Source organism: Merops nubicus, unplaced genomic scaffold (genome assembly GCF_000691845.1).
Source record: "Merops nubicus isolate BGI_N331 unplaced genomic scaffold, ASM69184v1 scaffold1824, whole genome shotgun sequence".
NCBI classification, from domain to species: Eukaryota; Metazoa; Chordata; class Aves; order Coraciiformes; family Meropidae; genus Merops; species Merops nubicus.
This window is the reverse complement of record NW_008602053.1, coordinates 23149-89174: the sequence shown is the minus strand read 5'-3', so window position 1 is coordinate 89174 and position 66026 is coordinate 23149. Positions and strand designations below refer to the sequence as shown.

The following is a 66026-nucleotide window of genomic DNA, read 5'->3' as shown; positions in this document are numbered from 1 at the left end:
TTTTTTTTTTTTTTTAATTTCCCTGCATCATTTTCATCCCATTTATAAAAGTTAATGGTCTATTTTTGTTATATCTGAAAATAAAATTAACACGATCATAAATAAGTACATTTAAATGTCCGTCTTAGCTGAGAAGGGAGACTGAGAAGCTGACAACTGCTAACTTGAGGATAATAGGTTTGCCTACTCTGCAATTTCCTTTGTGGGTTTAGTGTCTTGCATAATCATTGCAGATAATATCAAATACTAATTAGCATTTGAGCAGATTTGCAGTTAATTTTTATTTCACATATATCAATATGACTCTGCTGACTATAATAATAAATTCATTTTTATCAGTTGATTATCTGGCAGTTTGCCTTTTCTGTATTTACTGTCACTGCCAACAACGTGTTTTGGAATGGGAAAAGGTGAGCAGTACCTAAAGCTGTAGGTAAAGACGAAAAAATACTTTAAAAGCATGATGGCAGCCTGTCCCCTAACCTCAATCAAAGATCTGGCAGTTGCAAGAACCTGATTTAGCAGTGCTAGGAGGAAAATACTGAGGTCCATTCCTGATCTGCAGGTGTTGCAGTGAGTATTCTACTGTCAGACAGCCAGTGTTCAAAACAAAGTAATTGTTTCTTGTTGTAGAAAGAAACATGTTATCCATTTTGAAATTACCCACCTGTAACAAGCTGTGCACATGGGGAATACCATTGTATCACTGAGTTTCTGACTCTCTGGTCATTAGATTTTCCTTTTTTTTGCTGCCACTTGATGTTGGGTGTCTTTCGCACTGCTCAATTAATTCCAGCTTCAGATGCTGTGTGCTTTGAATGCTTCAGCTCTTGAGAGCACTAGATGAGACACCTGGCCTTTCAGCAGGTTCTTTTAGTGGAGAAGTGACAGAACCTGCTCTGTTACCCTGGTGGCAGTGAGAACTAAAATGACAGTGCCCAATCTGTCATAGATCTGAGGACAGAGAATCAGTGCAGCAGGAAATAAGTTTTCAGAGAAACTAAACTGATCTAAAACTGAATGAATGAAAGTCATATATGAAATGTGTTATACCTGGCAACATCAGAAACAACAGCTTGGAAATCTAGAAGACAACGGCATGTAGCAAATATGCCACTTATGTTCATTTCCAGGCAGAGGACTGTATATATAATTTATTTAGTCTCAAGCTTGCAGGCAGCCAACCACTAGCCATTTAGTGTAGAATGGCTCATTGGACATTTACTCTTTGTATCTCACTCACTCCGGCAGCTCTGAGTGAAATTAATTTGAGATGTGAGTACCCACGGTCCCCAGAAAATCGTGTGCCTCTAGTATTTGCCATAGCCTTAAAAACAGACACTGAACCAGACTGCATTCAAACAGGGTACTTACTTTCTTCCCAAAATGCAATGGGAATGAGTTATCAAAGAGAAGCCTGCATACATGATTTGGAGTCCAGAGGAGGTCATAAAAGGGACTGTAGCAGGACACTGTATGGGAACGTGCCTGAGTTCCCAGGCTCCATGAGGATTGCCAAGACACAGAAATGGTCTCAGAAGCAAATGACATCAGCATGACAGTGGCATGTGCTGCTTTGATTCACCTGTGTTTCTTGGCTGCCTGCCTTCCAGCTGTTTGCCAGAGGTCAGTGCCTCTTCTGATGTTCAGACCCTGTATTATCTATGTATTTTTCATGTTTTCAAGTTTGCTTTCAGAAGAAAAATGTGATTAGGTGTATTAGCACTCTCCAGAAAGCTGCAGAACATCCTGGATGGTGCACGCCACAAAGGCCAGATGGGAGACTCTAACCCTGGCTTCCTGGTGGGGAAAGTTAAAGACTGACATAAGGGATTTTGGAGGGAAAATTTATGACTTCATTTGATAATGTTTAACATTTTAATATAACAGATGTTGTGATTTTGGATGGGAAATTTAGATTTGAAAATAGGAAATATTTGCTGCAATGCACATAATGGAAAAGCCGCTCTTTCAACTGGTGGCTCTGGGCTACTAAGTACCAGTGAGCTTACTGTGCTGTATTGAAATACACTCTGCCTGAAAACACACCTAAATCTAGAGCAGTATTCAAATGGCAGTGGTTTACTTACCTGCTGCTTTCTATCTTGCTTACCCTTCATTTTTTTACTAATTTAAAGATATACTACGTTGCTGTCAGGAAGGGCTAGAAAATAAAATTGGTGACTCCACCTGATGTATCTTTCTTAGGAATTTCTCATTAACTTTTCAAAATCTACACTTTTGGTGGAATCACTGTAGGAGGTTCATAAATGATAGATGAATTAAATAACTGCTATCTCATGACTGCATGGAGAATGAGAGAGAAAAAAAGAGTGTTTGACAATCACTTGTGTGTTGAGCAGTGAGTAGTAGCAACCAGAACTGGTTTAATAAAACCAAGAAAATCCACAGACTGTTACTTATTTCCTAAACCATTAGCTCTTCTGAGAAGACACTTCCAGCATTTTGAAGTCCAGCCTTGAGCATGCAGACAGTCAACCTCTAGCTGTTTAGTGCAGAAGGGCCCACTGGATATTTTGTCTTTGTGCATGCACCCCCTCTTGCACCTGAATGAAGGTGTGAATAGCCACTGTGACTAGAAGACTACATGGCTCTTGTCCTTCCCACAGAGATAAAAAAGTAATGAAGGAGTAATTGAAGAGTAATGCAATGATGGTGAAAGTCAAGAGGCAGTCTACACATCATGGAATAATTTCTTTCTGTCTACCTTTATTTTACTAGGCCATGAATGCTATAGCTGAAAGGTGACCATCAAAATACCATTAACTTTTTCAATGATGAATAAAGCATAAAAAAATAGGACGCTAACTAATATTGTGATGATTTGCAAAGACTATTTGTTTTTCTTTTAATATACCCAAAGTGTTAGAGGATAACTTACTTACTGGTATTGTGTTACACTGCTTTATAGTATCTGGATATGTTCATGATGGTCATTGCTTCTTTGTGGTGTAGTTATTTACATGGCTTTCACCATACCTCTGTTCCCTATTGAGAGCAAAGCTCCATCTGTGAGAAATGGATAAATAACACAATAAAGGATAGCTATTTTTTGATACTTGTAATTTGCAGTTAATTTTATTGAATCCAATCTTGACCTCCATCATGACAATGTATTTTGTCTAAAGAGCATAATCACAACTTTATTTCTAGAAATCTTGTTCAAAAATTACTTTTTTCCCCACTTGACTTAATAAGCTAAAAAGTAATTTGGGATTTCAGTTTGTCCTTAAAGTGTTTACCAGGTACCTTCATAACCTCCACAGATTCTTCTGCAAAAAAACCCAATTGTCCTAAAAGTACATACTGTATCATGTTGGCTTTGTCTAAATATCTGTTTCCTTTGCTTAGTATTGGAAATTTGTAAATGTTTAGTAATGGTAAATGTTTGCTTCATTAGGAAAGAGGCTCCGCATGTCTTGTTTTTCATTTAGAAAATAACGTGAGCTAGCACCATGTGTGAGCCAGCACAGGCAGGAGACAGAGGCAATCACAAAACCTTGCATGAAATGCAAAGAGTACATTTATTCTCTTTACCTTGTGGACTGGGAGATCTCTGTGGCAGCACCCGGGCGGAGGCACAGAAGTGGGGATGCAGGCACTGCAGAGCTCAGTCCTTGCTAGAAAGCAAAAAGCTTTTGAACATGCTGCTTTCTCCTGTATACCAAGGATTCTTGCAGACATAGCTTTCCACTGTGCTTAGATCTTTCCCAGAGCAGAGCAGGAATCTTGAGCACTTTTTATAAGGTACCTCTGAGTCCTTCATACAGCTATGTTGTCTAAACACAGATGTTCTACTTGTCGAGCATACAAAGCTAAGCAATGATTAGTATGATATATGTGTTTTTCAACACCCCAGCTGCAAAAAGCTTAAATGTTCTGTGATTACTGTATGCTTATCCGAAACCCTAGCAGTGAGCCTAGGTAAAAATATCACCTTGAATCATGTTATCCGGTGCTACCTAACAGGTATGGCACACTCCAGTGTGACACAGAACAGCTCAGTGCACTCCTATACTAGCTAAAGAAACAGAAATAACCCAAATTTCATACAAAGTACCATTAGTGGTGAAAAAAAAATACAGTAGAAAAAATATTTTTATTAATCTTTCTTTTTTCAAGAAACAAGTTCTTTCTTTATGTCCCTCTACTCCTCCCTCTCTTTTAAAGGAAATACTCCACCTGATTATTTCCCCCCCCCCCCCAGGAGATGGTACAAATGGAGCAGAATAAATAAAATGCAGAAGGATTATCCTCTCATCTGTCAAGTCATGAGTCCAAGTATGAGAAATGCAGAAACCCCAGACTAGGGTAGAAAGGCTGAGTTGGCTGTCAATGCAAGAAATGACATGGAACTCCTGAGTACCTAAGCATAAGTGGATGAGGGGGGTTCCTATAGTCTTTCTGCTACCATGCCAGGGATCTTCTTGCTTATATACGCTACTGGTTTTGTGATACCTGCTCACATGCTCAGTTGCTACAGCCATGAAGACCTCTCTAGAGAAGAAAGTTTAATCCTTGAGGCAGCTTGTGTCTAATGTCATGCTACTTTGGTGAAAAAGTAAAGAGAATTAAAAGATTCAGCAAAATGTACTGGAGTAATAGATTCAGAAATAACATAGGAGAGAAGATTCAGAGTTTATAAGAGAAGGGGGAATACTGAGATCATGAAAATGGGATAAAATGACATTTTAGAGCTGAAATAATGGAAGGGAAGAGACAGTATCTCTTTGAGGGAGGAACTTTTTCTAGAAGAGAAACTTTACACTGCTTTGGGATCTCAGTGCTGTTTCTGACCAGCAGCATACTTTCCTAGACTCTCCTTGTCTTCGGGTCATTAATTTTTATGTTTCAGGAATCCATGGTTCAGTCAGGTGTATTCAGGCATGTTGTTCATTATGTCTTGGTCATCTGAGTGGGAAGGCTCTTGCTGAAGCAGGGTATCTGCTGAAAATTAGAAAAAACTCAGTGTTTAGCAATAACCTTAAATGAGATGAATGAAAATTTGAGATGGTCTTGGGCAGTCCGTTGATACTTTTTTTTTTTTTTTTTTTTTTAATCAAGAAATGAGAAAATAGTGTGATAAATTTGAGAAAATACTCAAAGAAGATGAGTGGGATATTTTGGGTATCTCTTGAAATAACTTGTTGGCCTTTTCCTGAACAGAACTATTTACTTAAAAAAAAAAAAAAAAAAAATTATTGTTAATTTTAACTCTCAGTGCATTTGTATGTGCTAGATTTTTAAAAAATGTTAGAAGTGCCTTGACTGAAACTTCAGTTCACTTGTGTCCTCTGAAACTATGAAAGAAAGTCAGAAGTACTATCAAGGCGTTACCTTTGTGAAGTGTATATATTTCCATCTTCCTCTGTTTCTTGGGAGTCTTCCCAGGTAAGTTCATAGCACATAAAAAACCCTTTCTTTGTTGACTAGTTGTGACTGGTAGGGAGTTTTCATAAGCAAATTAAATAATGAGATATATTAACATTCTGTGATATTTACAAAAGAAGACCTTTGAATTATTCCATCTGCCCATAAGGTATAAGAAATCATAATGCATTTCAGTAAAGCAATCAAAATTAATTTTAGTGCTCTTTTTTTCCTTCCTTCTGCTGTGCTGCTTTAATTCTGTGGACAAAGAAACTGAAAAGCTTAGCATGTTTGGACCATCAACAATGAGTATGCCAGTGAAACCCAGATGTTCATCAGTAAACTTTTCCTAAGGTTATAAAATCTATTATTTCCCCTAAATTCATTACAGTTTTGCTTATCATACCAGAAATACATCACTTAATTCTTCATTTTTTTACAGAATCTAAGGAAGATCCTTTGCTCTACTCTAAATAGTAGGTTCAGAGCTCACTTGAAGGGTCTGTACACAGGTAAACCCCCCAAATGAGGTAGGAGGAAAATCAATATGACTCTGCTGAGAACAGGTTAAGCTTGTTTTCCTCCTTTTAAATAAGAATTCTTAGTTCTAGGGCTTCTTTTACATATTGTTTAATGTCAATGAACAGCAGAGTTCTTTATAATGTATTACCACTAGGTCAGTGAGTGTTTTCTGCCAATCTGTACTGTTCTCTTCAGCACAAGTACCCTCAAACACATAGTAGGAAACCACATGGTTGTTAGGACACTTCTAATCCCTGACGTAATATGGATGAACTTGATTAATCTATGCTTAATTGAGATTGAAAATGAAAGGAAAAAAAATAGAAAACATTATGTTAACCTAGCAACTTATACAAACCAGTGCTGATGTACTGTTGATGTCATAGAGAAGTGTATATTTATACTTACCCACAGACATATATGTGTGCTTCACTTTGATCCAGGATGTGAACTGATGCAGAAGTTCACTAAGATATGTGGAGATTAGCAGAAGGAAAGGAAATGAGAGCCTGCATGTGATCAGTTACTATTATGCAAATTTTAAATTAGCTGTATGCATACAAAAGATGTCATTAAATGTACATGTATAAATGCCCGACTTGAAATCCTGGTATAGTGCAGAATACAAAAACATAAAACTCTGTATGATTCACAGAATGACAGATTCAGCTGCAGCACCCTATTTCTGGTAGCAGTAGCTCAATCTTAAAAAGTCCTTGGGGCATCGATGTGAGAGAAGCTGGCATTTCATATTTTAAACATCGATCTAAAATACTGCATACTTTTGCACTATGACAATTTACACTGGGAAGTGAGAGATGGCACTGCAGGATGTCTGTTTTGAAAGGTTGTTCTGGTGGAAATCATGATCTTCTAAGGGACTCATCAGGGAGGACAGAGATCTTAAGCGGTTAAGATGAATCAAGACATTAAGAATAGAACTGAACTAGAGCTGCAAAATTTCAATCTAGTTTTAGATTTCAAGCAGAGCTAGATTCTGAGCAAATCTGTTCTGCACAGCCATAGAGGGAGCCGAAGTAGATCCAGCTGCCACCATGCAAGTGACATAGTGTCGGAGCCTGGACCTTTTCTAGAGCGACAGAGCCCTTATATACTGGAGTACATAAATCCCCCCACCACATCAGGACAAAGATACCCATAATATGACTAAAATGACAGCTCCTCCCCAGTGTGTGAAAAGTATGGATTTAGTCAGCTGACTGGGGATGCACTTTGGTAGTCTAATCATTCAGAATATGAGAACAGGTTGAAGACAGAAATCTGCCTCAGGTGCTGCACAGATATATCTGTGAAGTTGCATATACATATACACACACACACACACTCTAAACAGTGAAATCTGTGAGTGCTTACATTCTTTGGAATCACAAATGTATTTTAATGGAAATTGCATGGAGTCTGTTGCACACCTGTTGCTTGAACTGTATTTTAGAAGTCATTACCATGTTTACACGTCTTTGCTTTAGCAGACTGGATATTGTCCTGCTTACTTGTTTCAAAATATAGGACTTCAGGTTATTTTCTTCAAAATACAACTACTCTGAGATCTTTGGAAGACCAAGACAGATAATAGAATCTCTAGAGTTATTCAATGGAATCGAGCAGATACAAGCTAGAATGAATGACACAGGACTGCCAAATAATTGTTTTAAGGACTACAGTGGGAAAGGGGAATTTTGCATACAATTAATGCCCTGCATTTCTTCTGTCATACCTCCAGCAGTTTGTGACCCATTTAGAGGGATATAGATAGCTTATGTGGTGTGATACATATTTTAAGCACATTGCAATTAATTGTTGGGTCCTAACAGGAGCTATCTGAGAAATTTTGATCTTCAACCACTAACTGTAATGGCTTGGCAGGTTATACTTTGAAGATACCTATACCTAACTACTGTATCCAACCACTGTTTCTGTTCTTCCAAGACAGGCATAATGAGTCATCCGTACAGTATATGAAGGCCCTTGCCACCTTGTCATCAGTGTAATTTACTACAGCTATAGTACAACTCTGTAGGTTGCTTAAAAGGCTTTTTATGTAAACCAATGCCACAATTTAAGGGTAAAACCCCTAGTTATTTAGCTCTCAAAGTAATATTTTCAGGTCAGAATGGGGTAGAATGGGTCCTTGCAGTAGAAAGTCTATATTGAAAGAACAGCATCTCCCATAAAGCACAGACTTTATAGCAACCAGCCCTGATTACGTGCATCCTACACCATGGGAAGTTATATGGATGTGAGAGCTGCCCTTAGACTTTTTCTTGATGGTCTTTGAAGCACAGCAGCTCACATCACAGAACCACAGAACGTTAGGGGTTGGAAAGGACCTCTGGAGATTGTCAAGTCCAACCCCCCTGCCAGAGCAGGGCCATCTAATCTTGGGCAAGTCCCTAGGAACACGTCCAGAAGTCTTAAAAGTCTCCAAGGAAGGAGACTCCACAACCTCCCTGGGGAGCCTGTTCCAGTGCTCTGGAACCCTTACAGTAAAGAAGTTCTTCCTCATGTTGAGGTGGAACTTCCTCTGCTCCAGCTTGTATCCATTGCCCCTCATCCTATTGCATGGTACAAGTGAAAAGATATTGCCTCTTTCTTCTTGATACCCAGCCCTCATATATATACACACACACTAACTAGACTCTCCCTAAGTCTTCTCTTCTCCAGACTAAAAAGCCCCAGGTCTCTCAGCCTCTCCTCATCAGGCAGGCGTTCCAGTCCACCAGTCATCCTTGTAGCCCTTCACTGGACTTTCTTGAGTAGATGAAAGTTTAAAGAAGTAAAGAAATAAAGAAGGCTAAGATGAGCTATATTTCTTTCAAAGGCCAAATTGCTTTTGTAGACTGCTTGGTTATTTCCTGTGTTTTTCTCAGATGGGCCAGGCTCAGCCTTTAAAACCTTTTCCCATGCAAGCAGAACAGTGCAGCTGTCCATCTTAGTACATTCCTCTTGGCCACAGCCTGTGAACTTTCCTCAGTTTCCCCTGCCACAGGGCAAGATTGCTCCCAGGACTTTTTTTTCCTGGGGCCTATCTATCTGTACTATAACATTTTCTAAACCCATCCATTCCCCAGTGAATCTCTCTGCTATGCTTTGGAAATATATCCTTACCAATAGTCCACCACACTCTGCTTCTGACTGCAGATGTGTGACCTTAGAAAGAAAGGATCAGAACATTTTTATTCCAGATGTTTATTAAATTAGCATCAGGGGAAAATATTATATGGTTCTCAGAGTTCATATGACAAGGTTTGCCATCATCATGATGGTCCAGTTGTACAAAAAGAAAGGATTTCTGTTGTACCGGCGAGAGGAATTTTACATCACAATTAGAATGTTTTTGTATTTTACAGTTCTAGAATGATTTTAAGTTTAGCATTAATATATATTTGTGGCACATGCTGAGAATGTTTAGGTCATTTTTTATTTAGAGGATACTTTAAAATTTAAATTAATTGTAGCTTGGTTTGGATTCTTTTTTCCCACTAAATATATGTGCAGTGTGTAGAGCTTTGAAATGCTATACCACCTGGTGCATCTGTATGCCTAGAGACTTCAACAGTGGTCTTTTCAGTAATTATATGATGAACATATCTAGGCTTGCAGCTAGCAAACATTTTTACTCATGCTCTGCAGTGTATTCTCCATATCATCTTCTATGGACATCTTGTTCACCAAAGCAGAGACATTCTTCTGCCTCAGGTTAATTTTGTCAAGAACCAGGCAATTGTCCCATTTGAAAGACACCACAGTTTCTTGGAACATTGATGCATTAAACATTATCAAATATGATGAACACTATTTTCCTAAGTTATTATTTGCATTTTTTCATTTCCTGGCTATTTCCTAGAAAAAAATGTTGCTATTAACATTCTAGAAAAAAAAGTGCTAATGTTAAGCATTAACAAATTTTCCACTTTTAATCCATCATTTAGATTATGTTTCACCAAATACACAAGTTTATTGAGATTCAAAAGGAGCTATGATTCATTTCCCTGGTTCCTACATCCTAATGAACTGAAGTCACCAGACTGAAGTGGTTCATGCTGTTTGGTTGTACTTGCTCTAAACTAGCCCATAAGTTGCTTTTTCAATTGTCCCTGACATAGGAATGAGCAGATCACATCAAGCAGACTAACAACTGTCAAAACATTTACTCAATAGCTAACCACACCTTTGTGTACTTTTTGAAACACTTGTACAGTTCTTTGCTATTTTTTGTCATTATCTGACCCTGTTTGTCTTGGGATTTTACTGGGAGCAGATACAGAGAAGAAAACCCCAACATATGACTTTGCAAAAGTTACAGCCTACCATGAGTAAAAAAACCCATCAGAAATTTTGCTCTTAATTTTACTGACATCAGTAATTACAGCTTCTTATCTTAGGTTTTATTTGAGCTTGCAGACTTCTCTAGCTTTATCCATTATGAGTCTAACCTTTCCTTGGTGTTCCCTGCAGCCTCTGGAATTAACATACTCTTTCTCCAGATGTCAAAACCTGACATTGCAAATACCTCTCTTTTACCGTTATTATTCGCAGGCAGCCCTTGTGCTTATTTACTTCCTTTTGTGCTCCCATTTCAGCACTGTCACCAACCCTCAGCATCTGAGAATCTCTCTTGTGAAAAGCTAGTGGGGACTGACAACACCCAGATGAAAGGTAAAATTATTTTCAACTCATAAGCTCTGATCACAACTCATAGTAAGATTTATTATTGTATTTCACCCAGACCCACATAATATCCAATAAAGATTATATAAGAACTGCATATCCAACACATTATTTAAGAAAAAATAAGCCCAGGGACTTTAGCATTTGAAAAAAACATACAGTCACAGAACAGAACTAAGGCAGAGAAATTCAAGGGGGAAAGCTCATTCCCAAGGATGAAGCCTAAATATCAGCAGTAGATACAAGTACTGTAATTATAGATTATATTAATAAAAACAATAAGTATTTTAAGTCACAGAGACCTTTCAAGAAATTATTAGTAAAATGAAAAGTAGAAAGGGATCATCTCATTTAATTAGCAGTTTTCTGGTTGTGTTTTTTTTTTTTTTTTTTTTTTTGACCAGCCAGTAATTCCAGTGTCTTAGGGAGAGGGACAGCAGAAAAAAAAAGACTGTTTTGTGAACTCAGCCATATTTCACGCATGATGATATGCAACAATTGATTTAAGCTATTTCCTACCTCTACATCTTTCATCTTCTGTAGGATTCTAATTCTACACCATTTACATTGATCTACATACATTAATCCTACATGAATTAATCCTAATTAATACATGAATGTATTAATCCTAATATATGTAGGATTCTAATTCTGCCTCAGGGCTATAAGTTTCTATTAGATGCAATTGTAAATCCTTAAGAAGACATGCATCCAAACACATGCACATATAACTATTTCTATTAAATTATGTAGAGTTTCTCAGTGGGGATGACAGAAAACAGCCCATAAATTACTTGCAAAAGAGAAGAAAGCAAATTATAATTCAGTCATTTTTGTATGGAACGCATTGCTTTATATAGAAATAATTTATAGCTGTCTGAGACTAATTGGTTCATTCCATTCACAATAAGTTATTTATTAATATTGCTGATTTGCAGACATAACTTGGAATACACAGAACAGCCTTATGTATAAAATTGATAAATACATTTAATTTATTGATTTGCAACTGACATATTTATTTGGTCTAAAAAGTTTACTGGTTCATAAGAATGAAATATTGATTTTTTTTGTGTGTGTAATATAAGTTTTAGATGTACACTTAAGTAGCGGCAGCAGAACTGCTTATATTGCTTGGTGACCTACCAAGATTTTCAACCTAATCTTTATTTCGAGGGGATTATAGCTAGGTCATAAAAAAATTAGTTTGGGTTGAGTCTTCTTTTAAGACAGTCAAGTATCTAATGGTTGACATCTTAGTCAAAAGCATTTTGACACACATTCACAAAACAGATTGGTCACTGTTAAGTAGTAGAAGTCTACAATAAATACCTATTACTGTAATTAGATTTATTTATAATTCCTGCAATTGGCTATTTGGTGTCTTCTGTGTTTTCTGTGAAAGAAAATAATGTGTTTATTGAAAAATAATTAAAAGTATTTTAAAAGTGCTGTATGCTTTACAGACAAGTAAAGCGTTGACTTAAGGGTCAACCTGACAGCCCTGAGGATGCTGAGTATTTCCATAACCCAAAATACTAGTGATTTAATTTCCCTTAGCCCTGAGGGAGATAAATGTTCAAGCACATCACAACAGTGTGCTCCAGTCTCAGCAAGGCAGCAGTGCAGTTCACTGACTTGCAGATTCCTCTTATCCACACTAGAAAGTGCAAGGTAATGAGCTGCATTCCCAGTGATTCTTTCTATTTCTGTATAACATTTATAGTAAAGTGCTTGTTTTGTATAATAAGGTTATGCACTGAAGTGAAGTGAAGTGAAGTGAAAGACCTCCTACCACTGAGAGGGAAAGATTTTGCTGGTGTTGCATGGTTTCACAAGGAGTCAGACATCATCTCTGAATAAAATTGGCCTAACATGCTTCTCTCTTTTCCTGTCCTGGCTCAGTCTCATTTGCTTCTTTGGCTCTACTGATGGGATTGATTGTGGGACTAAACAATGAAGCAGAACACAGCAGGGAGAAAGGAAATGGAAAAAGAAAAGGAAATGGAAAAAAAAGGAAAAGGAAAAAAACAAACCATTGCAATGTGGGAGTTGAACATCTTTGATTCAGCCTTGTGTGGCTGGATCCCGAGTGGGCTGATTGTAGCCAGATAAACTATTTCTAGGACAGAGACAAGAAGTATAAATTAGGAGAGGAGTGGCTGGAGATCAGCCATGCAGAGAGGGATCTGGAGGTGCTGGTTGCCAGCAGGCTCATAAGGAGTGAGCCGTGTAGAGAGCAGAACACAACCTGGGGGTGCACCAAACACAGCGCAGCCAGCTGGTCAAGAGAGGTCCTCGTCCTGCTGTACTCGGCGATGGTGCAGCCTCGTCTTGGGTACTGTGTGCGGTTCTGGGCCCCACAGTTAAAGAAAGATGCAAAACTCCTTGAATGCATCCAGAGGAGGGCAACAAAGCTGAAAGGGCTGGAAGGAATGTCCTATGAGGAATGGTTATGGACTTTGGGCTTGTCTAGTTTGGAAAAAAGAAGGCTGAGAGGCGGTCCCATTGCTCTCTATGCCTTCCTGAGGACAGGAAGTGGACAGGGAATGGTTCAAAGCCGCATGAAGGGAGGTTTAGACTGGACATGAGGAAGCATTTATTTACAGAGAGGCTGGTCAAACACTGGAACAGGCTTTCTAGAGAGGTCAATCCCTCAAGCCTGTCACTGAGGGCTGGAGCAGCTCTCCTGTAAGGACAGGCTGTGGGAGTTGGGGTTGTTCAGCCTGGAGAAGAGGAGGCTCTGGGGGGACCTTATAGCGAACTTCCAATACCTTAAAGGGGCTTACAAGAAAGCAGGGGAGGGACTATTCACAAGGGTCTGTAGTGACAGGATGAGGGGTAATGGCTTTAAGCTAGAAAAGGGTAGATTTAGGTTAGACATTAGGAAAAAGTTCTTCAGTATGAGGGTGACAGACAACTGGAATATCTTGCCCAGACAGGTGGTGGAGGCCCCATCCCTGGGGACATTCAACATCAGGCTGGATGAAGCTCTGAGTAGCTTGATCTAGGTGGAGATGTCGCTGCTTATGGCAGGGGGTTGGACTAGATGACCTTTGGAGGTCCCTTCCAGCCCAGACATTCTATGATTCAAAAGACATTTGGACAGTGCCCTTTATAGTATACTTTAACTTGGTCAGTTGTGAATTGGTCTGGCAGCTGGACTAGATGATTGTTTTAAGTCCTTTCTAAATGAAATTGTTTAATCTCATGTATTTTGCAATCATATTCAGACATAAGTAGCTACAAATAGATTTTTCTTCATTCATGTTGTCTCTTAATACCTGCTTTATTGGGGTTTCCGTTTTTAAATTTAATTGAGCGTGTATCTGTTCCCTCAAAATTCTCTCTCCATCTGGTGATGGGAGACATTTCAAGTCTGGCAAAATATTTGTTTTTCTTTCTCAAGGAAGTAACAGTCTTAAATGTAAGTTTGGCCTGAAGAGATAAATTGTGGTATAGAAAAAAATTAAAGAAAACAAAATCAAATTAGACTAATCTGTTAAACAGACCTGGGATTCAACCTTTAAGAAAGAATGAGTAATTAGTACTTAGCTTTACCAGGAATAGAAAGTTGTGGACAACTTCATTTCTTCACATATTACATCCCAGTCAAAATAGTATCACTGCTTATTCAACAACAAATGGGTGAGAACTAAGCTCAGTTGGAAGCCTACTGTAGCTAACTGTTGATGGTATAGATCTTAATTTACAGGGGGTTTCCTTTAGACATGCCACACTTTAAGTTTGTCCAGTTCTGAATTTTGTTTTCATTATGAAGCAGCTTACTGAAGAAATGAGAATGGACTTAGATACCCTTTGTCAATTATGTATCTGTTGACTTGTTGTGATTTCAAGATTTTATAAAACATCTGAGTCATGATATGTCGCTGTATGATAGATTAACTTGGTCCCAGATGTTGACCAAGGTATTTCTAGCTATGGAGAGACACCTTATAGACTATAACCTCTTTCACGTCAAACCTCAAAAAACGGGGTATTATCTATTACATGTACCTATGCAGACACTTGTTTTTACATTACTTCAGTCTTTGTGCTCACCTAGAGACATGAAACTTCTGAAACTGTCTATAACTGACAGCTATAACTAGCCTTACAATTAGCATAGCAGCAGTGCTTGGGACCTTCAAAGCTGAGTACCTATATAAATATACCTAAACCCTCGTGTCTAAAGTTTACAGTATAAATGAAAGATAGATGGAAAAGGATATAACAAACTGGAAAAAAAGGTAGAAGGGAAAATGGGATAAAGAAATACTTATAATGAATAAGGTATGTTTTAGAGAATGGTTAAAATCTGAATAAACAATACATTTGTAGATCCTCCTCTTCACCTCTGTACCAAAGGACGTTCTATGCAAGCATTAAGAATCATAGCTCAGAAACATTATCTAGGGAACCTGACAAGTTATAAGTGTAATTCTAAATAAATTGATTAGCACATAAAAGCATCCAGGAGGACGTCGATCCATTAGAAGTATTTGCAAAAAACACATGGATAGAATGTTTTTAAAGGAATATTTATTTTCATTTCCATTTAAACAACCTACTTTGGTAACACATACTAAAATCTTTAGGAAACATTCTAAGAAATTTCAGGATTATAGTCACAGGGATAAGTTAAATGCATTTCAGTTATGCAAATTAAAATGCAGGATATGTTTGCATCATTCTGAATTTTATTATGTTGCTTCCTTTTGGTATGCTTTACATTAAAAATACATGACTGACACTCTTTATAACAGTAAGCCTTTTTATTGAAAAAAAAAATAATTATTGCATTAAACTACATTCCCAGGAATTCCTTGAATAACTTAAAAAAAAGCTGCATTGCATGTACAATAGTGCAATTCACTTAGCTACTGTATAATATAAAACACTTTATACAGGGAATACAAAACAAAATTACTAGTTTACATATTATACTAGCCAGAATATTACCCAGTTTAAAATACAAACTTAACAGTTTTAGAATCAATCTGGTCAAATGGCATTTTTATGCAAAAATGCACAACATATAAACACGGTAAACGTATTCCAGAAGTGCTAGTTATATAAAAAAACCCGAACACCAAACCATCAAAAAAACAAAACAAAAAAAAACCACCAAAAAAAACAAAAACAAAAACAAACAAACAAACAAAAAAAACCACACCAAAACCCATTAAAAAAAAAAACCTAAATTTTTTTATCTTTGTGTAACTCAGGACACTTTTTTTACCGGAATTTTGCAGTGTGAGTGACCTGTTTCCTTGGATTATGTATCAAGAATATACAATAATCTAAAATAGATTATTAACTTGGAGTGTATATATTGCTCCCACGAGGATACTGTAACTCTTTTAAAAATCAATCTAAAACCAAAATTGTAGGATGGCTCCATATATGAGGTTTAATTATGCTTTAAATAATAATATTGGTACATATTTAAAGTACATTACTGATGAAAAAAAATATAGCAGCAAATAGAAGAAATATATCACATCAGATGTGCTGATAATTTTTATTATATTTCTCCAAGAAAACTCCTTCTGTGTACTAAGAATGATACTTTACATTCACTTTGTTGGTAGTCAATGGCTGCTGTTTTGCTATTGTGCTGTTTCTGTTCCTTCTTAATCTCTCTTTTCACCATCAATACCTCTCAACATCCTCATTCTCATTGTTCTAAATTTAATCTTTATTGTCTATTCATTTGCCTTACCAGATCGTCTCTGTTGGTATATACAACGAAGCATGGACATCCTGTGATGTGGTTCCTTCTTAGAATCCCATTATATTGTGCATACATGAAGGGAAATGTATATAACTATATTCCATAAATGTTCTACACAGTAGGATATTGTTAGGTTGCAATTGGTCAGGTGTCTTGCCATAGAATTTCTACAATACTAACATTGTCTGTAAGAAGCAGGGCTACAAAATGTGTGCACACATTAGAGATTAGTCTGTCATTTCTTCTGTTCTACTTTTTTCTCTTGGTGTTATCTACTTAGGATTCAAATGAACTCTTATACACAACAAGAACTGTTTTTTCTTGAATAAGAATGGAACTGAGCCCATACATTTAAAATTTTATGGAGCTGGAAATGCATCTTTTAGGCTGGTATTAGCCTTGAATGCTGGTGATGGCTGTGCAACTGTCAGCCTCTTCTAAGGCACAGGTTGACCTGCTCCTTTAAAATGTCCAGTTCAGAGTGTTTCTACAGAATGATAACTAAAGTTTCCAATTGGTCCACTGAGTGAGGCAATAATTTAAATTAAAGATGTACCCTACGATTAAAATAAGAATATTAAACCATAAAGATATATTGCTCCAAAATGGCACGAATCCATTTTGTTGATGAAATCAATAAATCAACTGGGAATCCAACAAAAGATATTTGAAGGTGCACCAATCCTTTTCAATACAAACATGTTTTGCTTCTGCTCAGTTTCTAGATTTTCTCCTGACAGCTTTTACTTGATGGCTAAAATGCTGAGTATCCAAAGAAACTTTAAGTTTGAAAATACAAAACAAGCGATCATAACTTGTAAAGCCATTTGAAAAGTTTGGCCTAATACCATCTTATGCTGAAGCCACTGCTTTTAGGAATTAAAATAATTCCATTTTATTGAAATGAATGAATCTATTTAGATTTAAACTGTTAGGAAATTAGTCCTAAGTTGTATTTTAAATACTTAATTGTAATTAGATTTCTCTGTTTCTTCAGATAGCCAAATATAATGGAATAAAATCCTCCAAAAGATTTTTAATGTGTTATATACTGACACTGAAAGATATATTATTAATTGTGCACTACATTACTGCAAATGAATTGAAATTATTTGAAATGTTTCTAATCCAAACAAACACATACTGTCTGTTGGACACTTCAATGCCCAATTATACTGGGAAGCATGCCTGCAGTCTAACCACAATTATGAACCTTATTTCATGCTAAATATTCCCTGTTGAGTTAAAAATAATGTAAAAATAGTCAAAATGTGCCATTCAAAGAGATGCTGAAGCTCTCCCCTGTTTCCAAATACACAGTTATTACTAGCATTTTCAACCACGCATTACCCTGAAGGACGGATACATGAGTTCAAACATTGCAGATTCAGAACTTCAATTTGTATGTTGAGAGTTTGGGAAGCCATGTGAGAATCTTCATGTATTTATTTAGATTCAATATACTTGAAATGTTCAGAACTGTGGTTTGCTATGAGACTGGACTTGGAGAGCCAGCTTCTGCTCTGAATTTTACTTCTGCATCTTTATGAATATCAGCATGATTTTATAGGACCAGTCAATTGTTTATGTTGTTTGTGACAGGGATGGAATATATTTACACATTCTTTGGGCAACACTGTCCCACATGTCAGAGCTCTGTTTGGTAGGAAAGAACTGTTGCAGTCTTAGCCAAGGATCAAAGCCAGCACTAGCTGCTTGGCAGCCCTGTACTGCTACACCTCACCCTTGACATATCCTATGCTGCAGCCAGAGGCAGGCAATACTTGGCTTCATCTTCTTCTTTCCCTCACCTTCTTGGATTACTGGCTCAGGAAGAAAAGTAGCAGCCTGCTTATGCCAGCACAGAGTCCCTTACACTAAGGGAATTTTTTTTGTTACATACCTGTGGCCAAACTGCAGTCCCTTTACACCATCCAATCAACATATCACAGGGTTGAAATCACTAAAGGATCTTTGAGATGTTGTTGCGACCTTCTTCTTCCAGTGTTAAGTCCACCCCTCACTCTGAAGCTCCCCAGTTTGTTTTGGCCAGGAGACAGACTGGGTATTTGTGGTCCCAGATACCCTCTTTTTGCTCAGTCTGAAATACCTTAACTAGACCAAGTACTGTGTCCTTGCATATACACACTCAGAAAAGCAAACCTTTGAGGTGTGTCAAGATTGCTCTACCTCAAATGACACTACTTTAAATCACTCATCAGTGATCCTGTTGTTTCTGGGTGCTGTGGTCCCATTCCTATTCACAGTCACAGACATCATGTCAGGCTATTCTTTCCAAATCTTCTGTAGAAAGACACTAGCTGGACCCTGTACTCCTTATGGTAGTATCATAAAAGACTTTAAAACAGCTTTTACTCAGTGATATGAGAATAAAATCAACAGTCTTACGCTGTCAGCCAGAACGTGGACTTTAAAATATTTGCCACTGTGCTCTTAGTAAAACAGTAGATTTCCCCTCAGATGTGGTTGAACACTGAATAATTTATTTTATTCAAATTTGCTTTTGGAGCCATGGTATAATCTTTTGGGCTAGTTTAAATAGCTAGAAACACTGAAAACCTCTTTTATTGTAGGTAACTGTTGGGTCTGACTAGAGCAAGAATGGTGATGGGGCTCTTGCCCTTGGAGTAATGGGTGAACTAAGGGATTCAGATGTATAGCAGAAGGAGTGGCTGCATTCAGCTGTGGTGCAAAGAAGGCTGGGATACATGCGTGTGGCAGTACAGGGAAGGTCAGTGGAGAACGGTGGAGGGGGGAGGTGGAGACCAATTGCAATGGGTGTCCTGTCAGCAAAGCCGCGTGGGTGGGAATGAGGGCTGGTGCTAACGGGGAAAGCGACATGGGGGCAAGATGTGCCTGAGAAAGGGGGTGAAGGTGCCCCAGGTTGCCATGGGGTTGTATAGATGACGAGAGAGCAAAGCGTTGCAACAGTGTGTGGTGGATGGTGGTGACAGAAGCATGCTGCTGAACAGGGAGGGCAGGAACCGCTGGTGTTGCAGAGAAGGCAGCTTGTCCTGGGGCAGGCAAAACCTTCAGGTGTTTTGCCAGGAGTTGTTTCTGCATATGCTGCTGGGCTTGTAGCTGCAACAACCTGTATTTGTCTACTTCCTCTGCTGAAAATGTGATAGGCTGCTGCGTTAAAGTAGGGGAGGTGGATTTACTGTACGCTTCTAGGTCATTTACTGTGTCATTGTACTTCTGTACAGCATCGTCACAAAGAGAGCCTGAACTGCCTTCTGCCTGGTTCAAGGCTATGTTTACATCATGTAGTTCTTCTTTGGTCTCTGTTGAATTGGCAACAACAGAATATCTATTAGAGGAAAAAGCACCAGGGAAATCATTTGGTACTGGGTCACAGCTTTGTATAAAGGGTTGCACTTCACTAATGAAGAGATTGGATTGTTCCTTTATTGCTGTGTTCCTTTTTATGCACTGGCTCTGATAGCCTGCTTCTATTTGAATGATGTCTTTAAAAAGACAATGATCATAATCAGTGCCTGTTGAAAGAGCAACATTAGTTATCTCTGATGTTTCAGAGTTGTTTTTCTTCACATTGGTTTCCAATGAACTGGTTTCATTATGCCCCATGTCATTTTTACCTATGCTTAACAGTTTCTCTGGCAAAGGTAATACTGCAATGTTATCTACTGACGATGAAAACTGAAGAGCAAAGTGACTTTGCGAATGATTGTTTAATTTGACCCCACAAGTGTTTGAAAATCTCTTAGAATCGTGCATTTGTTCCTGAGTTTTCTTGGACTGCACTCTTTCTAAAAGTAACTTGGCTGTCAGTGACTTTCTTTTTCCACATATGTCTTTTGCTAGCGTTTCAGCAGAGCAGGTGGCGAAGTTTTGTGTCTGGCCATTCACATTCAGAGAGCTGTAATGTGCAGTTTCAGCTTTTCCTGGTTTGGCCTTAGAACCTCTTTCTGCATCCTCTTTTATTTTGTTATCACAGTTGTCAGCCTCCTTTGAGAATGATCCTGAACTGCTGCCTCTTGATATTCTGCTACTAGATGATGTTTCACTGCTTCTTGAATCTCTGGTAGAACAACTTTTGGAGCTATGGTAGCTTCTGCTTCTACCACATGCTTTGCCAAAATGCCGGTATCTACATTTGCTGTGTTTAGATCTGTCCCCGTGTTGTAAAACTTTATGTCTTGAACATCTTAGATATTTAACTGTGCTCCTCTGTGTACAGTTTCTAGTTCTGTGAGATCTACTGTGACAAAGACAATCCTCATCTGTATCATCAGAAGTGAAAATACACTTGTGCTTTCTGTGCTTACATTTGTGCCTTTCAGCTGTCTTGCTTTTTCTTTTACAACAAAAAAGCAAATGATTTCTGCTGTGATTGTTTGACAGGGGACTCATGTAACTTATGCAGTTACTCGTATCACTAATTGAAGTGTCAGAATAGCTGGAATGTCTGTCAGAGAAGGACTTCTGGGGAGATGGGAATCTCCAGCATCCCATGTAACTTCCGCATCCTTCATTTTCTGAATACCTGCTGCTTGAACAGGATTTACAGATAAGGAAACTTCCACTAGAGTCTTTTCCACTGTCACTTATGGCACTGCTGCAGCTGGACACGTCTTGAATGGATCTGCAGTCATTTTGGTTTTCACATTTTTCCTCAGAATAAATTAAATTACATTTTGCAGCTTTAGACTTCTTAATCCTGGACATAAAAGCAGAAAAGGAAATGCTTTCATTTCTAATGTTCTGGGCTTTTCTTTCACAGCTTTGAAAATGATGTTTTAAAGGTCTTCTCAGTGTAGTTGTATGAAGACTTTTTTCTGTCACATAATCCTTTTGTGAGACACCAAGGCAAGCAGGCACTTTGGGTATATTTTCATTCAAATAATCTGCAATGCATTTTTGACCATTTTCATTCATTTCTTTGCCTATGTCTGACTCAGCTTTTTGCTTGGCCTTTCTTGGATTTAGGGAACCTTTCATCTTCTTTGGTTTCAACAGCTGATTACCTTGTTCATTTGACATTTGTTTGTGTTTTATTAAACCTGAGGCTTCATTTTCATCTGCAGTCTTATTTATAGAGCACTCTTTACAGCTTCCTTCATTTGTTTTATGCCGTTCACCATCTCTGTGATTTAAAGAGAGCCTGAAGTCAAAATACAGTGGGTTACAGCCATATGAAATACAGGGCTCAGTTTTTGTAAACAAAAGTAATTCTGTGGGCCACTGTAGAGCAGTGGTGCCATCTTTGCTCACTACACGGAGGAAAGGCAATGTCTGGGACTTAACCTCTTTAACTAAGGTCTCCCTTGGAAGTGTTTTCATGTTCCTGTTCATGGTTTCTGAACTCTCCAAAGACCTTTCTCTTTCTACCACTCCATGACTGTCATTAATGTTGCTTGTGCATGCTAGCTCAGGTGCTGGCTGTTGTGGGAGCTCAGGTAACTGGTCAGACAGGTAAGCATTGCTGTGCTTGTAGGTGTTTGGCTGGATACAAGAATTGCTAGTTTGGCATGAAGGTGAAATCAGAGTCTCTAACAATTGTTCAGACTCATTCAATCTGCTCTCTTGCTCTGTTTCTTTAAGGGAACTAGGAAAATCCAAATTTGAAAGGTGTATTTTGACTTTGGAAAATGAAGGAAGAGCACTGACTTTTTCTTCTAATGTGTTATCACTACTTTTATCATTTTCCGTTATCATTTTAGGTTTTGCAGCTACATGACTTGATGAACTGTTACCCAAATCCATTTGGCCTTGTGTAATAGGTGGCCCTTTATCCAAGCTTGCTCTCATGCCCTCCTCCAAAAGTGTGACAGAATGACAGCCCTCGACAGCTGGCTTTGTTTTATGGTGGAAGGATTCACTACAATCATTTCCTTCTTCAGAGTTCTCACTGAAGACAGATGCTGAGGACTCGAGCTTCAAAGGGACTTTTTTAGAGAATGAGAAGGACACTCCTGCCCTTTGAGAAGTATTGGTGTTATCTGGGAACACTTGTGAGACTTGATTTCCAAGTGCAAGGGGTCTTTCAGTAGGGGACTGGTGTCTGCTTATGATAAGCTGCTGCTTCTCTAGTACACTGCTGGAGAAACTTTGTCCTTCACTTGTGGTGGTTCTTTCAGAACTGGCTGTGAACTTGCTGCCTTTGTACACAAAAATGCCATCTGATGAATGCTTTTTTCCCATTACTAATCTGGGAGCTTTAAGCAATGGTCCACTCCCATTGACGCTGTAAGGTAACAAATTAAAAAAAAAAAAAAAGAAAAAGAAAAAGAAAAAGAAAAAGAAAAAAAAAATAGTTGTATTAAGCAACCAAGTTAAGACAAAACTTGAATTTGACAAAGTTTGCCAGGGAAAACTAAGTTTCTGGAGTTTCTAAAGGATAAATGTGCATTCTAGCCCTGAGCCTGGCCTTCTATATGGGCAAAACAGTCTTTGCATAAAGGAAATTATGAGTTGAAAACAGCACATGAATGGTCTTTTTCAGAGTTATGCCCACGTACATTCAGAATCAACAATATTGTCTTTACTCTGAATTGTTATCAAGAATTGTTACCCCTGGTCTGGGGTGAGTTTTGGGTTTCTGAGAGACCACTGCGAAGGGGATTGTGCTTTGTTCAGAATAAGACACTTCCACTTGGAGCATCTGCAGAGTCAAACTCTGTAGGAGAAAAGGTAGCATTCTGCTTGATTAGATAGGGTGTATGTATGATTTTTTTAAAGAGTAGATTTCTTATTTTATCTTTGTGCTATTGCACAATAAATTCGTTTTTTAAATATTCAAAGAGATACTAATGCTAAAACTATTACCAAACAGGTGGGGAAAAGGACACAAGGTGAATTTCCATCAATATTAATGGCAACTTCAGTGCTCTCCTTATCAATAACAATTTGAATGACTTTGCTATGTTTTGTTTCTCTGTATTCTACTTTCATTGATTAAATTTTTCTTTTTTCCCCAAACATCTCAGATTTTAAATCTGTGGTTTAATTTTCTTGTATTTAAAAAAAATAAATATCAATCTGTTCTAGGAACTTCTTAACAAACATGATAAATCATTGATTTCTTGAATAGATAATTAACTGAGATTGGAATCACTTGCCATTTTCCATTAGGGATGAGACATGTATAGCCACCACAAAAATGTTATTCCAAGTAATATTTTAAACATGCATTTCATTAGACCAGTTATCTACATTTGCTCTCAACACAGCGCTACAATAAAGTTGCATGAAAAAAATTGGAACGAGCTTCAGGAAAGAGTTTGATTAAAAATTAGAAAATAATGAAATGTAAGTAAATTATGACTGCCAGGTCTGCATAACAGCTATCTACAAATAGGCTAGCATGTTCTATAAACACAGCAAAAATGAATTGATCTTCAGCAGAGGAAACAACATAAAGAATCCCTGGAGTAGGATTAATTTTGAGTATGAGAATATGTATGCATTTCTGAGAATATATTTGCATGTGCCACAAATTTGGCACCAGGAGGTACAAACTCACCCCTACTTGTACATCAAGAAGAAAATAGCTCTTGGAGAAGGCATGTAAAGACATCCTTTCCAAAGTCTTCTTTGAACAGCAAAATAAAGCTGCATTTTCCATTTTTCTGTGCAAAAGTTGTACAGTAATTTTGTTGTCAAATTTTATTAGCTTGTTGTAAGGAACTCTGTTGGAACCCGAGACACAGTACTGAGGGATAGTAACAAGTGTGTGTGTCTGTGTAGTCCTTTGCTTAGAAAAGCTGACTTCCTGTCTTGCCTGAGCAACAGAGAATGGAACCCCTCTACCAAGACCACGGCTCTCAGCCATCCCTGAACCTATTAGTCATTCCAATCAGGAATAACAATCATCGTCTTTCCAGGCTCTTTGTATAAGAGCATGGGCTCCCAGATCTTACTGAAAGGAAATGCGCTTTTTTCTTTCCCAGACATACTCTGGCTTTCCTTTTATCACAGGCCTTAACTGCCTATCTGAGACTACATCTTCAAGTGCAGGGGCATAAAGGCGTCTTCCCACAGGCAGTTACATTTCTCTCAGTAGATCTGTATAAAATTGGAGTTGTAATCATAAAAGTGGTACATTAGCACTAAACTATTATATTTCAGCAGACTACTCAAAAGCAGTTATATAGGCAAAAATGGGTGTATAATAAACTCTGAATGTTATTATTTCCAGGGAAGAGTAAGCTTGATATGAATTTACAAGGATGCCAGTTTAATTATCTGCTTAATTCATTATAGTTATAGATTAACATGAACTATTGGTTTGGTGGCAATCTATTCTACTGAAGCATTTGGTGTTATTAAACAAAGGAGATTTCTAAAATGTAATGGCTTGTTAGTCCAAACTTTGTACTGTATCTTGATATTAATCAATAGCTCTAACAGTATTGGACAAACAACTAATTACTTGTTTTTCTTTCATGTAATGATACTTCCATTACTCTACGGAGAAACTGTGAGAATAATCTCAGTATACTAAAAGTAGTGAAAATGGTTCACAAACTAAGTATAGATTCTCTAAAGGTATTTTTGCTGTCCTGTTCAATTACTATCAAATGATAGGACAGTTATACTAATCTATTCAGGTCAGTTCGAATAAGGTAAAATGGTGATATTATAAAAACATCTTCCAGTTCAGAAGAGATGAGATTAACTAGTTACAGGAGAGGAAAAACACCTTCAAATAGCAAATAATTAATTCAGGGGCTTTCAATTTTATAGTTTGCAGAACAGGAACATTTGGAGCTGGGGACAGCAGAGAACAGGTTACAGTATACACAAATGCTGTACGGTATAGAGTGTAGGAGTAAAAATATGGAGATTTCTCCTGGTACTGAGGAAAGAGGGCATTAAAATGTAGTATAAATTTTAAAAACTTGCCATTCTGACTGCTTCCGTAACTCGGCAAGCTGGTGGAGCCGCTTGAGTGCTTTTTCCTGTTTCTTCTCATCTTTCCATGACTTTGAAGCCACATTTCGAGCAAATTCCCTTTGCTTTAAATCTTTCAATCTCTGTGTGAAAAGAACAAGAAGAGAAGGGATTAAATATGGACACAATAGTAGCATTTCCTCTTACTTGATTTATTTTATTTTGGCGAACTTAGTACATAAACAGAGAGTAAAAATATACTTTAAATGCTATCATCCTAAGAAGAGATTGAAAATCCTCTTTTTTCTTAAAAAACAACATGAATGGACCATTGCTATTTAGCTGATATACACCCACATATGAAAGCCAGCTTTTTATTTTCTTATGAATACACAAATCTGTTGTGTGCAAGCACATGCACAAATAGACACCATTTAATGTTGTCAAAATTATTTTATTTAATTCAGTCAGTTGGAATTTAACCTATAGGCACATACTAGAATAAAGCTGCGCTTGTGTATGTCAGATATTTTACATATCTCTATACTTGGATATGTATGCATGGATCTATGTGTGCTTCTGTGTTGCTTTTGTAGCTTTTTAAGACTTCCTTTGTTTTTCAAAGGAGAGAACTACTGTCTGAAACACTTGATCAGGAAACTCTTTATGGTTATTTTCACAATTGTTTTGGACCCCCTTGAACATCTATAAGCCAGGTAATTCCTGTTGGAGAGAGCAAAATTCCTTGACTTTATTGTATTTTTGATAGTAAAAGGAAAAGTGAAGGAGAAGACAACACAAAGCAAAAGGTGTCAAAAATATCCTCTGCAGAAAAAGTGGTACTAATCTTGCCTTTCCATTCACTGTGCTCTCTAGAATTTATCAGATCATTTCCAGCCTCACAGTTTCCTGGTTCAGGTCCATACTTCAACACTCCATGGTAGAAATGACTTCTTCCCTTTACCACCTATTCAGCGCTGTGGTGCTTGGGGAAGGCAGGTTTACAAACCAGGAGGGAGCCCTGGTGCATCTGGATACCCAGCCGGAAATCTTGAGGACCAGGACTGAAAACTGAACCACTGCACCCACTTGCCCTTTACTCTGGAGGTGGCCCTATGCTCTTCCATGAAATTCAAAATGGCAGACTAAGACCGGAAGTTTCTTGCCTCCTCTTATCCACCTGGACCCCAAGACATGTGCCTCTGAGCACTGATCTGAAGGTAGGGAGAGCTGGGCTGCCTGCAAATCAGCTGCTCAGGGAGCTTAAGAGCTGGGTCTCAATCTCTCTGATGACTCTGCACAGGCAAACTCCCTTGGATGAGGAGGAGAAGGCCAGAAAGACGGTTGCTTATGGAACTGATGTACCACCAACCAGCAAAAACCATCCTGCTGCCTGGTGCCTGATGAAACTTTAACCATATCAATCAGAAATATTCACAGTCTGTCAGAACTGTACGTTTCTCTGAAAAGTTTCTATCAGCTCCAACACCTAGTATTTCACTGAATTAGACTGAAACAGAGCAGCTGCAAAGTCCTCTTTAAACCTCTTTTGTTTCAGTTCCTTGGAAAGAAATGGCTGCCTCATCACATTTTTAACTTTCTCCTGTCTCCTTACATGCCCTACCCTACTGTTCACATGCCTCGTGCCAGGCCAGTCATACAGCACTCCATTCCCGCAACCTTATTCCCTGCAACTTATAGTAAAATAGATGAATATGTAAGACAATATTGCTTTTGGTTCAAGGAAGAAGCTTTTTTTTTAAACAATGTTAAAGCCAAAGCCGTAGAAGAAATCAGAGAATCTTCCCAGAACAAATCCACACTTTCTGTCACCCAAGTAGTATTTACAAGACTGTAGAGATATTGAAGCAGTAAAAACACTATCCTCTCTAGAATAACATAGGTAGTCTTGAGTCTTATTAACATCTTCAATGTGAGGAAAGGGCAAAGAAACACATTTGAAAAATGTCCTTTAGATTTAGCTGTCACCATGAGCTGTTCAGTACCACATATAAAGAATTCATGAAGAAAAACAGAAACAGTTTCTACCTGTCAAGGAAAAAAAGAACAATGGGAGAGCTGGTACTATGGAGTGCAGGTACTGCAAAGCAATGCCATTTTACTTCTTTGACATCTAGGATGATAATCAACATAGTAAATGGACCAACACTAAGAACAGAATTCCTAACAATATTTTTTTCTCTTTAATGGCACACAGCATATGTCAAGGAGGTAGAGAAAAGAATAACAAGAAAAGTACATAAGCATAGTGTAGGACTCATCAACTGGAGATGAAACCCAAAAATCAAAAATATCTACAGCCTGAGCAGAGAAAGAGCTCTCCCTGTGCATCTTCTCATCAAAACAGAAAAGGCTGCACTGACAGAGCTCCAGTTTGGAATCATAATTAAATTTGTCAGCTATGTTGGATAGACCACAGGACTGCCTACTGAACCTGCAAAGCTGTAGTTTTCTTCAGTAATAACCTGTGCCAGACTCCTGACAGGCACACAAATATTTTCTGCAGGTGGTGGACAACAGTATGTAACTGAGCAGGTACCTGAATGACAACTCTAAGCTCAAAGGTGTGCTTGAAAATTAACATCACTTCACATGACAATTGCATTTTTCAAGTAATTAGGTACTTAACTGGGCATCAAAATACAGGCACGTGTAATAAATTATGATTTATTTAATAACAATCTTGTGTTCTGTCCTTCACCTGTTACAAATATCATTACCATGGAGCTATATATCATATTTAGAACTCATGTTCTATTCTTTCTCTGGGTTTTTTTTGTGCTCATGTGTTTGTGGAAATCACCATATCTGAAAGTAACCCATCCCTTTTTTTATAAACACCCACACAGATTATTAAAAGACTACAAAATAATATTAATTATTATGGAAAGAGTTAGTTGTACAACCAAGTCTGTGTCATGTTGGCTCCCCTATCTAAGACCCACTCAAAAACTTCTGGATCTATTCTTCTCCTCAACTGGGATATGAATCACCAGGAGATTCAAGTGAGTTAAAGGACCTGCATCTTCACTACCTACTTTCACTAGATGTGAAATATCAGTGATCAAATGGAACTTGATGGGATGAATCCCATGATTGGGGTGCCGCTTTTGATGACTACAGGCTGTTCAGAAGGGACAGGTGAGGAATGAGGGGCATAGGCAATGACCTCTACATCAAGAAATTGATACAGTGCAGAAGAGCTGTCTCTGAAGAGTAGCCATGAACAGGTTGAAAGTTTATGGGTAAGAATCAGAGACCAAGGCAACAATGGGAACCTTGTGGTTGGTGTTTACTTACAGGCCACCGAGTCAAGGGGAGCCTATTGGTGAAGGCTTCTTAATCTATCTAGAGGAGATATTGTGCTCTGAAGTGCTGGGGTATAAAACCCAAGCCCTGAATCAAAGTTGACATATGGATGATTCCCACAACCAGGCAGAGGATTCTTCAATAGCAAGAGAAACTTTCCTCTTGGTTTTCTCTCAAGGCCTGGCCAATCTTGAGTGAAAACAAATCAGGAAGTTAACACAAGGTATCCCCCCCTGGAAGTTAATAGTATAAGAGCTAGTTCTGCTTGCAGTAAACTTGGGAAGCCTATTTATGGGTGGATGTATTGTGTATGGTTTCCTTGTCACTGGAAGGGCTCCCTAACTGTCCACTGCAACCAGTGTTCCCAGCAATGTCAGGACAGGATTGAGAGCTGGACAGGATAAGAGTGATGTATGTGACAATGCTTCTCTTTGGCAATTACTATAATGACTTTTTCATTATTGGGATTGCACTTTTGACTTGGCTTACTCCTTCCTCTGCTATATCAGATACTATGAGTGAATGCATTGATCTGTTTAGTCCTGTTATCCACCATATCATCTCTTTTCTGTATTTGTATGAATTGGAGAGTAAAATCTATTTCCTGGTGATGGCCAGTTCCTTTATGCTGGGCCACATAATTGGCAAAATATTTTTGCAGGCTCTTGTCTTGCTGGGGGATTCAACCACCCTGACATGCTGGAAAAGTATCATGATGAGCTATAGGCAATCCAGGAGACTCCTGGAATGCATGGAGAGTAACTTTTTAAATCAGATAATAGACAGCCCCACCAGAGAGGATGCAAGACTGGACTTGTTGGTCACCAACACACGTGAGCTAATTGATGATGTCAAGATTGGAGGCAGCCTGGGCTGCAGTGATCATGCACTGGTTGAGCTCACAGTCTTGACGGACATGGGTCAGGTGAGGAGTAAAATCAGGACCCTAAATTTTAAGAAAGCAAACTTCCAGCTCTTCAAGGAGTTAAGTCAGTAGCCTGCCTTGAGAAACAGCCCTCAGGGATAGGAGAGCAGAACAGAGCTGGCAGATCTTTAAGGACACATTACTTAGAGTGCAAGAGTTCTCAATCCCCAGGTGTAAGAAATCAGGCAAGGAAGGCAAGAGACCAATATGGCTGAGACAAGATCTGCTGGTTAAACTGAAGGGCAAGAAGGAAATGCACAAGCAGTGGAAGCAGGACAGGGACACTGCCTAATTCTGTAGGGATGGGGTCAAGAAGGCCAAGGCAAACCTGGAGGTGAACTTGGCAAAGGATGCAAAGAATAAAAACAAGAAGGACTTCTAGAGGTATGTCAACCAGAAAAGGACAGTCAATGGAAGTATATACCTGTGATAAATAAGACTAGCAAGCTGGTAAAAATGGACCAGGGGAAGGCTGAGGTACTCAACAACTCCTTTGCCTCAGTCTTCACGGACAACCTCTCTCCTCAAACCTCCCAAAATTATGGACGCCAAGACAGGGACTAGGGGGGATAAGTCCTTCGCACTGTAAGAGAAGAGCACCAGAGGAACCTGAACATGAGTAAGCCTAAGGAACCTGATGAGATGCCTGAGGGAATTGCCTGATGTAGTTGCCAAGCCACTCTTTCTGATATTGGATAAGTCATGCAAGTCAGGTGAAGTCTCTGGTGACTGGAAAAGGGGAAACTTTGCACCCAATTTTAAAAAGGCTAGAAAGGATAAAGCCTGGGAACTACCACCCTGTCAACCTCACCTCTGTGTCTGGGAAGATCATGGAACAGATCCTCCTAGAAGCTATGCTAAGGCACATGGAGGACAGGGACATGAATGGAGACAGCCAGCACAGCTTCACCAATGGTGAGTCATGCCTGACCAAACTAGTGGCCTTCTATGATGGAGTGATTACATCAGTGGGCAAGGGAAGAACTATGGATGTTGTCTATTTGGACTTCTGTAAGGCTTTTGTCACGGCCTCCCCACAACATTCTGTTCTCTAAATTGGAGAAAAGGATTTGATGGGTCGACTTTTTGATGAATAAGATATTGGTTGGATGGTCAGATCCAGGGGGGTAGTGGTCAATAGCTTGATGTCCAGGTGGAGATTGGTGACAAGTGGTGTCTCTCAGAGATCCGTATTTGGGCCAGTTAATGACCTAGACAGTGGGATTGAGTGCACTCCCAGCAGTTTTGCAGATGACACCAAGCTGAGAGATGTTGTTGACATGTCTGAGGAATGGGATGCCATCCAGAGTGGCCTGGACAACCTTGAGGTTTAACAAAACCAAGTGCAAGGTTCTGTACCTGGGCTGGGGCAATCCCCTGTTTCAATATGGACTGGGGGATGAAGGCATTGAAAACAGCTCTGCAGAGAAGGACTTGGGGTACCATTAGGTGAAAAGCTGGACATGGGCAATCATAGCCCAGAAGGCCAATTGTGTCGTGGGCTGTATCAAAAGAAAACATGCCCAGCAGGTCAGGGGAGATAATTCTTCCCCTCTACTCTGCTCTGATAAGAACTCACCTGGAGTGCTGTGTCCAGCTTTGGAGTCCTCAGCACAGGAAAGCCATGGACCTCTTGGAGTGAAAAGAAGTTCTAAACAAGTACAAGGCTTGTAAGAAAGATGGGAACAATCTTTTTATCTGGGCCTGTTGCAACAAGACAAGGGATAATGGCTTCAAACTAAAAGAGGGTAGATTTAGCCTAAATATAAGGAAGAAATGTTTTATGCTGAGCACAAGGCTGCCCAGCTAGGTGGTAGATGCCCCAACCCTGGAAACATACAAGATCATGTTGGAAGAGGCTCTGATCTAGCTGAAGATGTCCCTGCTCATTGCAGAGGGGTTGGACTAGATGACCTTTAAAGGTCCCTTCCAACCCAAACTATTCTATGATTCTAGTCTCAGACGCAGACTTTCAATACAGGAAATTTGTGCTATTGGTATATTTTCATTGCTACAGATAATATGCATGTCAACAGATTGTATAAATGAGTCCATTGAATTAATGTTCTTCTGGCACATGTAATAGAAAGAAAGTTGAGGGAGACTTCAGAGCTTTTTTTTAATATATAAATAATTTGTAAGAATACAGAGGTTTTTATAATCTATATTTTCCTGTCAGATTTGCCACCACTCATTCTCCAAGGGGTCTCTGGCTTCATGAAACATTTTTTTCTTTATTACTTTCTATATTCTCTATATTCACTGTTTCTCAACTTGAGGACCATAGGAGCACAGTACTGAGGGACAACATTGCTTCTTTTGAGCATTCTTCCAGGGGCCATGCTCATCCCATTGTATAGATCTAACAGTGGTTCTCAATATAACTACTTCAGGTGCAGGGACACATAATTATTGCTGCAGGTATATTGGGAAGCAACTCCTCTTCTATTCACAGTAGTATAACTGCATGGATATAAATAGAAGGCAGATTTGGGGGAAAAAATATAGCCATGTGTTAAGTTAGAAAATGGCAGGTTAATATGAATTAAGCTTTTTTTTTTACATTTAGACTTTTTTTCATTCACAATGCATCCTCCAAAATATTCATCATTCTGTAAGGCATTGCAGCCTCAGGTGAAACTAGTATATGCCACTGCTTTGTTCAGTCAGTGTTAGGTATATGTCTTCTGTCATATTCACAGAGCCTTCTCTGAATCTGTATCCATGAACTAACGTCGTGTGTTTGAGAGCCTGATTGGCTTTAAAGATTGATTTCCACTTTGCCAAAAAGCTCCTTAATTAAGTTCTAAACAAATTCACCATACAGTGGTTAAATGAGGAAAAAAGGAATGTGAATTTCCGTAATTATTCTCCTGGCTGTAACCCTAACATTGCAACCAATTACATTATTTGTAAAATGAATTCACACTGCAAACCATCAAATGAGGATGATAGTTACTCTAGAACATAATTAGACTTCATGTGTGAAGCTTACAATATTAGCTTTCTAAGGGAGGAAGGAATAACGAAGTAATGTGCCTTTTTTACTGTGGTAAATAAAATCTTAAAAATACAATGAAAAGGCTGTTACATACAGGAATTAACAATTAGATATGAAGTTCCCAAATGAGCTGGTAGATTTTTGGGGTTTTTACCTATAAGTAGCTACAGATCACTTTGAAGTGTGTGATATTAATAATTTTTTGTAGTATCATAATCAGTCTTAACAGATTCAATATTGTTAGTAAGAGTGAATGGGAAGACAGAAAATATCCTGATATGATTGTGTTGGGGAATGAGATGATAGTAAGAGGGGAAAGTCAGTCCTCAGACATGGCCTAGAGAATCCATCAGTAAATGAGATGTTGATCACAGATCCATCACATCGCATATCCACAGAATGATAAATTACAGGTGGCTGGAGGGCTTGTTTTGTATGTCTTCATAGAAACTCCTGTGGAGTCTGTATAGAAAGATGGTCAATCTAGCACAATACCAGAAAGTGTCAAGACCTATTAATGTTTACCTGTGTCTTTTCTGTGGCAGCTTCTTACATTTTAACCAGATCTGCAAATGTTCCTACTAATTAAACTGATTGCATCCATCGCTAGATTAAAACACATCCATTTGTATTGCGCTTATGAGAATCCTCAAAGAAAAGTTAACCTAGATGGGTTTCACAGGGGCCACTTCCATAAGGGAGAAGACAAGGGACTTTGTGGCAGCAACTCACTTGTCTGAAGGCCTGAGCATTTGTGGATCCAGCCTGAGCTGGATTTGTGGATCCAGCTCCACTTGACCACCCGTTTTTATATCTGTTCCAATGAACTTATTGTCACATGCTCCAACAAGCTGACTGGAAACTGTTGACTTTGACTAGACATATTTGGTGCCACTTTGGAATACAGAGCAATTTACCTAGTAAAAGTAACACATTTGAATGATAAGAAACTTGGGGCAGGGACTATATCTTCACTGAATGTCCATGTATTACCTCACTTATTGGGCTGTTGTGCTGTTTATTAACCACAGCAAAATCAGAACCTCATATATTTTATTTCTTTTACCTTCTCATTTAAGCAGCTTAAAGAGAAGAAACTGGTATTACAGTGTAACATATATATGTGCAAGAATAGTTCCTTTCAAGACTTTCAGTACCTCTTGTAATCTTATTTTTAAAATATTTAAGCCTTTTCCACATCTTTTTGAAGCCCGTCTCACCACTTTGTTTTTCTTTTTTCTAACTGCAACAGATGGAATACAAGATCATCCACATTTGGGGGTTGGACTCAATGATCTTTGGAGGTCCTTTCCAACCCCCAACATTTTGTTATTCTGTGATATTAAGGAAAAGAACAAGAGTCTCAGTTATCTAGTAAATCAGCAGGTGAGTCCAAAGTCTGGCCTTAACTTTCTTCAGTGTGATAATCAGACTCTCAGAGTAACAAAAATTATAGTAGAAATCAGCATACACACATTTTGTTTCCCCAGACAGATCTCAGGCTTCTTATGAAACAAGTGTCATTACCTTGATATAATTTTAGAAGTAAAGAAATGAAGGCAAAGAGAGATGGAGTGACTTCTGAAAAGAGCAGGGAGGAAGCTGAACTGGCACTTACAAATATATGTTTAATTATCACTGCTATCTCTCTGTAAGCCCACTGAAACAAGGGGATAGATGCCAGACATCTCAATTAAGCTTAAATTTGATTTACCTATATAATGGGTTGATTCTTGATAACCATGGTAGTACTGAGAGAACAACAATAAAACATGAAAGATAAACCTATGTCAAAGTTTAGGTTCAGGCCTGTTTACTAGACCTATAACAGAAGTTCTCTGCTAAGCCCTCTCTCTTTCCAACGGAGAATAGAAAGGGAATAAGTGAGAGAGACTTGTGGATTAGAAAAGAGAACTAAACCAGCTGTAATACAAGTAGTAATAATAAAATGTAATATATACCAATATATACCAAATAGGTATTGAACCCAAGCCCTTGATAGTTTTTACATCACCATCACCACTGATGCAGTGGAGCAGGCCCTGGGGAAGTCCCAGACCAGACTAAGTGGCAGACAAGAACAAAGTTCAGGAGCTGGATTCTGGAACTAGATTCAGGAACACATGGATTGGGATCAAAGGCAGAATGGACAGAGTTGTCCTCATATGTAGGCTATTGAAGAAGAGAGCTTGGCCATCAGCTTTATAGTGAATATGATATATAGGGGATGTAATACCTCACTGATCAGTTTAGGGTCACCTGTCCTGTCTGCCTGGTATGGCCTTTTACTTTCTGCACCTCCAGCGTGGTCCACAAGATTTAGCAGTGACCCTGGTCTGCACGGGAGCACGTATAAGCAAGAGCATTTCTGCATGCCAATCCTTAGTAGTATCTATAAACATTGAGCATTATCACTGCTAGAAGCAGACACTGTCGTTAAAAATATGCCATTGACTTCAGAAAGTGCAGTTATGTAGAAAAGACTTAACTGAAAAGTAAAATGACTGCAGAATTGTTTCTGTTCTACCTGAAACCAGGACAGCCTTTTACAAATTGTTGTGCTATGTCTGAAGGTTTACATAAAGGAAAGTTGAATCATCAGACCACAATGACTTAAGTGCTGTACCAGAGAACAAGTTCCTCACTATAAAGAGTCATTTTAATATGTACTTGAGGTATATGCGGTGTTGTTTATATGTACCACTCACTGCGCATTAGATGAAAAGGTATGGTCAGGGCAAAGAGTGAAAAATATGTGCATGAAGGATATTAAAGGCAACTGTAAGCAGAAGCTTCATCATATATCTCACACAAGTAAAATACTGCTTTTTCTAATAGGTTGTAATACCTATCCATCCATTAAAAAAACATATTGTTTGTTTGTTCGTTTGTTTATTCAGTCAAAACTAAAATATTCTTTCTTTTGTATTTCCTTAAAGTAGACTGTTCTCTTCTGGAGTAGAAGAGTTAAAGACAAGCAGGAATATAGCAGCAACAGTATAACAAAATGCCTGCTCAAAGCAGAGGAGGCTTAATAAATGACCTTTTGTTGCAGTTTTTGTCAATAAGAAAAAGCCACAAAGGACTTTTGTAATCACCTAATCAAAACTCTTCAATAATGCAAGACAGAGGATATTCTGATTTGCCATTTTTTAATAGATACATTCATAAAATCAAGTTACTTTGAGATCTGTTTTACATAAATCACATTAAATGGAATTCATTACATTATCATTGTTTGATACTTTATAAAGTCCTGTATCACTCATGCCAGTATTTTCCCTGGCACAGATGCCAGGATGACAGACTTTCTTGCTTATTCTTTTAAAATCCTAGCATGGCATTATCTAACTTCTGGCTTAATGCATCCTCCTCTAGTGCTCCAAGACATACTAGAAATTAATGATTAGGAAAGTTTATGGCCATCTCTTTCCTAATACTTAAATGCTGGTCACCTGAACCTGCTGATACAAAAATATTAGCTCTAGATTATGCTGTTTAATATCCTTCATAGCTATTGGTAGAGTGGTACTTCACAATCATCATAAACACCACAGATGTGACTAAATCATCTGGCTTTGCCCCACTGAACAGAAATCTCTGTTGAATAGTCCTTTTTACATCACCACTAACGAATAATTAATTTCTATTTAGAGCAGAAGATTCTTTATGTCCTCAATATACTTTCAGAAGCCTTCTTGCCCCCACCTCTCATGAGTACAGATTTTCCTTTTGCCCTTTTTAAATCCTCCATCACTTTTTCCCAATTTCTTCACTTCTGATTTACAATCTTTATCACCCATTTTTCCTTCCTCTCCTTTATTATAAGTTTTAGCCACAAAGAACTGACTTTTCTTCTAAATGGGATTAGCTGTTTATAACCTATTTGGTCTTTTTCAGTTGTGATTTGAGTTCTTAAACCACCTGCCAACTGCTCTTTAAAATTTCCTAGGTCTCTCTTACACCTGAATTCCTCCTCCCACTCCAGTTGGCAAGCTTATTCACTTTTATCAAAGTAGATTTCTTAAAGAAGTGTATGCACATTTTATTATTTATACAAATATTTTTGTGCATTTACTAAATACAATCATTTGACTTTTTAAATTTCCCGTGTGCCTGTGTTGATCATCATCATGCTAGTAACGTATAGATTAAAGATCAGCTTTTCCGAGCCCCATAATGTGGGTGAAATATTTTTGTGCTATTCTTGACAGAAATAAGGCCAACAGAGGCAGAAAATTCAGATGAGTAACCTGTAAATTTTAATTTCTTTGTGTATGGGATTGGAGTAGCAGTTTATGTTCCAACTTGTGGTTTATTTACAGGAGGAGATGAACAGAGGTCTCATTTTTTCCTGGGGTAATTCACTCCTGCAATAACCTGGTTGAGCATTTGATTATCTGACACAATCTTCTGAGAACACATTTCAGTAAATTATACTGATTTCAAAAAGGTTATTTTGAATATATGGGGGTTTGTGGTTTGTGGGTTTTTATTATTATTATTTTTTTTTCCTAAATTTGTCTAATATTAGTATATGTTATCTCCTTTGACTTTAGTGCCATTTCTTCCCTCTCCTTGACTTATCAATCTATCTTCCCAGCTCAGCAGCATTTCCTTCTGAAAAAACAAAAGCAATAAGGTGCTTCCTAAGCAAATTCATTGTGTCATGGAAAAAGATGACCAAACTGTGTGAAGTGAATGATATCCTAATTTTCCAGTTTATAAAGGCAGATACATTTCAGCCTATCTAGCACCCTTTTTATTGCCTTGTGCTTAAAATATCATTTATTTGCAATTTGTTATTTGTATTTGGTCCCCTTGAACATACTGCTGTTGCAACCTGCAGTGCTTGAGGCTTTTTCCTAAGAGAGGAAGGTAAAAGCAAGGACATGGTCAAGATATACAGTTCAGCCCACTGGTGTGTAACATATCACTGCGTTGCAACTTGACACTCTTTAGTTCTGATTCCAGAATTTAAAATTTTTAAACTGTTCTAGAAACTGTTCCCTGGAAGAGGGATGGAAATGAGGATAATGCACTTTCATAAAAGCAATCCCAAACTACTTCTCTTATCCCTTTCTATGTTGTGGAGCTGTGGGAGGTAACATTTAATGGCCCACTCTCCCCTGTTCTCCATGCTCCAGACTATGCCTGTTTGTATTCACTCTTACACCAAATGATGTTATAAACACACACCTAGTTTTTTCATGTAGACATGGAAGTTTTTTATATTACAAAGCTGATTACTCTCTGCTTCTGAAATACTTTGTCACTTCTTAAGTTCTACACCTGTCACTTGATACAGTATTTTAAGCAAAATTATACTCTACTGCTGCTTCACAGGAAACTTTTATTCCATTAAAATTTGAAGTTGATCTTTTGTTTATACCATGGCTTCTTACTCTAGTAATCCATACTTTTCTGCACCTCTGAATTTTAACTATTTCTTGCAAAAGAAAGGAAGACTGTAAGTTATTTATGCAAATAAAAGAACAATTCTGTTAAAATACGCACCAACACAGAAAAAATATGGTGAGAGTAACCTTATATTCTTTGGAATAGGTGAGTGAAAAAAATACTGTAAATAATTCTGGAGATAAGGAAAATTAGGGCAACTGGATCATGTGTTATCATTTTAATTTCTGGAAAAAATATTCCATTGTTTTTCCAGGTATTAATGACTGAGCTTTTAGAAAGATCTTGTTTAAAAATAAATAATGAATTTTATAAAAAAAAGGTGTTAATTTCCTAGAAATAACAGAAAATTACTATAACAATTATTGTACATTTCTCACGTGCTCTGTGTTCAGATTTATTAGGCTATGACTTGCTGGTTTGCATGTGTATAGGTCCAATTTACTGTTACTTTCAAATTTCAGACCAGAATCTTAATTTTCTTTTCTGACCAAGCAAAGGGACATTATGCTCTGCTGAATTTCAAAACTGGAAAGAAAACAGAATCTGACATGGGCTACTGAGAGTCATAATCATGTCAATGAAGCGAACGTTTAGTGTAACTCAGGGTCAGATGGTATAAAAGTAATGCAGAACTAAGAAAAGATGGTCATTAGGAGCTGGAGAAGACATAGTTTTGCTTTAAAGAGAGCTGGTTAATATTCAAGCACCGTTTTCTCCAAGCTCATGGTTGGCACATTTGTATGAATAAAAAATCAAGTAAAGGAGACAAGTGACCTGCACGGAAGAACAAGGAGCTTCTGAAAAAAATCAAATGGAAGAAGGAAGTTTACAGTATGTGGAAAAGGAACTGGCCACTTGGGAGGAACATAGGAAAGTTGCCAGAGTATGTAGGGATGGAATGAGGAAGGCTTAGGCACTCTTGGAATTAAATCTAGCAAATAATGTAAAAGACAACAAGAAGGGCTTCTTCAAGATCTTCAAGTAGCAAAGGAAGACTAGAGAAAATGTGGGACCACTGCTGAATGAGGTGAGTGCCCTGGTGACAGAGGATACAGAGAAGACAGAGTTACTGAATGTCACCTGTGCTTCAGTCTTTGCTGCTAAGACAGGCCCTCAGGAATCCCAGACCCTGGAGATAAGAGAGAAAGTCTGGAGGCAGGAAGGCTCTCCCTTGGTCAATCAGGACTGGATTAGAGATCATTTAGGCAAACTGGACATCCACAAATCCATGGGATATACCCATAAGTGCTGAGGGAGCTGGCTGATGCTGCTGCTATGCCACTTTCCACCATTTTTGAAAGATCACAGAGGAAGGAAGAGCGCCTGAGGACTGGAGGGAAGCAAATGTCACTCCAGTCTTCAAAAGGGGCAAGAAGGAGGACCCAGGTAATGACAGACCAGTCAGCCTCACCTGCATTCCTGGAAAGGTAATGGAACAGCTCATTTTTGAGGTTATCTCTAAGCATTTGGAGGAAAAGAAGGTTGTCAGCTGTAGTTAGCATGGATTAATCAAGGGGAAATCATACCTAATTAATCTGAGAGCATCCTATGATGATGGGTAGATAAGGAGCGAGCAGTGGATGTTGTCAACCTTGACTTAGGCAAGGCTTTTGACACTGTCTCCCATAACATCCTCATAGGTAAGGTCAGGAAGCATGGGTTAGATGAGTAGATGGTGAGATGGATGAGAACTGGCTGAACAACAGAGCTTAGAGGGTTGTGACCAGTGGCACAGATTCTATCTGGAAGAGGGGGTCCAATACTGGGTCCGATCGTCAACATCTTCATCAGTGACCTGGATGAAGGAATGGAGTGTACCCTCAGCAAGTTTGCTGATGATACAAACCTGTGAAGGGTGGCTGGCATACCAGGAAGCTGTGCTGCCATTCACTGAGACCTGTGTGGAAGGGAACTTAATGGTACCCAAGGGCAAATGTAGAGTCCTGTACCTGGGGAGCAATAACTCCGTGCACCAGTACAGGTTAGGGGCTGACCTCCTGGAAAGTAGCTGCGAGCTGCTGGTGGACAACCTGGGAGTCCTGGTGGATAACAAGATAATCATGAGCCAGCACTCTTCTAGCCAAGAAGGCCCATGTTATCCTGGGGTGCATTAAGAAGAGTGTGACTAGCAGGGTCAAGGGGGGTTGTCCTCTCCCTCTACTCTGCCATAGTGATGTCACCCCTAGTGTACTGTGTCCAGTTCTGGACTCCCCAGTTCAAAAGAGACAGACAACCACTGAAGAGAGTCCAACAGAGGGCTACAAAGATGATGAGGGGATGGGAACAACTCTTTGACGAGAAAAGGCTGAGAGACCTGGGTCTGTTTAGCCTGGAGAAAAGAAGGCTTAGAGGGGATCTTAGAAATGTTTTCATATATCTAAGGGGCAGGTGTCAAGAGGATGGAACCAGACTTTTTTTCAGTGGTGCTCAGTGACAGGACAAGGGGCAATGGACACAAACTGGAACACAGAAAATTCCACTTAAACATAAAGAAAGACATTTTACTGTGAAGGGGACAGAACACCGGAACAGACCTCCCAGAGAGGTTGTCAGTCTCCTTCTCTGGAGACTTTAGAAACCCACCTGGACCTGTTCTTGTGCAACCTGCACTAGGCAAACCTGCTTTGGCAGGGGTGTTGGGCTGGATGATCTCCAGAGGTCCATTCCAACCCCTACCATTCTGTAATTAGGTGATTCTGTAAGGGCTGAAAACAAGCAGGGAAATGCTGTTAACTACAAGCATAAGTTACCCTACAGGGCTGCAAGGGGTGTCTGTTAATTCCTCTATACTTACACTTACCTAGAGAACCAGAATTTTTGCTCTGCAGGAAATTTTGACATTTGGGATTTCTGAATTTTTTAGTCTTACTGGGAGAAGTAAAATCTTGAAAACTTATTAAAAATCTGAAAATTTCAAGTTCTTCCAAGTGACTTGATGTCAATGCATCTAAATAGCAATGAAACATGTCTTAAAGTTAAAATTTACATACTTTCCTAATCTCAGGAGTAGTAAATATAATATATGCACACGTTACAACTAATGTGTTAAAATATTTTAAAATTAAAAGTATTTTTTAAATTTATTGTAAGCAACACTGTTGAAGCAAAGCATTTCAATATTTATTAATCATTTCTACCTGTTTGAAACTAAATGATGTAAACACTTTGAATGAAACATGTATTTGATCCTCTCACCTTCCTGTAAAATCATTCTACTCTAAAAATAACACTTCCTAATTAAAAATTGTTTGGTTGCCCATTTTCTTTTATTCAAGAAACATTTGGGTTTTATTGTCCCACTACTTGTGATAATATATTTGTTTGCTATTCATATGAATGTCATCTATATTTCTCTAGATATTCCGTTGCAATTTAATCTGTGAAGGTGCTTAAAGAGCTCTCATCTTTTTAATGGTTCCTGGTGCAGCCTGATTATTATGAAATTGCAAAAGCTGTGAAATTATAACTGTTCTTGGTTATCGCCTTTATTTTCCCCCTAGAACCATGCTGAAATATGTTAATTAATGCTTTTAACTTAGTGAAGATAATAAATGACTAATTTCAGCATTTTTATTACTGTCTTTTTGATACACAGATACGTTTCTAGTTTGCTTTTAAATATTTGTTTCTGCTATGAATGCCCTTTAAAGATGTACAAGGTGCATTGTACAGTTCCTCAAACACAAACATAGTTGAGCTTCAGCCAGGTTTAACATGACTTTAAAGCTCCACAGGCTACATTCTTGCACGTTAACTACCATATGGAAGGTGAAGTAAAAAAGGAACACAACTGTGATAAGTGCATATTCTAGATGGATGTTCATAGAACCAAACATACTTTGTGGATGATAATGGGATTATTTTAGAGGAAATATTATTTTTCCAGAGAAGGGAAAGATATGAGCAAGCGAACACTGTTAAAAAGTTATACGGAAGCCAATGGAAATGTAATTTTTCTGTGAACTCTTGAGGAAATAACATTTTGCTAGCAAAGCTAATTGCCCAGTATTTCCAAAAGCCTGACTCAGGCACAGAATTGCCCCAGGTAAGATGTGTAAAGATGGGTTGTAACCTGCACAACGAGTTCCTTAATCTGGCTAAACAGTACCTTATTCTATAAGTCATTCCACAGTTATGAATTAAAGTACTTGTGAACAGCAAAGACAATCATAGCATCTGGCAGTGCTTTGTCCCATCACCTCACTATCTGAAGCAAGGTTCGTAGAGCCTGACGTTAAGATGACACCAGTTATTCCAGATCTACCGATCTAACTAATAAAAAATAAAATGTGCAAAGTGTGTGGCTTATAAGCAACATTATCTAATGTTTGCCATTTCAAAGCTAGCACAGGAAATACAATGTACATCTGTGTTCAGTCTTGTTTAGATTTCATTAGTTAATGGTGAATAGACATTTTTGCATGAATGGTAACATTCCACACAGAATTAGGTAGAAGATATGCTGTATGTTCTGCTTCTTCTGTCCTTATTACTGGCATTTAAAAACTGGAAAACACATCTGAAAACATACATTTGAAAAAGAGGACAGCAATGTCCAATATAATTTATCTTGTTCATTAAATAATACAGGCACAACTCCATCCTGACTATCCTAAACATTAACTGAAAATAGGAATAGTAATTTAAAAATCAATATTTGGGTTCTCCATTTCTATTACATTTTCTTAAGTAATATCCTACGTACTGCATGTTTTAGTATTTCAGAACTGAGAAGCAAGGAGGAATTTGTTGGTTTCAATCACTCCTTTTTATACAGTATGGAAAAGAAGTATCACTGGCTAAAAACAACTGCTTATTTGAACAGAATGTTTCAGAAAGTCTTTTGTTTCAAAATGTATTGAACTGAAATTGTAATTGCAATGTTAAATCAGTCATAACAAAATGGTTTAGTTAATTTGTTTTTGAGAATTACTTCTTATCCATATTTGAAATAGAAATCAAGTTTGAAACAATGGAAAATTGAGTCAGACGTTGAGCTTCAGCCAGGTTTAACATACCTTTTGTCTATACATAATTAAATAAGAATATGTTTCTTTATTATCTGGGTGGGGAATTAGTATACAAAATAAAATCTTAAACATACTTTTGAGCAGAATTTCGTATTTGTCTGCAGTTTGGCAGACAAATATGTTTTGGTAATTTTTTTTTTTTAATTTGATTCTTTGAATTCCTTTCTTATTTGAATAAGCCATCCATTACACTGCATCAACCATTCCTCCTGCTTCAAAAATTAGTTATAAAACTTTAGTAATTAAAAAGTGTACCATCTGAGAAGAGTGGAAAGGACAATAACACAGGCATTAATGAAGAGCACTTCCTCTAACTGACATTCTGATTATTGCTATGTCTTAAATGCCAAAATCTGATAATACACTTCTGTAATTCCTTATATAATGAAATGCTTAAGAAATATCTTACAGTCATTGGACCATTATTAACAACTATGAAATTAGGCATCCCATGGGTTTTTTCCAATTTAAAGAGGGTTAAATTGCTAATTTACATGTTAATTAGCATTCATTCTAAAGAACACCAAATGTAATTCCATAGCATCTAGCATTTAACAATTTAGCTTATCAAGACATTAAATTTTAAAGAAGCTCTGCATTATTTGCAAGAAGGTTTTTTGAGGGCTAATGATGAAAGGAATCTCATTATTCTGAACAACATGCAATTTAGCAAGGGTGAATACTGCCAATTTATTTACTTTATCACTGAATTATAAGAAAGGAGCAAAGCATTGGCAGGGCAATAGGTTTAGCAGCTCCTAAGAAGGCTCACTGATCTGCATAGATTCATAAGTTTAAAATAAAGCATTGTTTCCCATGACATTTCTTTTGCATCTGTTGCCTCGAGTCATGCCCTATCACCAGAGTGTGCTCAGTAGTATTTGATAATGTTGCTTCTGCTCTTCCAGAGCTACTCTGGTACATGGACTTGGCACAGGCATAAGCAACAATAAGAAATCACTGGTTTCAGAATGAGCAAGAGAACAGTATGTCTAAGGCAAAAAGATACTGAAATCATAGGACAGACAATAGAAATTAATTCTTTGCTTTTAGCTTTGATTTTCACATGAAAGAAAATATCACTTATGCCAGAAATGTAAAGTGTATGTTTCCAAGGGAAGAAAGAGATGTGGTTAAATGTAAAAAGCAAAGAAAATTAATTCTGTATGTGTGTTGCAGAATATTGAATAAAGTAACAAATAAAAATTTTTCAAAACCCTCACAGTTCAAGAAAAAATATATATTGTGATGAATGAGAAGTGTCTGACAAGAGATATACATTCATTGATTATCAGCCTAAATAATTGTCCACTGATAATAGTTAAAACATAAACTGGTGATAGATTTTCTAAAAGTTAAAAATAAACGGTCATTTCACTGAAATTAAAGAAAAATTTGTGGAAAAATCTGAGAAACAGTTGACCACATTGAATCATACTTTTGGTATTTTGAATTGTGTGTCAGAAGCATCTAATCTGACTAGAAACACTTATTGTAAATGTTCTGAAGATGGAATAAAACACTCCAAACCCCTCCATCTCTAGAACACCTGCCTTGTAAAATATCTGAGGATCCTTTTTTTTATGTTTTTGAATACTTAAATTTATTTTTGTGGGTCTGCTTGCAGAAAATCCAGAATTCTTTTCAGGACTAAGCCTAATTTTACACCCTCCAACTGTTACACGCATAATAATTTGTGTATGTGACAGCTCTTTTTGAAGCATAGCAGTTTACTGGTACCTAAAAATAGGAAGATAATAACTACCACCTATACAAAATTCATTTATCACTTCAGGTTCACTTATAAACCAGCTTTCTGAAGAAATTTAACATCATGTCTGTTTATTTTTCTTGACTCCTTTTCTTTTATCTTTAATATAATCTGGTTCTTGCCTTCTTACTAGGGATGTGACAAATGTGAAGAATTTATTAAGAGTATGCATTTATTTCTTAACAAGCAAGAAACCAAGGTGATTTTTGTGAGGTTACAGAAGCAGAATGCTGAGGCATGCAGACAGCACCTCTTGCTGAGAGCAAGAAATGCTGACATCTTTTGCCATGCAGGTTATTTTCTAGGCAGGCCACAGAGAGTGCAGATCTCATGTGCAAAACCTGGCCCTGAAAAAAGCAGGCCTTTCTTAATGGCCAGTGTCCTGATGCAGAGAAACAGAAGCAGGGTCCACAGGGAAGGACATTAGACTTGTTCACGTGGAAGTACAAGAGGGACAGTGAGTTCACCTAGATATCAAGGAAAAAAAACAGAAGCTACGAAAGCACACATAGTGGTGGACTTTCATGCTGGTGTAGCCCTTATTGTTTCATTAGTGTGTTCTACAGCTAAATATATGATACTTTGTCCAGAAGAAGGTTTCTTGGTGTTGCTGTGTTTGCCTCATTTCCCAGATCCCAATGTGAAATCTCTCAGATATTTCCAAACCAGCTTCCTTTCCTCCACATGAAAATTGTTTGGGTAATAGAAGTGTATCTTAGAGTCAACATAGAAGACTTACTTTTCCTCCAATAAACATGAAGATGATGGAAAAAATACCCTAAAGATGAATGGACAAAATCTCAGTGTTAGACTCATTCCTGGAATGTTCTCTGTTCACCTATCTCTGTGTTTTCTAAGCGGTAGGGGCAACACTAGCTAAAATGTAACCACACTTCGTAACTTTGTAACAGGAGATAAATCTCTGCCTGAATTAAGAGTATACATCCAGAAGCACTATAAAGGCTTAACAGCAAGTGCCCACAGCTGTGCACACTAAATCAAACATTCATGCAGAAAATATATCCAAATGCTAGCATGTATGCATTTAAATACAAAGATACAGGTCCATGCATGTGAGCTAGTGTAGGCTGAAAGTTCTGTTCACCTACTTACACAGCACTGCTTGCTTCAAAAACACCAAAATTCAGATAATTCTTTTTTTCCATATGTAAGAAAGTTTTGTATTTAACCATATGGCTAAATTTTGACAGCAAAACTAAAAGACCTGTTTTGTCATCAGAAACCCCAAGATGGCAATACAGCCTTATTTTTCTTTGCTGCTTATTTCTGCTATTATTATTACAATCAGAGTTATTACATTGCAATACATGGAGCACATTTGTGATTTTCTCCTTTGCTGACATCTAAAAGCTTTGCTGATTGCTAAGGATTATTTATACAGAAATTGAAAGCTCTAACTACTTTGACACTAGCAGAATGGACAAATGCTAGGCATGACTTGGAGGTATAAAAAGATTTCATTTAATAACATTAACCAAATAGACATCTCTGCTCAAGTCTGGCTTCCTTTTATAGATGCACAACCTTGTTAAAAATCTATACTTCCATATTATTTTCAGCATAGTATGTAACATATATCCACATATATTACATTTTCCTATTGATTATCTATGTACTAATCACTTCTGAGCAAATTCACACCAGGATCCTCATCCTTTCCAGCGTTCAGATAGTTTTGAAGGTAATCAGTTTGGATGCAGTTAACTTTTGTTGCAGAGAACATAGCGAACAAGTGATAACAAGCATTGTTCACCTTTATGCTTGATGAGAGAGACTGCAGAATTATCAGATGTGCTACTGCCCATGCCTGCTGCCCAGGGCTTTATAAGGTCATAGATTCCATAGCAAAGGAAAAACACAAAGGGAAAAAGCTGTTGATTTCCAGTAGGTTAGCGGATATGTGCTGGGCCAATGAGAGGTGTATGCACAGGGCTGTACGGTGCTGAAAGATTATGTGCTCCCTGAAAGATTAAGTGTTCCAAGGAAAGTCACCAAGACTCCTGCCCCAGCCTTGTTAAGAATCAGGCTTAATAACAGAGAGCTCAGGTAAAGCTGGGTGGGAGCGCAGCCTTCCACTCAGATTTTTTAAATTTACTTTATCTACCCCTTCACTGAAAGAAATTAATTTCCAGCAGCAGGTAATATCAATGAAAAACTATTACAGAGTAGTTAATCAGAAGCCATCAATGTTAACACTAATGCTATCAAGACAATCAAAGAAATTAGAGATGCTTAATAACTCAGGCAATATTACTCAAAAGTAATTTATAACTGATTTATATCAGTTTAGACTCCTCCAAGGTTATTTCAGTGTTAGAAGATAATGAAGATATAAGCAGGGGAGATCTTTGACATTCTGTCAGTTTTCTTTTTATGGGTATATGTGTATATATGTACACATTCATGTATAGTATTTTTATGTGTGTAGGTATGAATGTATACAGCATGCAGAAAGAGAAACTCTCTCTGAGTTTGCTGCTTTAGAAAAATCTAACACAGCAGAAAGACCAGTTATGCAAGCAAGGCCAGATTGTCATCATAAGATTGTGTACTTCTCTGAGAACAGGGAAGGCAATGGCTGGTATGCCAAATGCTTGGTCCAAGACTCAGTGTTTTCCAGTTTACCAATTGATTGAAATCACAGATAAGAAAATTAATCACAAAATTAATTTTATAAAACCATAATATTGGGAGATTGGAGTAATAATTCGTTGAATAAAATGTTTGTTCTGGAAGAGAAACAAAAGACTCATGGCAAAGTACTTGGTGCAGTATCCTTTTTTTTTTTCCTGCCTTTGTATCTTCTCTCAACAGCATTGCCACTTTAACACAAAATTCAAAGTAGTAGCGCTTAAGTTGGAAATCACATGGAAAGACTACACTACATGGTTACTGAGGTGTAAAAAGCCCCTCATTTTAATTTAATCTCTTTTTAAAGGATGATACTCAGAACATATCCATGCAGATGACTAAAGGTACCCCCAGCTTTATGTTGGGAAACAGAAAACATACAATAAGAGAAAGAAGCTTTTCTGGTGGCTACTATCCTTCCCAGAACAAACATTTTGAAACTAAGCTAACTAAAACCACAGGAAACCATAAATTAACTTGTTTTCTTTGAAGATTTCTCTGATAGAAGAAGAATAAAGGTTCTTCTGTGACTGACTATAAAAGGCAGAGAAAAGGGCACATCCACACTATTCCTTGAGGCAAACTAATGCTGTTCCCAGACTTGGCTGAGCAGTCAAGGGGAGAGGAGAAGAGACTGAATTACCCTGTCACATCGGGAGAGTAGCTAGCTAATCCTGCACTAACTGAGCTTCTGAACTACATCTGAAAGGGCAGGATGGGATAAGCTTGTACTGCCACTTGATATTCTGCATGTGTTGTGCAGACTCTTAGTTCCCAGTGCTATGTCTGGTAGCTTTTAAGTTTACCTAAAAATTTAAAAAGCACTAAATTGACCTAAAAATTAAAAATAGTTTTATTGCTTAAACATTCCCTTTTATAACAGAAAGCTGCCAAACCCACCGCTGTCCAACAGCTCAATCATAAAGGTGCACCAAGCAAGCTGTTTTATTTTGCACCAGATGCTTTTAGCAGGGGGAGTGTGTGAAGAGGGAAGGGTACAAATGGATTCATTTGAGTTCAGATGCATTTCTGATGAGTTAAAAAAAAGCCAAAGGGTGAGAAAAACCTCTTTGTGCAGCAAATGGGGATTTATAGGGATTACTGTCATGTGCTTAGAATCTGGAAAAGATTTTGTTTCGTATTATTATAACCATTTTTTATGGATTAATTAATGGAATGTTGATGTGAGAAATTGCTTTTGATTTAATGAATAAATACATTAGATGGATCTAGACCTGGTTTGGGAGTGATGGGCTGAAAGAGTACCATTAATACTCATGGACAGCTGACCCTGGGCTGCTTGAATTGAGCGGGATGGTTCAGCATGACACAAGGCAGTTTGTTAATGCTGTGCTGTCATAGATGCACACAGAAAATGCTAGGCTAATTTACATCCTCTATAATACTGCAAAAGACAGTGAGTACTTGAAGTGTGAGTGAGTTTTGCCTTTAGCACTGTTTGCTTTACTCAACATTTATTATTTCTAGTCTTCCGTCAGAAATACCTGAAACTTTTAAATGATTCACATATTTGTAAAGTTTAAGCTAGAAAAAGGTAGATTTAGGTTAAACATTAGGAAAAAGTTCTTCAGTATGAGGGTGATAGCCAACTGGAATAGGTTGCCCAGAGAGGTGGTGGAGGCTCCATCCCTGCGGACATTCAAGATCAGGCTGCCATGAAGCTGCTTATGGTGGGGGGTTGGTCTAGATGACCTTTGGAGGTCCCTTCCAGCCCAGACATTCTATGATTCTAAGGTAAGCTCATGACCCTCATGCATCCAGAAGTATGATCAGCCATAAGACACTAATAACCTGGCAATTTGAATGCATACAATACATGAGAATTTGAACTGTGTAATTTAAGCAATAGTAGAAACACAGGAGGAAACAATCCATCTATGGAACCTAATTACATGTTTTAACTTCTTACATGTTAGATTGGCAGATCTGTGACACTGAAAGTTAAACAATACTTATTCCTGAATTTATAAACCATATTCTTTCAATTCTGAAGTGTTTATGTGAAGTAATTGCATTTTCCCTCCATAATTTCAACTGAAATATGGATTTTGTTAAAATTGGGAAGAAAACTAGGATACCGAATAGAAGGATAATGGGCATATATGGGTAGAATATACCCACCACATATAGACATATATGATATGATGTAATAAAATCGATGCCAAACCAGTCAAAAGCAAATAGGATCTCTTCTCTTTTTTTGCAGAAATCCAGTATCTTGTCGACCAATAGTAGCTGTTATTTTATATTATGTTCTGCATGCAAGATAAAATCCCACCCTCAGAAAAATTATGCAACAGATTTCAAGTTCAGAAACATGCCTTATTAAAAAATAAACTGCTTTTCTGCCCTTGAAACAGCATGACCAGCTTGAAACATATGCTTTCTGCATCCAAAAGAGGGACCTGGATGTTTGAGGAAGTGATCCTTGCCTCTTTCTCCAGTTTATAGATAATTCCATTTTCAAATATATCAAATCTTGTGTGAATATCGATATTGAGGACCTATCTAAAACTACAGACAGGGATCTTCCAGTCAGAGGGACTTAGATTATGGTGAAGATTAGAACAATGACTGTTTTACATTTTAATTTAATGAAAAATAGCATGTTAAAACGGAAAACATTGAATTATGAATTGTCTTCTACTTCAGCAAACTTAGAAACCTCCCACAATCAATGAGAAAGGAAGATGTACTGCTGTAACATGCATGGACATTTGTCAGGTTTACCTGCTTGTGAGCGTGGTCATAGGAATTGATGTGGTTGTCAAACTCTTGGTGTTTGTGGTACTGCTTGTCACATAGTTCACAGTAAAAGTTAGCCTTCACATCCTCCAGAGCCTTGGCTGCAGCTTTCTCCTTTTCAGCATAGTCCTGAAAGGCAGAAGCAAAGGGAGATACTTTGCTAGAGATTATGAGCTCATACTTCAGCAGTTATTGTTGTCATTCACATTCAAAATACTAAACTGATTAGGACTGCTAGCTCACTTGGGCTCCATCCCATACACATGAAGCAAATTTTGGTCTTAAATTTGATTTACTACAATAGTTCTGTTTCTTGAGTAGTTATTCTGGCCACTTGTAGATAATGCAGTAAGAAAAGTAGAGAGGAATGGGGTGCAGATGAACACCATTAGGATGCTGCCTAGCTCCTGGGAAGAGGAGCTGAGCTGGGAAAACATGTAAGCCACCACAGTTAGCCTGTTAATTGTTACAGCACTCCCAGTTTCCACCACCGTGTGTCTGCTCTTTCAGGTGCTATTGCTCAGAAGAAAGAAAACAGGTTAAATCTTGATACTAAGGCAGATTTTCTTTTGTATTCTATTTTTTACCTTCTCTGAAATACTGAGTAGGGCCAGACAGCAGTTGGCTTTGGACAGCTGAGATTTCCCTGGAGCAGAGCCACCTCAACAGAAGCCTTTTCTGTGACACCCTGGCCCCCTGCCCACGTCTGTGTGAGGGGACATGCCATCCAGTCCACCCAAACTGAATGTAACTGTTACAGAGTTACATCGCCACTGACAAGAGCATTAGTTCATGTGCAGGCTCAGGCAAATACTGCTGAAAACAGGGAAAACATCATCAGTTCCTAGATAGTAGCTTTCCATGTCTCCCTAGTGACTCAGATGTGTGCTCTGTGGTCTATGATTTCAATATCTAGTATTAGATAAAAGAGAAAACAACACATAGGAGCCAAAAGTTACTGAGATCCAAATAATGCACTTAAATAAGGAGCCTGATATTAAAAATCAGCAGCAGCTTTTGCCAAGCTTGCTGATTTTATAGACCCTTCTTTGTATTGTTATTATTAGGACACTTTCCTTAATGTTTTAAATAAGAGTTTAAAAAGCAAACTTCTAACAAGGAAAACAAAAAAGTTATTAAAAGCTATTCATTTTATGTTTATATTGACAAATTGATATTGTTTGAGTGTGTGTTGCCAAGAATTGCAAATTAATTTGCTGCATCATTTTAGTCACCTAAAGAAATGAGGACTTTCCACCATTAGTCTTTCCATGCTAAGCAGTCAGTGCTGTGTGCTGTCTACATGCTTTCAACACCCTTTGCATGGCAAGCTCAGAGTACACCAAACCCAAGACATACTGCACGCCTGGGACACCCTGCTCCGAGCACATCGTGATGCCCAGCATTGTGCCAGGGACCACACCAGAGCAGAGGCAAGTCTCTCAGCACAGCAAATCAGCATGAATGCATGTTTCGAGGCTTTCAGAGGGGGAAGGACTCTCTCAGTGAGTGTCACAAGTCTGAGACCTGACCAAGCAGCAGGGTGTTGGCTGTCCACGTGACACACTGACCCTTGGACAGCTGTGGGCTGTGTGAGTCCTTCTGCTCCACCCTGCTTTTTACACTTCCAGGTCAGTGTAATTGTGTCCTTCTCACGTGGTAGTTTAGAGGCTGCTATTGCTAGTGAGATTAACCTCACCTAAATTAGAATGTCTAGAAGTTGGGTGTATGGTCTAAGGCAGTATCCTAAGCTTCCTCTGTAAGAAACAGAAAAATGATAGCCACTGCCAAATGGTTATTAATCCCATCTATTTCAAAAACCTATTTTAGGATGAGATGAAACTCTCCAGAGGTGCTATTGCTCTCCATCGACCACTGCAAGACTCTAAATTACTATCCTGGCCTACATCCTTAATTCTTAGATTGCTGAGCTCAGAGATAATGAATTCTGTATTGTATCTCTTTATATTCAATTCTAAATCTCCCCATGAAACTTGAATGAACTGACCTGCTTGAAGACAGGAGGTCAAAGAGGAATTTTGTGCGCAGAATTTTGATTTCACATCTTACAGATGGTGCCAATGACATATCAGTCCTTCCCACAGGGCAAACATCCAAATAAATCTCTTCCCTGCATGCATATGGCTCAAGGGGAGTTAGTATATTGTGGTATACTCAGATTGGCCAATTGTGAAAACAGGTGGCCTAAGCTAACATTTCTCCACATGAGAGGCTGCTCAACAATGGTAGTTAATACTTGAATGCATCAGGGGGAAATATTCTTGCAATCAAATAGTTAAAGAGCTTTCATTAGTTATTTAAATCTAAAACACCCATTGAAAAGTGTTACTTTTCAGCTTATCCTTCAGATGCATTGTTTTGCTAGCATTAATTATTCACTGGGCCATTGGTATAATTAAAATGCATAACTTAGAATGTGGATGCAATAGCATTAATTATGCAGAGATGTCTTCCCTGGAAGATAAGTGTTGGGGGCAACATATTTTGTTCTAAGCTGTTAGACACAGAAGTTCTGCACTCACTGGCAGCCAGCCAAAGCATAAGTTTTTGTTTGTGTTTTTTTTTTCCAGGTTGGAACTGTCAATTAAATGCCTACAGCCTGCTCCATCTTTGCTTCTGCTGAAGCAGAAGCCTAATTGTTTGGGGTGAACACAGCGCATTACTCTCTGTGAAGCACAACTGAAACTGCTGTTCATGAGCATTCCAAGCTGACAACATTATCCTTCTCGACAGAAATTAATACAGTCCCCTTAGCATAAAGATGTTTTAAAATAGCAACAAGGCAGCTCCCAGGTGCATCCTAAGATAATCACAACTACCTCCATTGCCTTTTTGCTTAATTATGCTTGTCTACCTTGGCAAAAGATATAATTTCCTGCTCTCTTATCGATCAGGTGCAGGGAAATTGAATGCTACATCACATACTTTAGAAAGGTCCTGGATTTTTCTTTCTCTGCAAAGGCATAAGGACTTCAAGCAGTACAGTAAATTGTGCATATGCAAATGAATTTTCACATCCAGACTGCTAATATCATCTCCCTGGGCCTATAGAGACCAGTGGTCAATTCTGGCATAATAAATGTGGTCATGTGAAAGAAAATGTGTAGTACTACATCTGTAGAAAACATGTTATTGTGAAGGCCCAACTACATCAGTGTAGACAGAGGAAAGCAAGAAAGGTGCATCAATGTACTTTAAACTGGAGACCACTAACAGTAATGAATATGTGTGTGACAGTTTGATGAACTTTATTCCGGATCATACGCTGCTTACTAATGACATATAGACAGGGTAAATGTGTATACTTATAAGATAACACAAGTTAGCAGTTCTGTCTTTGAGCTATGGACAACAGTCTAAGCGTAAACTGATGTCAGGGATAATGTAGTCGTTGTAGGCAAGAACTAGAAACAATGAGTTAACTAACTACCTTATGTGTTGCTGGATGCAGATAATACACTGTCTAAGGATAACTGAGTGCAGAACACACCTGAATATGTTTTTTTTTGCCTAGACGCCAGCAAAATGGTTCTGTATTATAGGTTGTAATTACATTCACATCAATATGACCCACAGAGGCACGTAACTGTAATAATTACTTATATATTGGATTAATTTGAAAAGAATACTATTACATGTTAGGCTGGAAGTGCTTTCACTTAGCATCTACTTTTGCAGTATGCTTCTTATTGTGAAAATGCAATTAATATTATCTGACATCTCATTTTCTAATATAGGGAAAATCAATGGAAAATTCCATGTAACTGAGTTTTTTTAGAATGTTGCCACTGACACCTAGTCAACTAGAAATCATACATTAAATCCAGAGTCTGTAAGAGATATTGAATAGACTTCATGGCCATTAAAGTATGCTGATCCAGACAAAACAATACTGCGTTGCCTGCCTCGGTAACTGATAGTAAATATATCTGCTATGTTCAAATGAACTAAGGTGAAAAGTAAGTCACTTGATATAGTAAAACTTGCAAAGGCAGTTTTCTATAAACCCATGGATTTCTACAAATACAGCGGAGTAAATTAATAGTGCTTGTAAAGAGAACATGAGAAAAATAGAAATATATCACAGAAAAATATCATTAGCCCACTTTTGATCTCGGCTTTCTAAATTGGAATGCAAAATTACTGACAGAACAGCTAATTCACAATAATGAAGAGCTCAGTAAGTGACAGACTGCTCCCTCTTTTGGGACATAAGCAATTAGAGGTTCGAGTTGGTATCTTAAATATAATTTTGTGAACCAGATTAGATATGAATGCAAGTATTAAATACTGATGCAACTACTGAAGTGTCTCTTGGGGACTCTCTGAGTAGAGGTTAAAGGCGAAGTAGGACAAATAAGCATATGATAGAATTATATTCTACCTCTAAGAATTTTAAGCATTCTCATTAATGACTTCAATGACAAAATGAACTGTGATTATGTATGAAATCTGTGAAGGATACTAATTAACAACACAGGGCATACAAATGGTTTAGAAATCAGGAATATGATTCAAATCGTCTTTAGATATAGTCTGAAATCAGCAAGATAATATTCAATAAGATCTGTGTCAAGTGATGCACTTTGGAGGGGCAAATGATATTCACCAGTACTAGATTGTGAATACCTGAGTAAACACAAATGCAAGGGAAAAGATCCAGGCAGTTAGAGTGGAAAAGAAATTAAATGGAAGTCAACATTGAAAGTCAAGGCAAATCACATTCTGACATATTAATAGCAGTGTTAAATGTAAGATGCTGAGGGTAATGATTCCACTTGATTCAGTATTGGTGAAATGTCACTTGTGAATTACTATTTGGTACATCTACACCAGCAAATAACTTGGCTCCTGGAATCTGGCCTTCCATCATCCCCATTCCACATGTGATAGTTCATTCTCAGGCTTTCATTTCAGGGTAAACTTGCTAGTTCCATCTGAGATAATAAGTGCAGTTCTGGAATAACATTCAGTTCAGGGAGCAAGGATGAGAATTCACCAGGCTCTCCATGCCCTGTGTAGTCTTCCAATACACTGGCACTCCCCCCGGCATCCCTACCTTACGGCCTCTCCCAAGGCAAGCAACACTTGCGTACCATAAAAACACTTGCAGCATCATCACACCAGCCAGGCAATGCTCTAACATAGCCCTCACATTTTTTCAGACAGACTTAAATAAAAAAAAAAATACAACAATTATACCTAAAGGTACCACACAGATGTGAAGAGACTTACACCAAGTATAGCCACAGCCTGTTTTCCTTGGGATGCAATGTGGCTTACATTTTTTTTTGTACATCACTAGGCCTTGAAAGACTGGCCTGCTTGTTGGGGTAGATCAAAGTGTGGAGGTAGCCTTTGAGGTAGTTTTGCTTCCCACAGTTTGAGAAAAATACAAGATAAGATATAATAATATATAAGATAAAATAATAAGGGGTAAGAGGTTTAAAAGTGAGTTACATACTTAAATTAGACAATCTAGATTTCATTCTGTAATTCATATTTTCATTGGATCATTCATGTGAGCACTTTTAAATGACATTTTTTGAGGGAAATCTGTAGAACCGGCTGGTTTGGTACTCAACATCTCTGGGTGGTCATGATCTGCACATGGATGGGTAGAGACAGTAATTGTAGAACTTTCATATTGAGTGCTTGTACACCACTTCTTTCTCATCCATCAGTTCTTGGGAAAACTGAACATAATTTTTATGGCCTTATAGCTCTTTTCTTCTGTAGCTACTGCAAAGTAGATTTTAAAAGACCTCTAAAACTCAGCAGGCAGGTGCTAGAATTCAGGAAGTAATCAAAGTACTTTTGTTCAGTGCAGAGCTTGAGAATCACACAAAAGTCCTGATATTAGGATATGCAACTGAACATCAGAATGGTTGAATTAATGAACTTTTCCCTGAATGTTCTCCTTTTTTTTTCCCTGAAGAAGTCTGCAGTCTCACCTAAAGAATTCACTAGGCAAGTTTAGCTCTGAAGGTAGAATGAAAAAAAAAAGTCATTTTGCTCAGCTGCAATAGCCAGCAATACAGAGTATTCATTTACCTCACACATGTTCTGTCACTCCCCATCTTGAAAACTCTATGCATAGTTTCTGCCAGTTTTGGGGATCTACAGTGAGGAATTACAGAGTAATCAATTCCAAAGAAATTTTTTTTTTTTTCAAAAGTAGTAAATACTGTAATTCTCAGCTAACTTACAGGCTGCAGCTCCTGACTTCTGCAAATAAATACATCTTCATACTTTCCACACTCAGCCAATTCGATTTTCAGCATTTTCAATTATATGCACTTCTATTTGCTACTAGAATGCTGAGGCCTGAGAAGTGCAGGTCCTACATACCCTTCAGAGCACCAGCCTGCTAGAACTGATAGGACAGACAGAGAGCTGTAACTTTAAGGAGTCATATACTTATTCCAAACTTATTTACTATAGAATTATCCATGCTGATTGGAATCAGCCTCATAGAACCTATGCATATAAAGGAAAACAACAGCAGGGCTATTCAGATCTTCCGCAAATCTTTTATATTCTAAGACACATTGCTGCTTACGGTAACTTTATAAGGGACACATTTTCTAAACACTTCTTCAGCTTTGTAAATGGAGCATAAAACCACCAAAAATCTTTGCTGTGGATACAGCGGGCATTTTTCAAACATATCAATGCGATTCAACATTTCTCTCCTCATTTTCAGAAACCAGTGGAACTTAAGCAGCTCCATCTATTAGATTTTCTGGAAATGTGTTCAAGAGTTTCCCTGCAAAGGGAATTACATACCTAATTGAAAGTTAAGTACAAAATGGTATTTGTTCAGTTTATTTTTAAAAGAAATATATAATAAAGTGAATTTGAGAGTTTAGGTTGTTTTTCATTGCAAAGGGATATATTTAAAGAGCTTGAGGGAAGTAATTAGCAAAATGTATTTTCTTGAAGTGAAGAACTGCCTGGAACACTACACGCTGCAGAAACAAGAGTTCTAGGATAAATAACCAGCTCAAAGAGGATGTTAGAACTAGAATGGTAGTAGCATAAATAGGAAAGAAAGCTAATTAGCAGTTTCAGAAAGTGAAGGAATGAAGGGATAAAGCGGAGATCAGTGATGAGTGGTGTCCCTCAGGGGTCCATATGAGGAGCAGTAACGTTTACTACCTTCATTAATGACATAGGGGGTTAAGTGCATCCCTCAGCAAATTTGCAGATGAAACCAAGCTGAGTGGTGTAGTTGACATGCCTGAGGGACAGGATGCCAACCAGACAGACCTGGACAAGCTTGAGAAGTGAGCCTGCATAAATCCCATGAGGTTCAATAAGGCCAAGTGTACGGCCCTGCACCTGGTCTGGAGCAATCCCTGGTTGAAACAGAAGATGATGAAAGACCTGCTCCCATGTATTAGCCAACTAGTGAAATATAGACTTAAAAAAAAGAAATACAATATTTGAATACAGCAAAGGCAGAATTTCCAAAAGAGGCAGAGAAATACAATGAAGCATAAAGACCAAATGGTACATAAAATCTTCATTCTATTTATGCTGGAATCCAGAAGGTTTCTGATCATCATCAGAACTGACTTAATAGTAACCTTCACTTTTAAGTAGAGAGTGGCAGTTCAAGATGGAGCATGCTACATTTATGAGAAAGAATATATCATGTGGTTTGGTTGACTATACTAATAGAAAACTAAATTTTATTTGAAGGTTTAGAAAAAACTACAGTTATACTAAATCTGCTTAATGGTATGTGATGCTGCCTGATTTTTATCTCTGAGCTTTACTGTTAGTCTATGTCCTAAATTAGTGCTGTAATTAGCATTTAACTTATTTTTAAAGTATTTTCTAGGTGTGAAGCAATTAAATAACAGTTTCCAAACACTAACAATGCCATTAAAAAAAAAAAAATTGTTTTCACTCTGTAACTATAGTAACATTTCCAAAAAGATGAAGGGATGTGACTCAAGGACAACCTGAAAGCACAAAGGGGGTCAACATGACATGCACATCATAGGGGTCGACATGACAGCACAAACATGGTTGTAGAGGCTGAAATTATTTCTGGGATAAAAATGGAAATGAATGTGGTTTTATTACTGTTAGGATTATATACTAGGCATTTAAAAGCAAAATGTAGCACTTATGGGTAAGACTGAAAAGATATGGTGACAGGTATGACTGCTGTAAATCTAGACTCCTACTAAGGCTTTAGTGAAATTATATTTCAATATGACTATCTTAAAATGTAGATAGTATAGAATTTTTTTTTTTAAGTTGGACACAAGAATGGTTCCTGTTACACAGAAAAAGAAAAAAAAATGTATCACTCATTTTTCACTTATAGTCCTCCTTCTCTGCACAAAAGGGAGTCCTTCAGTGAATCTGATTGTGACATTATTGTCTGCCTTCCACTTAAAGTCAATTCCTTCAATTTGTTCAGTATTTCATGGTACTTCCCCTCTCCTCTCAGTGATCATTTCTTTTACCTCTTTTCTGATGAGTGAGGTATTATCAATTAATCTGAAGAGTTAGTCCTCCATTTATCTCTCACCATTCTCATTTTTCCAATTGTAATTTTTGAAGTACAATGTATGTTTCAGCACCACATCTAACAGATTGTGTGATGTTGTATTTCTTTGTCTGATGCCTCTTTTCAGATGAAACCCACTTGGCATTATTTAATATCTTTGTACATTTTGACCTAAAAACCTTTTTTTATAGAACACAACAGAATTTGACTTATACACAGTGTCTTTCATATTTGAGTCGGCTAAAAACACTTTACAATAATGACATTGATCGTACAGCAACTCTGTAGGAAAATACAGCATTTGTTATGGGCACAGGAATAGTTATCACACAACTCGTCTGTGGCTGTTAAAACTGTTTTTCTATTAAATGCCTTTTTTCATAAAAAACAGGCTAATCTTATCAGATAGCTTTTTATAGTCCTTAATACTAATATTAAGCATTTACATCCTTTCTTTTTTAATATTGCTTGACTCTTTCTTTGCAGATGCCATAAAATGAAAGCCAATTCATGCAGACTAATTCAATATAATAAATGACACAATATCTAATATCAGTGGATTTCTATTACTCATAGCAAAAAAGAATTGTTACCTTTATGATGAAAGATTAATAAACTTCTAGTGAACTGAGTCAGTTTATTTTCTTATATTATGTACATTTGCAATCTACTTCAGAAAAAAAATCTTACAGGGTAAGTATTAATTGTACATTTGAATTATATCTGTACTGTCCATCTTCTTTTAAAACTTCCCCATAAAATACTGCCTCATCATTGCACTATGTAGCATTTGATGACATGTTCTTAACCAGAAATCAAGATATTTCTGCACATTACCTTCTCATGTATCCCTTAGTTACTTTTTTTTTTTCCCTCCCAACAGAAGCCCAGAACATTGATTTATGAAAGCTTTGGCTTTCCTCAGCACTTGAAGTTATTCAAGTGAAAAAGAATTCCAAATTGCTCTATAAAGTTCAAATGGGAAAAGGAAGGTTACACACACATATACCCCTCTTCATCTGCCCCTCTTCAAATGCATTTATGTGAAATGTAAAATTCTATATATTTTTTCTTATTAATTCTGCAGTTTTATGCATGCTGCAGTACTGCTGATGTGAGCCAAAGGAAAAACAACCCTTTCACTCATCTGCCAAATGAAAGTACAATATTTGCATTCTAATACAAAAAAAAGTTGCATAGGAGGGAGAGAGGGAGTAAGATAGGAATGAAGGGAGGGTAAAAAGGGGTGGAACAGGGGGTGAAAGGCAGGCAGGAGAGAAGGAAGGGTAGAAGGATGGAAGGAAGGAGTATTTTTTCTAACTCCTTTTTAGCCAAATGCCTTATGGCTTGAAGCCCACCCTGCAGCAGCTCTGGCAATTAAAAATAATTTAATTCCCAAATACAACAGGGCACTGAACTTATGGATTAATGGTTCCATTATGGTAATTTCCAAGGAAAAACTCTCTGCCATCCCATGCTCCAAAGCCATCAAGTAGGAATAACTGCCTGATATTATCCTCTGCACCCAAAGGGAAATAAGTACTTCCTAAAATTACTTCTGTGTGATGACTTAGGAATATATCTACAAAAAGTTACAGGAGCTACTGACATATCTAGAGAATTATAAACACTGGATTGTTGACTGTAGAAAATAATTATTGACTGAAGATGAAATTTAGTCTCTCCAGCCCCTCCAGACTTAAAATTGAATTAATGTTAACTAATCCAAAAACTCTGTCCAATGTCCACATCCTTGCATCACATCTTCAGTTCCAAACTTCCTTCAGGAGAGAGTTTTCAAGATAAAGTGCTAGGTTTTTATTCTCAGCACAAGGAGGGCCCCTCAGCCTGGAGAAGCGAATTCATTAGTGAAATGAGTGGAGACACACAAGTGATGGCTCAACAGCAGTGTTGAGCACTGCTGTAGGTGAATGTGACTCAAGTGTCAAGTGGTTTTCTTCACAGTTTCTATGCTCAGTGTACATCAGCTTCAGGGGCATGCAGTAGAATCCTTTCAGCCCACAGTATCTTGCTCAACTTATAGCTTATGCTGCATGACCGTATGACTGTGACTGTGGGTTTGTTCACTTCCCTCCTCTTTTTTTTCTTTTTTTTTTTTTTTCTCGGTCCCCCTTCTCCTGCAACTTATAACCCATGTTGGAGACAGAACTCTGGTCTACCTGCCAGTTTCTGTGTTTACCAAGCAGTACACTCAAGTAGCAATATTAATTAAACAGCTGCAAGCCTGCAACATGTTTGATTATTTATTCATACAAAAGACAGACATTTTAGTCAGAATATATAATTGGTGCAAATTCCTGGCCTTCATGAGACTGTGGAGAAACCCCCTCCACACACAGGGTGGGGACACCCTGGTGGCATTTACCAACTCCTCTTGCTGTTCCCTCATCCCGATAAGGACATGTTGCAAAAGAGGATGAAGTGCTATCTAAAAATGTTTGCTTAAAATGCTCTGTCCAATCCTCTCCTCTTGGCGAGATGCCTCCCCAGAAATTGGGCAACAACAGACCAGAGATACAGCCAGTTCCATCTCCAACTTAGGGTCAATCACAGTCCTGTGTGGTGGAGTCAATGGAAGTTTTGCTACTGCTTCTAATGGGAGCACAAATCAAACTATAACAAGTATAGTAAGTGGAAAACCCAAACAAACAAAAGAATACATACAATTTAGATCCAAGGGAATTTCCTGAGATTATGAAAATTAAAAGAGAGGGTGAGCATATTCTTGCAGAAGCAGATTTGAAAAAAAATCCAAAATGTGGAAAAGAAAAAGAATACCTGTTTGTAATCCAAAATACCATTTATTCTGCTGTGATATTTTTGAGTAACAGATTAATATGGTACCAAATTGATATCAGCCATCCACTGTGCTCTTGAATTCACCATACATGATTCCTGGTATTAGGAATAACATTGTAGAATACAACATACAGTTTAAAATAAATATGTCAGTGTCTGGGGCAGAAAAGATCTTAAATAGCTGCTTTGTTGAACAAATAAAAGATCCATCCTCATCTCCCTGCAACTGAATAAATGGTATTACACAGAGTTCATTCTGTCACAAGTCCTTGTCTGGGAATACTTTACCCAGACTTTACAAGGACTTCTAGTGCTGCCACAGAGACTTGAGGCTTCCTGAGACAACAACTCAAGTGGCTGACTACACCTTGATACTGTTTCATGAGGCCTCTTGGGGTGCCAATTAATCCCATGAATTTACTGAACATAGTGCAATGTTAGTGGTTCTTGTTTTCAGAAAAATGAGCTAGGTTGGCACCACTCAACTTGAAAGAATATTTCTTGCTTTGCCACCACCTATTATAAATACAGAGTTCTCAGCTCCAAGAGTACCATCATTAAATTTCCTGCCTTACTGTGTCACATTTATTAAGAGTCAGTCTTCTTACAAGATGACTGAATTTATATCCGTTACACACTCTGGATTCTCCTATATTTTTGAACCGTGATTCTGCATTGAATGTTTAATGATTTTAATGCTACATCAGTGTACAGAAATACTTTGTAACTGACTTTCGATAGCCTATTAGGATAATTACCTGTGTTATAAACCAGTGCACAATCCTACTAGCTAACAGATTTGACAATGCATTTTCATAATGAATATGAATATAAATGTGTGAACTGTCTAATTCTTGATCTAATTAAAATAGACAAATCAATGAATTAATTATGACACATTTCCTCCAAGTATTTAAAACCTACACAGTAAACTGCCTGTTCTGGAATAAAATGCAACAAACAAAAAAAACCTGCTTATCATCTCATCGTTTTGCCACTGCCTTCACTAGAATAATATTTGGTTACATAACTGCATGCATGAAAGCAGAAGCAAGCAAAAAGTAATTTTTGTCTGGACATCACTCTTAGTCATATGGTTTAGTTTTAGGTAGTCCTGCGAGGAGCAGGGAGTTGGACTCTAAGGCCCCTGTGGGTCCCTTCGAACTCAGTATATTCTATGATTCTAGAAGCAATGTAGCCCTCTAGTACATTGAAACTTCACTGAATGCCTAGAACATGACAGGGTCTGGAGGCCATACTCAGTGTTTTGTGTAACATTATGTATATGCCCATAATCAACACGAACATAATTTCTAAACCATTGGGTAATTCAGACAGAGCTGGTGCTTGCAATATGAATGAAAAGTTTAACAAAGTTAATATGGATGAGCAGAGGAAAAAAAAAAAACAACCCACAAACAAACAACAAAACATTGCATAGCAAGTCCGTAAGTTTAAGGAAACTATTTTATATGGTATTCTGTTAATTAAAAACTTTCCACTGCTTCAGTCTGGAAACGTCATCATTTTTTTATATAGCATATTGACACTTCACATTTTGTTTTAAAGCAACTTATTCTGGTGCATTTCCATCACTGATGATTTTGGTCTAACTTTCATCCCTGAACAGCTTTCTCTGTTACACTGTCAATATACTTTCAGGAAAACCCAACAGAAAAATTGGCCAGTTCAAGATTTGATGTATTAATATGAAGGTGGATTCTTCTGAGCTGGCTCACACTATTAACAGCTTCCTGAAGGGACAGGCACTCTCAGTAGCACAGGCATTCATAACCATTCCCCCCGCCCCACGTGAAGAATAACACAAGTGTACCGGACAAACGTCCAGGATACAGTATTTTTATCAGGTCTCTTTGCCTGCATTTTAAAGATATTGTCCTTCCTTTTTAATACGAGTACTATGTCACATGAAACTATTGAAGTAGAAGTTCTGGTTCAATTCATCTGTGCTATGACTCAACCACTCAGGAAACAAGTCTATAGTGATTTTAAACCAATCAGTTCTTAACTGGCATCATGTAAGAAGTGACTGGGTAAGCATCAAACTTCATATTAGCAGTTATTGCAAATTTTCTATCTATCTCCCCATTGGAGAGGAGCACAACTCTTAAATGCTAGATACTCAACCATATTCAGTGACCTCTATATAGTAAATTCCAGTCATGAATTCAGTATGAAATAGTTTTGTATTTTCAAAATAACCTATTCTCCTTTAGTAGAATAACTCTGACAAGTTTTGCCAGAATTATTGTATAAGTTTTATATAGGAAAATAAAAAAGCAGTTATGTCTGTATGTGATTTATATCATCATCTCTGTCTCTATTTGTAAGTCTATTTGTCATACAGTTGCATAAGCATATATTTAATATTCATAACATCCTTCTGAACCCTGGGCAACTCCCCTGCTGAATGCAGTGCTAGGACTTTGCCTCCTCCAAACTCAGATTTCCAGCACTAAACTTGTATATGCCTTGCTGCATGCTGGAGACTGTAGAGCTGAGTTAGGTATCGCAGCTGCCTTTTGTGAGCACAGCATAAATCCAGCATGTTTAAGGAGACACTATGAGGAAATACCAGAAGAAAGAATGGAGCTTTATGTGTCCTTCCTTCAGGGATTTGAATGTCTTCCTGAAGTAAAATAGGTAGGCAATTCCTCACAAATTTGTTGGTCCTTCTTTCACATCTTGCCCACTCAAGGTCAGATGAGCTTGGAACATGGCACTGCATTTATTCATGTCCCTTTTCTAATCATGAGGAGGATAGAGGAGCTCAATACAACAATATACACTTCTTGCACTATGGAGAAAGTGAAAGCAAGCAGTGAGATGACATGAACACGATTTGCCTGCAGGTTTGTGGTCATGCCAGAAAGAGCAGCACATGTTCCAGCCTTAGCCCAGTGAACTAAATGACTATACTTTCAATAATTTTAGTGAGGAAAGAAGCTTTTATCTAGAAAGCATAGAGAAAATATGACAAAGATGAAGATGGTTGGAAAATAAAGGAATAAATTACAAGGCATGGGAGAAAATGAGGAAGGAGAAAATATAACAATGGAAGATGAAAGAAAAAAACCTTCATATTAATTACATGGGTGAAAATATAACCCAGCATGTTGATATACATTCTTCAACCTTTCTGTCTGTTTACAGAGTATGTGTCATTTATGTAGTACCACATATAAAGCTTAACAATGAAATTATACTGTAGTTCCATATGTTATAATATCCATATTATATACATTCTATTATACTATTACATCATTACGACAATAATAATAAAAATATAATGCTAGATATATCAAGTTAATGTGGAATAGTTACTGATATTTCAAGTTACAATATTACATTACACATCTGAGTTTCTGTATTTAAAAATTTATTATTAATTTCAAAATTATTATCTTTCATATAGCACTGAGTCACTGAGGATAGGCCACCTGTATTATGAAGTAAAATCAGAGCTCAGATACATAAGTGTGACTTTAAAAGAAATAGAATTTGGCATCACTAAATCTAAATAAGGCTGCAACATTATACTACACCATAAGGAGAAATAGTGTTACTACTATCTCTGCTACCAACTTGGGAAAATGGGCTACATTTTTACATATCATTTCAAGTAAACCTGCTGCTCCATCACTTCATGCATAGCATTAATATCTTGGAATTTATGGCAAAGCACATATTTTATGGGCACAAGTATTTTAGATTAGCTTGAATGTACAAAATTCTTGTTCTCAAGATTTATTTCTTTTTTATGGATAGTGCAAATAAACCATCTCTTTGCAGTTCTTTTCATTTTTACTTAAGACGCCATAAAAGAGGAGGCTACTTACAATAATGACAGTTTATGACAAGCTACTTATTTTAATAATACCCACATTTGTCCCTTGTTTCTTTGTTTCAAGTTTTAACTCAGTCTAATAACAAATATCACAAATTCTGTCTCTACTCAAGATAAAACATGCAGAGGTCAATGAACTGAAGTAATTTCTATAGTAGTTAGTTTTTAAAAATTTCTATTCATAAAACTCATGCTTAAATCCTAGCAATCCTTATCGCAACTGTTCAAGATGTACTGTTCTAAACTAAGCAATTGCTTGGTTATGCATACATGATAAACCTTCATACTGAATTTGCTTCTCCTTACCACTTCGTCATTTGCAAATGCAACACATGCTTGCATGCAGAATAGGATAATGAAGTTAATGTCATGCTTATATTTCCCATGAACAAAAAAGGAGTCAGGATACAATAAAATAACAGAAAACTGAAGTGACAAAGCACACAAGATATTCATACAATGGGCACAAACCTAGCCTATTTTATGTATTACTTTATCCAGAAATTATCCTTCTGCCCACCAATTTATCATAGATTAAACAAAAATTTTTTTTCCAGTAATAGCTCACCAAAACATTTTCTGAAGCTACCTTATTTTCTCCTCAGATCTTGCATTTTATAATTAGTTGTATTGCCCTGAAATGTAATGATGTGACGCTGGCATCTAATTTTGGAT

The 66026-nt window shown here is 37.6% G+C and overlaps 1 protein-coding gene across 1 annotated transcript; it reads right to left on the bottom strand.

The window, feature by feature from the left end:
• Positions 1–18889: 18889 nt before the first annotated feature.
• On the bottom strand, positions 18890–50241 carry ZNF804B (zinc finger protein 804B; the record flags this gene model as incomplete). Its single annotated transcript, XM_008938185.1, has 3 exons — positions 18890–22568; positions 25229–25359; positions 50098–50241. Coding segments are annotated over 3 exons (3954 nt in total), but the record flags the coding sequence as incomplete, so codon positions are not given.
• Between the last annotated feature and the right edge of the window lie 15785 nt (positions 50242–66026).